This window comes from Lolium perenne, chromosome 5 (genome assembly GCF_019359855.2).
Source record: "Lolium perenne isolate Kyuss_39 chromosome 5, Kyuss_2.0, whole genome shotgun sequence".
In the NCBI taxonomy this organism is placed as follows: Eukaryota; Viridiplantae; Streptophyta; class Magnoliopsida; order Poales; family Poaceae; genus Lolium; species Lolium perenne.
Window position 1 is genome coordinate 256,378,894 of NC_067248.2, and position 72,089 is coordinate 256,450,982.

At 46.1% G+C, this 72,089-nt stretch overlaps 3 protein-coding genes and 2 pseudogenes across 3 annotated transcripts; 2 read left to right on the plus strand and 3 right to left on the minus strand.

Annotated features, from left to right (window-relative positions):
- Window positions 1–11,256: 11,256 nt before the first annotated feature.
- LOC139831825 (uncharacterized) lies at window positions 11,257–15,688 on the plus strand. Its single transcript, XM_071821169.1, has 4 exons — window positions 11,257–11,760; window positions 11,843–12,739; window positions 13,772–14,377; window positions 15,209–15,688. Exons 1-4 carry the CDS (start codon window positions 11,257–11,259, stop codon window positions 15,686–15,688), a joined length of 2,487 nt encoding a protein of 828 aa, XP_071677270.1.
- A 12,845-nt stretch (window positions 15,689–28,533) lies between these two features.
- Window positions 28,534–31,630, minus strand: LOC127302798 (cation/H(+) antiporter 15). Its single transcript, XM_051333420.2, has 2 exons — window positions 31,089–31,630; window positions 28,534–31,004 (listed from the first exon to the last, which is right to left on the minus strand). Exons 1-2 carry the CDS (start codon window positions 31,251–31,253, stop codon window positions 28,674–28,676), a joined length of 2,496 nt encoding a protein of 831 aa, XP_051189380.1. The 5' UTR covers window positions 31,254–31,630; the 3' UTR covers window positions 28,534–28,673.
- Window positions 31,631–37,010: 5,380 nt separating this feature from the next.
- Window positions 37,011–38,321, minus strand: LOC127304368 (uncharacterized). The gene has a single exon (XM_051335055.2). The coding sequence runs from the start codon at window positions 38,319–38,321 to the stop codon at window positions 37,011–37,013; it is 1,311 nt and encodes a 436-aa protein (XP_051191015.2).
- A 3,240-nt stretch (window positions 38,322–41,561) lies between these two features.
- On the plus strand, window positions 41,562–44,279 carry LOC127302799 (uncharacterized; annotated as a pseudogene).
- Window positions 44,280–46,308: 2,029 nt separating this feature from the next.
- LOC127298379 (uncharacterized) lies at window positions 46,309–48,315 on the minus strand (annotated as a pseudogene).
- Between the last annotated feature and the right edge of the window lie 23,774 nt (window positions 48,316–72,089).

Sequence of the window (72,089 nt, forward strand, 5' to 3'; positions counted from 1 at the left end):
ATAAATTGCCATGCCTAAATTTATCTAATTTATACTTCAATATGGTCGGAGCAAAGAAAAGATATTGTATGTGAAACTATAAATGTTACCGTGCTCGTCTCTTGAGTGATAAAACATACGGAGTACTTCTTATCTCTTTGCTTTTAAATCAACTGAACTTTAACTTCAACCCAGCACAAATTTATCTCAGTACAAACTGGAGGAGCAAGAAAATATCAAATGACCTCCAAGCTGACAGCAAAATCCTAATTCGTCTGCTCACCTCTGTGTGGAGCAGCCAGCTGCAGCACAAAGTCATCTTCTCTTGCATCACTCCTCTGTTAGTTATTCAGTTGTGCCTGAACCAAACACAACCATGCACAATGTTGAAAGGTCAAGTTATTTTAGAACCTTATGATGAACATCAAACAATAACCCCAAAGTGACAGAACATACCTCAAAAATGCATGTCATAATATAAGATCAAGACTCCAGAATATGTGAACAACTACATGCAGTACGTGACATCCAAATTCAATCACCCCTGCCATCTAAAACACCAAATTTCATGTCCATCTGTAGATCAATTATTTTTTCCATTCTTTCCGCTACTGCAGGACTATCACGTCCATATACGAAATCAATAACAAAGTACTTGAGACAGATGCAAACTATCAAATCTCGAGCAGCTGACGAAAATACAAATAAATGAAATTTCCTATAGCAAGTGGAAGAACGGGAGGAACAACGAAAAATAGGTGATGGATAATTACCATGGGACCGCCGGCAGAAGAGAGACCATGCTCGACGGCGAGAGAGCGCGAGGTCGCGGATGAGGAGTGCGTGAGCGGCGTCATGGGAGTCGCCGCGATGGAGGATGCGTCGAAACGATAGCGCCTGCGTGGCTCTGGATCACCGCTGAAGAGGGCTTGGGAAAGGTTGCTGAGGAAACCGAGAGAGGAGGCGATGGAAGGTGGCGGCGAGGTTGCAACCCCTGGCTGGTAAGCGCATGAAGGGGGCGATGGCGGTCGGGTTCTGCAGGGGGCGTTGCCTGAAGCGTTGGTTTCTTTTCTTGCAGGGGCCTAGAGCGGGTTAATGGGGCTCAACCAGAGCTTGCCTGTATGTTGGCCCGATTGATGAGAAGGCTCCCAAGTCGATCCGTGGAGTAGCAGCCTAAAAATGTTGGGCCACGGTATGACGGGTGAAAAGTTCTTCTATCAGGTGGTGGAGGACCAAGCATCTCGTGCGTTCATGCGGTGGATCAAACGGCTGGCAAGCTCTAATCGCTATGGTTAGTCCTGGGTGGTTCCATCTTACTGTTAACTAATTCCTCCAATAGCTTTTGTAACTTTGTTGGAATTTGAGAGATGATGACTTGAGAATCTTTGTGGTGTTCTTTCCACTGCATTTGGTGCATCGGTTTGACTTCTCCACGGTGATTCGTGGAGGTGAAAGTTTGTGAGATATACACTTCGGGAGCTTACCCGGAGCTTGTTCCTCTTGGGTCTTTGGAACCGAAACGGCTTAGTGGTCTTTGTGGTGTTCTTGGGGCCTGCAATTAAGTTGTGGATATTTCCTCAAGCTTTGTTCTTTGTGGTTTAGTGGTGCTCTTGGGGCCTCCAATTAAGTTGTGGAGATTCCTCAAGGGCAAGGCCCTTGTGGCGATTTATTGGGAGCCTCCAATTAAGTTGTGGAGATAGCCCCAAGTTTTGTGCGGGTTTGGTGACCACCCTAAGGTTCCATAGTGGATCGAGGACAACCCTTTTGGTGGGAATTCTCGAGGAGAATACGATGGCCTTCGTGCATTTGGAGTGAATTGTCCTCCACACTGCTCCAACAGAGAGTAGCACTTGCAAGAGTGTGAACTTCGGGATACATCATTGTCTCCGCGTCACCTCAGTTATTCCTATCCCCGAGCTCTTTACTTATGCACTTTACTTTGTGATAGCCTTCGTGCTTGAAGTTATATATCTTGTTATCACATAGTTGTTTGTATTGCTTAGCATAAGTTGTTGGTGCACATAGATGAACCCTAGTTTTATAGGTTTTGTGCTTAAAAAATTAAACGCTAGTGATATTCCGCATTTGTTAAGCCATATTCGTAAAAGTTTTTAAACCGCCTATTCACCCCCCCCCCTCTAGGCGGTATCTATGTCCTTTCAATTGGTATGAGAGCCCGATCTTTCATTTTAGGCTTCACTACCTTGAGAGTAAGGATGTCGGCTAAAGATTTAATGCATGGTCACACTTTTATATTCAATGACACAAAATTATGATATGGAAATTCGCATTCTTATTTATTTTCGGTCCATTGACCCTCATATGGAGCGAATTGTAGATATAGGTTTTTCTCCTCCGATGGATTCACAAAATTGTAGATATAGGTTTTTCTCCTCCAATGTATTCCCAAAATCTATCTTTAGAGGATGATAAAAAATTATATCTCAATGCCCAAGCTTCTAATGTGCTTGTTCATGCTTTGAGCAATGTAGATATTCTTGCAATCTTGCACTTCCGGCCGTGATGAACTTTCATCCACTTCACCATTGTGTTGCAAGACACAAGGAAATGCCAAAGTGGTGATGACCATTGCAATGTTGATGGTGAGCCTATTCTTGATCTTCCTTCATCTCTGTCTCATTACAATGCTTCATCTTTGGACTTAAACACATCTAGCAGTATAAATCATTCACATGCTTGTGTTGATAGTCCTTGGATACCATGTGGTAAATGCTCATCTAAATGACATGGTGATATGCTTGCTATTTCTTGTCACCATAATATAAATGCTTCTACTTCCTCTAGTTGTTGTGTGTCTAACAATGTAGAGGAAACCGAAGAATCCATTGGCAATGACAAGATCTTGAATGGAGCTTCAAGTAGCTCTTCTTCTCCATTACCTCAATTTTCTCATATATGTATTATGGCTAAACCTTCTATGTATCTCATATGTCGGAAACTAATCTTTCTCATAATGATGAAGATGAAGTACATGAAGAAGAAGAGGATTTGATTGTCTCTTTACATGATATGTGTGAGGTTATCTTTCGTGCTCTACGCAACAATAAAATTGCTCGCACTAACTTTGTTAAAATCTTAGTTGTTGCTATTGAGAGTCAAAAACTTATTAAGGAGCATGAAAACACCATATCAACAAGAGGTGCTCTTGAGTGTGAGTATGCCGATCAAATAATTTCTCTAAAGAATGAACTTCTCGATTCGATTGGTATCTCACGTCATGGAAAAACACCCCCAAGCCAATGCGCAAACGACTAGCGACAATGGCGATGTTAGTGCCTTGGATGATCTGTAAACACCACAAAGACTTTGCATTCAAAGAGCATCAACCTTCCATCTGCAACAAGTGTAAGAAAATCAAAGATGAAGAGGCATTATGGGATCTGGTTGGTGCCAAAAGACTTAGAAATGTATCAAAGATGTGCACTCGAAAACATCTTTTTTCACTGGAACAACCTGTTGTACGTGCACATCTTGCCTCACATGTATTTCCCATGCGTTGGCTGGCGCTTGATATGTCTCCGACGTATCGATAATTTCTTATGTTCCATGCCACATTATTGATGATATCTACATGTTATATGCACATTTTATGTCATATTTATGCGTTTTCCGGAACTAACCTATTGACGAGATGCCGAAAGGCCAGTTGCTGTTTTCTGCTGTTTTTGGTTTCAGAAATCCTAGTAACGAAATATTCTCGGAATTGGACGAAATCAACGCCCAGGTTCCTATTTTCACCGAAACCCACAGAAACCTTCCAGAGCCACCGCCATCGCGAAGCCAAGATCTGGGGGACAGGAGTCTCTGTTCCGGCACGCCGCCGGGACAGGGAAGTGCCCCCGGAAGGCTTCTCCATCGACACCGCTGCCATCTCCACCGCCATCTTCATCAACGCTGCTGTCTCCCATGAGGAGGGAGTAGTTCTCCATCGAGGCTCGGGGCTGTACCGGTAGCTATGTGGTTAATCTCTCTCCTATGTACTTCAATACAATGATCTCATGAGCTGCTTTACATGATTGAGATTCATATGAGCTTTGTATCGCTACTAGTTGTGTGCTACTCATGTGATGTTATTAAAGTAGTTTATTCCTCCTGCATGGTGTAAAGGTGACTAGTGTGTGCACCATGTGGTTCTTGTCGTAGGCTATGATCATGATCTCTTGTAGATTGTGGAGTTAATTATCATTATGATAGTATTGATGTGATCTATTCCTCCTTCATAGTGTAATGTGGACAGTGTGTGCACTATGTTAGTTCTTGGTTTATTTTGCAATGATCTATTATGCTCTAAGGTTATTTAAATATGAACATTGAATTGTGGAGCTTGTTAACTCCGGCATTGAGGGTTCGTGTAATCCTACGCAATGTGTTCATCATCCAACAAAAGAGTGTATGTAGCACATATGAGAAAGAGTTATTTATTATGCGATCAATGTTGAGAGTGTCCACTAGTGAAAGTATGATCCCTAGGCCTTGTTCCTAAATACTGCTATCGCTACTTGTTTACTGTTTTACTGTGTTACTACTGCTGCGTTACTACTGCTTGTTTACTGTCCTGGGCAAAGCACTTTTCTGGTGCCGTTGCCACTGCTCATATATATTCATACCACCTGTATTTCACTATCTCTTCGCTGAACTAGTGCACCTATTAGGTGTGTTGGGGACACAAGAGACTTCTTGCTTTGTGGTTGCAGGGTTGCATGAGAGGGATATCTTTGACCTCTTCCTCCCTGAGTTCGATAAACCTTGGGTGATCCACTTAAGGGAAAACTTGCTGCTGTTCTACAAACCTCTGCTCTTGGAGGCCCAACACTGTCTACAGGAAAAGGAGGGGGCGTAGACATCAAGCTATTTTCTGGCGCCGTTGCCGGGGAGGAAAGGTAAAAGGTACTCACACTCCGGATCTCGGCTACTAAGCTATTTTCGCCGTTGTAAGTACTCGAAACTATTTCCTTTAGATCCTGCAATTGCATCTTTTTGTTTCTTGTTTACACTAGTGTAACAACCCAACTTTTTGTGCATTGGTTTAATCTTTGGAATGCAAAATTTTGGGCCAACAAAAACTTTTCTGTTTCTCAAAAATTGCATGCATATAGTTCCTCATACTCATGCATTGTGGAGATTGTGTGTTAAGTGCTTGAGAAGGTTGTGTTGTGTGTGGATCCTTAAAACCCTAAACCTACCTATTAATTGTGAGAATTCCTTTTCTTATTAGGGAGCAATTAAAATTTCCATATAACCCTTGAGCATGTGATTATGCTCACATAAGATCTTCTAAGATCTAGTTCTTTTCAAATTTTTCTCCTCCATATCTATTTCTTCTTCTATCCATTTTCAAATCAGAAAAACTCTCCAAGCAAGAGGACCATTGACTCATCACCTTGTATACCTAGGGCTGACTTAGATCATCTCCATGTGACCACTTCAAAGTTTTCAACTTTTAATTAAATGAGTAGGGCCATGCCGGCCATGACCCTTCCCTCTCCCTTGATCACTCTTTTCACAATTCCTTCACACCATCACACACACCCTTGTGCATATGATCATGCTCTCATATGATCTTCCAAGATCATGTTTTTCTCAACAAATCCCTCTTCCATATCTATGCCTTCTTTTCTAAATTTTTCATCTTTGAAAATTCTCCAATGAGGTGCATCACTTGGCTCATCATGTTGATGCTCTGAAACTATTTGGGAGCACATATATGTGGCTTGATCAAAAATCCAAACTTGGTGATTAAGTGAGAATGGCCATGCCGGCCATGATCTCTTCCCCTCTCTCTTGCTCACTTCTTTCACTCCATCTCCTCACCAACACTCAGACACGACCAGAGAGCCTCGCACCGTCCCCGTACCCTCCCTAGCCCTAGCCCTCGACCTCTCTCTCTCCTTCTCTCCCCATGCTCACCACCTCGGGAACCCGCACCAGATCATGGAGATCTCTCCCTCTCCTCCCCTTTTGGCAGCACCTAGATGTCCTGCACGACTCCCAGCACTCTCTCTTCCTTCCTGACCCCGCCGCACGCTTCCCTCGACCTCCCTCTCGCCGACCCGCGCCGGCAACCCCCAATGGCCGTGGCGCACGTCTGCCGGACACGGCCACGTCGCCCACCCCACCTCCCTTCCTCGGTGGCTCTAAACATGTCCTCACGGACGCGCCCTGCTCCACAACGTCTCGGAGACACGACCCCGACGCACGCCCCTGACCCACCTACCCTGTGAGGCGACGCCCAGCTGCCTGGTCACCTCGCCGCGCGGCTGCTGGCAGGCGCCGTCGCACCCTTTCCTCTCTGTCGCGCAGCGCGACGCGCGCGTCCCTCCAAACCTTGGCACCGCCTTGCAGGCACGCAGCAGCACCGCCTCGCTCCCCCAATCCCTCGCTGCCGCCCGCCTCCTCCGTCGGTGCACGGACCTGGTGCACGGTGCACCGGCCGTCGCCCTATAAAAACAGCACCGCACCCTCCCTTCTCCCATTTGCTTCACCACACCCTCCCCAGAACCTCCCCTTCTCACCTCCGTGGGCGGAGAGGAGCTCTGCTCCTCCCTGCCGTCCAGCTCGCCGGGCTCCCGTGGCGTTGCGGAAGGTTGCCGACGCAGACGCCGCCGTTTCTCTCCCTCCCCTTACTCTCTGAATGCGCCTCCCTCTTCTGGAGCTAACGCGCCCCCTTTTTCTTCCCAGGGTTGCCCGTAGACGCCGTCCCGCCGAGCAGCGTTTTCCGCCATCGCCGTCGACCGCCGCTCCGACCAGTGCTGTTTTCGTCGTCACCACCTCCGTTCGGAAGAGCAGCCTCCTCCGCATCCAACGCACCCGGCCCCGACGTTTTCTGCGACCGGAGGTGAGAGCAGTAGCCGCCGGAAGTTGTCTGGTTTCCGCCGGCGTTCTGCGTCGCGAGGAAGGAGAAACCTCCTCGTGCATGCATGCTGGCCGGGGCCCGCAGGCCAACGTGGCCCGCCACGTCCCTGCATTCAAGCGGGGTGGCCTTCCCGCGCAGCCTTAGCGCTGCTGGGCCGAATCTGGCCAAGCCCAGCAGCGCCGGCCCTTTTCCTTTTTCCTTCTTTTCTTCCTATTAACCTGCCAGAAAATCTCTGCTTAGTATTTAAATCACTACAAATTCATCCAGTGACCAAATGAGTTGATTCAAGTTCCTACATGCTCACAGATGTTTTCTTAACCATATACAAGTGCATGCATGTGATTTAGTGCTGTAAAAATGAGTTGTTAATTGAAAACCTAAAAAGTATCTGATTGTGTAAATTAATTAGTGTGTGATATTTATGAAACCTTTTTGAGTGAGGTCAATTTGGTAGTGCTGTGCATGTTAATACCTATCTTGTGGCACTGGTCCCTCTTGCAAAAGCTTCCTAGGTTTTGCCTGCTAATTAAATTAAAATACGACCAGAGAGCACTTCTCTGTTTTTTAATTCAAAAACTACACATGCTCTTGAAGCAAATCCAAATGCTACCAGTAGATATGGTAATAGGGTATTTCTCTACCAAAGGAAATGATTTTTAGAGTTATATATTAGGCCTGGTGGATTTATATCTGAATCAGGGCACCTTATTAGTATTCTATTTTTGTAAATTCTTTTACAAATCAGAAAAATACAAATCCAGTGGGGTTAGTTCACCTTTGTTCTTAGCTATCCAGGGGTATGCTTTGTTTTTGTAGAAGATGTTCTGATTAGCACTGTTTTAAGTTTTGGAACACTCTGGTCTCTGTTTTGATTGAATTGTTTAGGCCAGTAGAAATTTCAATTGCATATGATTCTTGTGCAGGTGTGTTGTGCATGTCAATAGCTTTCTGTAGATATGCTGCATGCATTTTTGTGACTTCCAGAAACATTTAGGTCATTTAAATGGTGCATAAGTCAATTCTGGAATTGCAAAAATCATATCTTTTGTTTTAAAAATCATAAATGGGTGAAACCACTTTCAGTAGCTTGCATTTGTCACCCTCTACCTACTGTGATTTTATCAAATTTTTGTGTGCATTATTCTGGAGATAGTTTGTTGATTGGTATGGTGTGTTTCTTTTATTTTTGCGACGATAGATTCGAACGCCACGGAGACGAAGGAGGAGGTGACTTTGGGGGATTTGAAGAAGAAGACCAGGGACACTTTGCTGAGCAAGGCAAGCCACCTCTTGATGCATCTCTGATCCTATATATATCTTATTCATGCATTATTACAGGTTTTATTAAAGGGCATGTCTTTTATTTTAGTTTGTCTGTGGTTAGTGCCACCCGGAGTTTTATTATTCCACCCTTAGGGTGCATCCCTCATTTGGTACCTACTGAACACCTCTCTATTAGTGATATGGTGATTAGCACCTTGTCACCCTTGTCGCCATTTTCAAAGAAGAATTTGGACTATAGGTTGGGAGCCCTGGAAATATGGTTAGGAAAATGTTTTCCTGAAAAGAAGTTTTTCGAAAACCTTGGAATGGGGTAGCCCTGCCCAAGTGTGGTTGATTAAATGTTTTTAAGGAGAAAGGACTTGCTTGGAGCAAGAGAAGTGAAGAAAAATTGTTTTTTTTGAAAACCTTTTGTTGACTGAGTACATCACCGGACCTAGCCAGTACAACCACATTACCCTTTGGTGGGACGGGGCGTAGCGTAGTAGTTTGTCTCGCCTTAGTTTGGGTCCTGCAAATGTAAGGGGTAGTCCGAGCATGGACACCTATCGACCGTGGCCTTCCCGACGAACGGGGAACGCCTTTCCATTGCGTATCGATGGCAGGGGTACAACCTATGAGCTCCCATTGAATAATGCCTCGCAGTTGGTAGCGGCATTCCGGAGGGTCGAGCTGGTCGGGGAATTTGCTACTCCTGGGTAAACGACCCCTCGGACTCTGGTGTTGGGAGGTACAACTCTAGGCGGCATGTCTTAGGCTAAGGCGAGCAGGCGAAAAACTACGATCGGGTACTTGTCGTGGCATATGTTATTATGCAGGGATGATGCCCACACGATGAGTATTCGGATCTTGTGGGGAAAGTGTACAACCTCTGCAGAGTGTAAAATCTATTCGAATAGCCGTGTCCGCGGAAATGGACGTGGGAAAGGAAGTGCTGAGTATCAAAAGAAGTTTTGCTCTTATAAAAGTGTTTTATCAATTATTGTTTTGGGAAAGTGACGCCAGTGGGTCTGGTGGAAAGGTACCTGCGAGGTACGGTGGAAAGTTGGAAAGGAAATGGCCATATGAGATGGCTGAAAATAAAATTGGGTCACCCTTACCTATTAGTCTGCAAATGAAATGGTTTACCAAAAAGTTTTCAACAAAGTTATGGAAATGTCTTATTCTCGAGGGGAACCACCTCTCGCTCCTTGTCGCCCTAGATAGTGCCTTTCCTTGCTACTGCCATATTGCATATCCTTTATTTCTCTCTAAGGTGGTTTGCGAGTACATTCAAAAGTACTCACTGGCATTGTTGTCCTGGTTATCTACTTGACCAGACCTTGAAGAAGAGTACTTCGAAGAAGAGGAGTACGACGCCGAAGACGCGAACTAGGACGCTCTCCCGCCAGCCGCCCGTAGGGTAAAGGCACGACTTGGGTTCCACCGCTTTTGGAGTCAAGTTGTTTCCGCTGCTGTTTGGTGAACTACGGCCTTGATGGCCTATGATGTAAGACTTCGTATTACTTAAATTCGGTACTGTAATGGATGATGTAATCTGGTATCAGTTCGGTTATGTATTCACGATGGAATGATCTTGGGATCGTGAAATTGAATGCATAACTGGAGTTCTGGACTGGTAAGTCCGGGGCCCCACAGAGCTGGTATCAGAGCCATCCTGACTGTAGGAGACCTTAGTTAGCATGGGCGTTAGAAACAGAACAAAAATTATTTTTCTTAAACAAAAAGGTTGACTAAATGCTGAAAATGCTTAAGTCCCTTACCTCCTTCTATTTTCCAGAAACTTTACTTGCATTACTGTTTTATTATGCTTAAAATTTTGCACACTGTGGTCACTAACTTAATCTACTTTAAAATTTGTGTAGATGCCGATCGAGTACACGCACGTCCGTCAGGTTGGAGTGAGGCCGCCCCTCTACTTCTTCGAGCGGGCCTTAGCCGACCTGGCTATTCGCTGCGGACGTATGGTGCCCGAGATTAAGGGCGTCCGTACTGAGAGGTCCGCAGACTCGGAGATGGCCTGGCTGGTCACCTGCGTCGCCGTGGGGAGCGGGATTTCCCCGCCATGCGAGGAGTTCACCATCGACGTGATGGAGCGCACGTGGCTCGACGGGATGATTCGAGTCTCTCAGGAGGCACTTGCACGCCTCGCCTTTCTTCACCCGGAGGTTGTCGCCGACACTGGTTACCAGCACCTTGGCCAGCGCGACCTCGCGGGCCAGCCCGTGGCCGGCGCCCCACACGCCGACACCGCCCACCAGCTGCACCATATGGAGTACCTGCTTCACCACACTCAGACTCAGCAGGACCGCGCCCGTGAGAGGTGCGATCTGCAGGAGGATGAGATTGCTACACTTCGCGCTCAGCTTGCTGCTACACAGGCTGACCTTGCCAGTGAGCGCAAGCTGAGGGTTGCCGCACGCCGGAGGGTTACTCGCCTGAAGGCGAAGGTGACTTCGCTGGAGGCCCTGACTGCACAGATGGAGGCCACTATTGAGGAGCTTGAGGACGACGGTGAGGATCTCCGCAAGGAGAACGAGGCTCTCCTTAGTGACGACGACGACTACGAGGACGAGGACTTCGATATGGAGCCTGATACTGAGGATGAGGCCTTCATCAACGATGAAGATGAGGAGCCCGAGCCATTGATGTCCGAGGAGGACCCCGAGGAGCCAGCCTTTGTTGAGGAGGACGCCCCACCTGCACCTGAGGTTCCTGTCGTGGACCTCGACGACTTCTAGAGCACCACCTTGGACTCGCATCACCTTACCGTAGGGCGATGAGATAGGCCCCCTTTTGCGATGCGAGTAGACTTGTGATGATGGTTCTATGAAACCATTCTTTTGGCTGTGTTGTATGAGACTTATGAGTGATGATGTATGCTACATTGTGCCATCGGCACCCCTGCTATGCTATGCTATCGTTTGCTTACTTTGCATTTGTTGCGCCCGTTTTTGAATTTCCGTTTTTATTTGCAATCCCTCCCCTTTTAAGTGGCTGCCCATCTACTTGTTCCTTTTGTAAATCTGAATCCACCCTTCTTCAGGATGGTGGAAACCCGTAGAGGAGATCACAGCGGGGCAAACCGAGACCCCCCTCCACCTCCACCTCCCGACCCTACCATGGCTCAACTCCTGCGTATGATGATAGAAGACCGTGAGGCAGCCCGTGCGGAGCGTCAAGCTAATCTTGCTACTCTTCAGCACCTCACTCAGCTTGCTACTGGTAACGCCAACAACAATAATGGCGGGGATGGAAATGGAGACCCCCGCTCCAAGCTGAAGGATTTTCAAAGCACCAACCCACCTGTCTTCTCCAAGTGCACTGAACCCCTCGACGCCGATGATTGGCTTCGCACCATTGAGAACAACTTGGAGGTTGCCGGAGTCGGCAATGATGAGAAGGTTCTGTTTGCCACTCATTACCTCTCCGGACCTGCCCGCGCTTGGTGGGAAAATGTCAAGGCTATTCAAGCTGAAGGACACGTCATCGGCTGGGAAGAATTCAAGACCAAGTTCCGCAAGACCCACATCCCTTCAGGACTGATTAAGCTCATGAAGGATAAGTTCATGAATCTGAAGCAGGGAAGCATGTCTGTGGTGGACTACATGGACAAATTCACCACTGTCCCGTTATGCTCCAGAAGACACCGACACTGAAGAGAAGAAGAAAGATCGCTTCTTGAATGGTCTGCATGATGAAATGCAGAGCATCTTGGTGGCCGTTCCATACCCAGACCTTGAGTCGCTGGTTGATGCCTCTATCATGGTGGAGAGCAAGCGCAAGAGTGCATTTGAGAACCGCAAGCGCAAGGCGATGATGCAGCAAGGCAGCTCCAAAGACTCGAGCGACCCCGCAGCTTTCCTCCTCCAAGGCCGGCGCCCCAGCCAGCAGAGGGCACCACCCCCGCACCTCGCCCCAACAACCCCAATCGCAACTACAACCCTCAGCGTTACGGAGGAAGCAACTACAATCCCAATTACAACCGCGAACAACACTGTCCGCCCCGCCACCACTGGATGCTATACCTGCGGCCAACCGGGTCATTTCTCCAAGGAGTGCCCCAACCGAGCTACTTCTGGACAGCGCCCCAATGCGCCCAAGCCTAATCCGGGACAAGCTCGCACTGCTACTGGAAGGAACCTGAATCCGAAGAAGCCAGCTGGACCAACTAGGGGACACCTCAACCACGTCAATGCTGAACAAGCTCAGGAAGCTCCGGATATTGTCCTGGGTACGTTCCCTGTCAACTCAATACCCGCCACTGTCTTGTTTGATTCCGGAGCATCCCACTCTTTTGTTACCAAGCCGTTTGCTAGGAAGAGTGGTTTGAGACCTACGATCATGCAACGTCCTATGTTAGTCCAAATTCCGGGATCCACCACCAAAACGGATCTATCCTGCAAGGATGTTCCTATAGATATTCAGGGGAAGCGTTTCCACGCGGATTTGATCGTATTAGGAGAGCAAGGCTTAGAAGTGATCCTTGGGATGAATTGGATGGTGAAGTACAAGGGTCACATAGATTGTGTTCGCCGAGCCATAACATTGGCTGCTGAGGACGGAGAAATAGTTGAGCATGTGGCGACCATACCTTCATCGAAGGTCTTATGCAAGACGAGTGTCGCCAGTCCAGCCCTGCATGAAGTACCCATAGCTTGTGAGTATCCTGAGGTTTTTCCCGATGAGCTACCCGGTATGCCCCCTGATCGGGATATCGAGTTTATCATCGAGCTAGTCCCCGGAACCGCCCCCATCGCTCAGCGACCTTACCGGATGAACCCCCAAGAATTAGTTGAGCTGAAGAAGCAGTTGAATGATATGTTGAGGAAAGGTTTGATTCGCCCGAGTGCATCCCCCTGGGGATCTCCCGTTATCTTTGTGGATAAGCGGGACGGTACTATCCGCCTGTGCGTGGATTACCGGAAACTGAATGATGTCACCATCAAAAACAAATACCCCCTCCCGAAGATTGAAGATCTGTTCGACCAGATGAATGGCGCCCGAGTTTTCTCTAAAATAGACCTCCGAACTGGTTATCATCAACTCAAGGTTCGAGAGTCGGACATTCCCAAGACTGCCTTCACCACACGGTATGGACTTTTTGAATATACCGTGATGTCTTTCGGACTGACCAATGCCCCTGCCTATTTCATGAACCTCATGAACAAGGTGTTCATGAAGTACCTCGACAAGTTCGTTGTGGTTTTCATCGACGATATTCTGATCTACTCCAAGAGTGAAGAAGAGCATGCTGAACATCTGCGGATTGTTTTGGGGACGCTCAGAGACCATAAGCTTTACGCCAAGTTTAGTAAGTGTGAATTTTGGCTGAAAGAGGTAGGATTTTTAGGCCATGTCATATCTGCCGGAGGAGTGTCTGTCGACCCGTCCAAAATTCAGTCCATCATGGAGAAGAAAGCCCCTACCAATCAGACCGAAGTTCGCGCCTTTTTAGGATTGGCTGGTTATTACCGCAAGTTTGTTGAGGGATTCTCCAGCATTGCGAGGCCGTTAACGCAGTTATTGAAGAAGGATAAGAAGTTCGAGTGGACCGACAAATGTGAGGCCAGTTTTCAGGAACTCAAGAAGAGGTTAGTCACAGCCCCCGTTCTGACCATGCCCGATATTACCAAGGATTTTGATGTGTACTGCGATGCATCAAAGCTTGGATTGGGAAGTGTGCTGATGCAAGAAGGGAAGGTGATAGCCTATTTGTCAAGACAACTTCGACCGCACGAGATGAATTACCCTACGCATGACTTAGAGCTTGCCGCGGTAGTTCATGCCCTGAAGACCTGGCGCCACTACCTAGTGGGAAATCGTTGCGAAATCTACACCGACCATAAGAGTTTGAAGTACATCTTCACCCAGCGGGAGCTGAACATGAGGCAGAGCAGATGGATGGAGCTTATCAAGGATTACGACCTCGGCATTCATTATCATCCTGGTAAAGCTAATGTGGTAGCTGATGCCCTTAGTCGAGAGCCCTGTTCGTTGAACGCCCTTATCAAAATTGCTCAACCTAAGCTGTATGAAGAGCTGGAGGAATTCGGCCTCGAGCTCGTTAGCCATGGTTTCCTGGCCAATCTTGAGTTGAAGCCTACTTTATTCGATCAAATCAAAGAAGCTCAAGTGGATCATGAGAGTATTGAAGGAATCAAGCGTAGGATGAATAGGGAAGAAGTTCCTGGTTTTGAGGTCGACGCCAAAGGAGTTTTGTGGTACAAGGGACGCCTGTGTGTACCTAATGTTGAAGACCTGAAGCAACTCATCATGAAGGAAGCTCACGACACCCCATACTCAATCCACCCCGGAGGAACCAAGATGTACCAAGACCTGAAGAAACAATTCTGGTGGCACGGTATGAAGCGCGAGATCGCCTTTTTCATTGCTCGCTGCGATGTGTGCCAGAAAGTGAAGGCTGAACATCAGCGACCAGCTGGACTACTCCAACCCCTCCAAGTTCCTGAGTGGAAATGGGAAGAAGTTGGAATGGACTTCATCACCGGACTCCCTAAATCCCAGCGTGGCCATGACTCCATCTGGGTTATTGTCGATCGACTCACCAAGGTTGCACACTTTATTCCCGTCAAAGTGACCTATCCTGGAACCAAGTTAGCTGATTTGTACATGTCCCGTATCGTTAGTCTCCACGGAGTCCCTAAGAGGATAGTGTCAGATCGAGGTACCCAATTCACCTCGAAATTCGGAAGAGCCTCGCATGAAGCCCTCGGAACCAAGCTAGCTTTTAGCACCGCCTACCACCCACAGCATCGGAGGCCAGACAGAAAGAGTAAATCAGATTCTTGAAGATATGCTTCGTGCTTGTGTTCTCGCCTATGGAGCCAAATGGGAAGATTGTCTCCCCTTCGCGGAATTCTCTTACAACAATAGCTACCAAGCTAGTCCGCAGATGGCCCCTTTGAAGCCCTTTATGGTCGCCGTTGCCGAACCCCTCTCAACTGGTCTGAGACCGGAGATAGTCAAGTTTTTGGACCTGACCATCTTCGAGAGGCTGAAGAACAAGTTCTACTAATCCGTGATCGCCTCAAAGCCGCTCAATCCCGCCAGAAGAGTTATGCTGACTCTAAGCGTCGCAAGCTGACATTCAATGTTGGTGATCATGCCTATCTTCGCGTCACTCCACTCAAGGGAATGCAGAGATTTCACGTCAAAGGGAAGCTTGCCCCAAGATATATTGGGCCCTTCAAGGTTCTCGCTCGTCGAGGTGAAGTATCCTATCAACTTGAACTGCCTGCTGAATTAGCGGATTTTCATGATGTGTTCCACATCTCTCTTCTTCGACGATGCCTCCAAGTGCCTGACAAGCCTGAGACCTTCAAGAACATCGATTATCGCACCCTCGACCTCAACACCGACTTAACCTATCGAGAAGTACCCCTTCGGATTCTCGAAGAAACTGTTCGTCTCACCCGTAGAAGGAAGATTAAATTTTGTAAGGTTCAGTGGACAAATCACTCCGAGGAGGAAGCCACTTGGGAAAGAGAAGATCAGCTCCGAAAGGACTTCCCCGCACTCTTCAGTTCTTAGCCACCGAATCTCGAGGACGAGATTCATTTTAAGGGGGGAAGGTTTGTAACAACCCAACTTTTTGTGCATTGGTTTAATCTTTGGAATGCAAAATTTTGGGCCAACAAAAACTTTTCTGTTTCTCAAAAATTGCATGCATATAGTTCCTCATACTCATGCATTGTGGAGATTGTGTGTTAAGTGCTTGAGAAGGTTGTGTTGTGTGTGGATCCTTAAAACCCTAAACCTACCTATTAATTGTGAGAATTCCTTTTCTTATTAGGGAGCAATTAAAATTTCCATATAACCCTTGAGCATGTGATTATGCTCACATAAGATCTTCTAAGATCTAGTTCTTTTCAAATTTTTCTCCTCCATATCTATTTCTTCTTCTATCCATTTTCAAATCAGAAAAACTCTCCAAGCAAGAGGACCATTGACTCATCACCTTGTATACCTAGGGCTGACTTAGATCATCTCCATGTGACCACTTCAAAGTTTTCAACTTTTAATTAAATGAGTAGGGCCATGCCGGCCATGACCCTTCCCTCTCCCTTGATCACTCTTTTCACAATTCCTTCACACCATCACACACACCCTTGTGCATATGATCATGCTCTCATATGATCTTCCAAGATCATGTTTTTCTCAACAAATCCCTCTTCCATATCTATGCCTTCTTTTCTAAATTTTTCATCTTTGAAAATTCTCCAATGAGGTGCATCACTTGGCTCATCATGTTGATGCTCTGAAACTATTTGGGAGCACATATATGTGGCTTGATCAAAAATCCAAACTTGGTGATTAAGTGAGAATGGCCATGCCGGCCATGATCTCTTCCCCTCTCTCTTGCTCACTTCTTTCACTCCATCTCCTCACCAACACTCAGACACGACCGCAGAGAGCCTCGCACCGTCCCCGTACCCTCCCTAGCCCTAGCCCTCGACCTCTCTCTCTCCTTCTCTCCCCATGCTCACCACCTCGGGAACCCGCACCAGATCATGGAGATCTCTCCCTCTCCTCCCCTTTTGGCAGCACCTAGATGTCCTGCACGACTCCCAGCACTCTCTCTTCCTTCCTGACCCCGCCTGCACGCTTCCCTCGACCTCCCTCTCGCCGACCCGCGCTGGCAACCCCCAATGGCCGTGGCGCACGTCTGCCGGACACGGCCACGTCGCCCACCCCACCTCCCTTCCTCGGTGGCTCTAAACATGTCCTCTGGACGCGCCCTGCTCCACAACGTCTCGGAGACACGACCCCGACGCACGCCCCTGACCCACCTACCCTGTGAGGCGACGCCCAGCTGCCTGGTCACCTCGCCGCGCGGCTGCTGGCAGGCGCCGTCGCACCCTTTCCTCTCTGTCGCGCAGCGCGACGCGCGCGTCCCTCCAAACCTTGGCACCGCCTTGCAGGCACGCAGCAGCACCGCCTCGCTCCCCCAATCCCTCGCTGCCGCCCGCCTCCTCCGTCGGTGCACGGACCTGGTGCACGGTGCACCGGCCGTCGCCCTATAAAAACAGCACCGCACCCTCCCTTCTCCCATTTGCTTCACCACACCCTCCCCAGAACCTCCCCTTCTCACCTCCGTGGGCGGAGAGGAGCTCTGCTCCTCCCTGCCGTCCAGCTCGCCGGGCTCCCGTGGCGTTGCGGAAGGTTGCCGACGCAGACGCCGCCGTTTCTCTCCCTCCCCTTACTCTCTGAATGCGCCTCCCTCTTCTGGAGCTAACGCGCCCCCTTTTTCTTCCCAGGGTTGCCCGTAGACGCCGTCCCGCCGAGCAGCGTTTTCCGCCATCGCCGTCGACCGCCGCTCCGACCAGTGCTGTTTTCGTCGTCACCACCTCCGTTCGGAAGAGCAGCCTCCTCCGCATCCAACGCACCCGGCCCCGACGTTTTCTGCGACCGGAGGTGAGAGCAGTAGCCGCCGGAAGTTGTCTGGTTTCCGCCGGCGTTCTGCGTCGCGAGGAAGGAGAAACCTCCTCGTGCATGCATGCTGGCCGGGGCCCGCAGGCCAACGTGGCCCGCCACGTCCCTGCATTCAAGCGGGGTGGCCTTCCCGCGCAGCCTTAGCGCTGCTGGGCCGAATCTGGCCAAGCCCAGCAGCGCCGGCCCTTTTCCTTTTTCCTTCTTTTCTTCCTATTAACCTGCCGTAAAATCTCTCGCTTAGTATTTAAATCACTACAAATTCATCCAGTGACCAAATGAGTTGATTCAAGTTCCTACATGCTCACAGATGTTTTCTTAACCATATACAAGTGCATGCATGTGATTTAGTGCTGTAAAAATGAGTTGTTAATTGAAAACCTAAAAAGTATCTGATTGTGTAAATTAATTAGTGTGTGATATTTATGAAACCTTTTTGAGTGAGGTCAATTTGGTAGTGCTGTGCATGTTAATACCTATCTTGTGGCACTGGTCCCTCTTGCAAAAGCTTCCTAGGTTTTGCCTGCTAATTAAATTAAAATCTGACCAGAGAGCACTTCTCTGTTTTTTAATTCAAAAACTACACATGCTCTTGAAGCAAATCCAAATGCTACCAGTAGATATGGTAATAGGGTATTTCTCTACCAAAGGAAATGATTTTTAGAGTTATATATTAGGCCTGGTGGATTTATATCTGAATCAGGGCACCTTATTAGTATTCTATTTTTGTAAATTCTTTTACAAATCAGAAAAATACAAATCCAGTGGGGTTAGTTCACCTTTGTTCTTAGCTATCCAGGGGTATGCTTTGTTTTTGTAGAAGATGTTCTGATTAGCACTGTTTTAAGTTTTGGAACACTCTGGTCTCTGTTTTGATTGAATTGTTTAGGCCAGTAGAAATTTCAATTGCATATGATTCTTGTGCAGGTGTGTTGTGCATGTCAATAGCTTTCTGTAGATATGCTGCATGCATTTTTGTGACTTCCAGAAACATTTAGGTCATTTAAATGGTGCATAAGTCAATTCTGGAATTGCAAAAATCATATCTTTTGTTTTAAAAATCATAAATGGGTGAAACCACTTTCAGTAGCTTGCATTTGTCACCCTCTACCTACTGTGATTTTATCAAATTTTTGTGTGCATTATTCTGGAGATAGTTTGTTGATTGGTATGGTGTGTTTCTTTTATTTTTGCGACGATAGATTCGAACGCCGCCGGAGACGAAGGAGGAGGTGACTTTGGGGGATTTGAAGAAGAAGACCAGGGACACTTTGCTGAGCAAGGCAAGCCACCTCTTGATGCATCTCTGATCCTATATATATCTTATTCATGCATTATTACAGGTTTTATTAAAGGGCATGTCTTTTATTTTAGTTTGTCTGTGGTTAGTGCCACCCGGAGTTTTATTATTCCACCCTTAGGGTGCATCCCTCATTTGGTACCTACTGAACACCTCTCTATTAGTGATATGGTGATTAGCACCTTGTCACCCTTGTCGCCATTTTCAAAGAAGAATTTGGACTATAGGTTGGGAGCCCTGGAAATATGGTTAGGAAAATGTTTTCCTGAAAAGAAGTTTTTCGAAAACCTTGGAATGGGGTAGCCCTGCCCAAGTGTGGTTGATTAAATGTTTTTAAGGAGAAAGGACTTGCTTGGAGCAAGAGAAGTGAAGAAAAATTGTTTTTTTTGAAAACCTTTTGTTGACTGAGTACATCACCGGACCTAGCCAGTACAACCACATTACCCTTTGGTGGGACGGGGCGTAGCGTAGTAGTTTGTCTCGCCTTAGTTTGGGTCCTGCAAATGTAAGGGGTAGTCCGAGCATGGACACCTATCGACCGTGGCCTTCCCGACGAACGGGGAACGCCTTTCCATTGCGTATCGATGGCAGGGGTACAACCTATGAGCTCCCATTGAATAATGCCTCGCAGTTGGTAGCGGCATTCCGGAGGGTCGAGCTGGTCGGGGAATTTGCTACTCCCGGGTAAACGACCCTCGGACTCTGGTGTTGGGAGGTACAACTCTAGGCGGCATGTCTTAGGCTAAGGCGAGCAGGCGAAAAACTACGATCGGGTACTTGTCGTGGCATATGTTATTATGCAGGGATGATGCCCACACGATGAGTATTCGGATCTTGTGGGGAAAGTGTACAACCTCTGCAGAGTGTAAAATCTATTCGAATAGCCGTGTCCGCGGAAATGGACGTGGGAAAGGAAGTGCTGAGTATCAAAAGAAGTTTTGCTCTTATAAAAGTGTTTTATCAATTATTGTTTTGGGAAAGTGACGCCAGTGGGTCTGGTGGAAAGGTACCTGCGAGGTACGGTGGAAAGTTGGAAAGGAAATGGCCATATGAGATGGCTGAAAATAAAATTGGGTCACCCTTACCTATTAGTCTGCAAATGAAATGGTTTACCAAAAAGTTTTCAACAAAGTTATGGAAATGTCTTATTCTCGAGGGGAACCACCTCTCGCTCCTTGTCGCCCTAGATAGTGCCTTTCCTTGCTACTGCCATATTGCATATCCTTTATTTCTCTCTAAGGTGGTTTGCGAGTACATTCAAAAGTACTCACTGGCATTGTTGTCCTGGTTATCTACTTGACCAGACCTTGAAGAAGAGTACTTCGAAGAAGAGGAGTACGACGCCGAAGACGCGAACTAGGACGCTCTCCCAGTCAGCCGCCTGTAGGGTAAAGGCCTGACTTGGGTTCCACCGCTTTTGGAGTCAAGTTGTTTCCGCTGCTGTTTGGTGAACTACGGCCTTGATGGCCTATGATGTAAGACTTCGTATTACTTAAATTCGGTACTGTAATGGATGATGTAATCTGGTATCAGTTCGGTTATGTATTCACGATGGAATGATCTTGGGATCGTGAAATTGAATGCATAACTGGAGTTCTGGACTGGTAAGTCCGGGGCCCCACAACTAGTTTGGCATGATGGACAAGAATGAGCTTCTTATTCTATTTCCTGATTTAAAACATGGATTGTTTGATACGAAAATTTAAAAACCTATGGAATCTTATTTGCATACTGGTAGTAATATTAGTATGAACGCTTTGAACACCATTGTTGATAATGATATAGAAAGTTCTAAGCTTGGGGAAGCTGGTTTTCATGATCTTTTTAGTCCCCCAAGCATTGAGGAGAAAATTTTCTTTGATGATACTTTGCCTCCCATATATGATGATTATAATGATAGTGGTCTTTTGGTGCCACCTACTATGGAGAGTAAATTTTGGTGTGATTATACTATGCCTCCAACACTTGATGAGAATAATAATGATAGCTACTTTGTTGAATTTGCTCCCATAACAACTAATAAAATTTATTATGCTTATGTGGAGAGTAATAATTTTATGCATGAGACTCGTAATAAGAATGCTTTATGTGATAGTTATATTGTTGAGTTTGCTCATGACACTACTGAAAGTTATTATGAGAGAGGAAAATATGGTTGTAGAAATTTTCATGTTACTAAAATGCCTCTCTATGTGCTGAAATTTTTGAAGCTACACTTGTTCTATCTTCCTATGCTTGTTACTTTGCTCCTCATGAATTTGTTTATTTACAAGATTCCTATGCATAGGAAGCATGTTAGACTTAAATATGTTTTGGATTTGCTTCTTGATGCTCTCTTTTGCTTCAAATACTATTTCTTGCAAGTGCATCATTAAAACTGCTGAGCCCATCTTAATGGCTATAAAGAAAGAACTTCTTGGGAGATAACCCATGTGTTATTTTGCTACAGTACTTTATTTTATATTTGTGTCTTGGAAGTTGTTTACTACTGTAGCAACCTCTCCTTATCTTAGTTTTGTATTTTGTTGTGCCAAGTAAAGTCGTTGATAGTAAAGTTCATACTAGATTTGGATTACTGCGCAGAAACAGATTTCTTTGCTGTCACGAATCTGGGCAAAATTCTCTGTAGGTAACTCAGAAAATTATGCCAATTTACGTGAGTGATCCTCAGATATGTACGCAACTTTCATTCAATTTGAGCATTTTCATTTGAGCAAGTCTGGTGCCCTTTTAAAATTCGTCTTTACGGACTGTTCTGTTTTGACAGATTCTGCCTTTTATTTCGCATTGCCTCTTTTGCTATTTGGGATGGATTTCTTTGTTCCATTAACTTCCAGTAGCTTTGGGCAATATCCAGAAGTGTTAAGAATGATTGTGCCACCTCTGAACATGTGAGTTTTTGATTATGCACTAACCCTCTAATGAGTTTGTTTCGAGTTTGGTGTGGAGGAAGTTTTCAAGGGTCAAGAGAGGAGGATGATATACTATGATCAAGAAGAGTGAAAGGTCTAAGCTTGGGGATGCCCCGGTGGTTCATCCCTGCATATTTCAAGAAGACTCAAGCATATAAGCTTGGGGATGCCCAAGGCATCCCCTTCTTCATCGACAAATTATCAGGTTCCTTCTCTTGAAACTACATTTTTATTCGGTCACATCTTATGTACTTTACTTGGAGCGTCTGTTTGTTTGTTTCTATTTTTATTTTTGTTTGAATAAATGCTTGTGTGGGAGAGAGACACGCTCCACTGGTTCGTATGAACACATGTGTTCTTAGCTTTTAATTTTCATGGCGAAGGTTGAAACTGCTTCGTTAATTGTTATATGGTTGGAAACAGAAATTGCTACATGTAGTAATTGGTATGATGTCTTGAATAACTTGATATTTGGCAATTGTTGTGCTCTTGTTTAAGCTCTTGCATCATATACTTTGCACCCATTAATGAAGAAAAACATAGAGCTTGCTAAAATTTGGTTTGCATATTTGGTCTCTCTAAAGTCTAGATAATTTCTAGTATTGAGTTTTGAACAACAAGGAAGACGGTGTAGAGTCTTATAATGTTTACAATATGTCTTTTATGTAAGTTTTGCTGCACCGGTTCATCCTTGTGTTTGTTTCAAATAACCTTGCTAGCCTAAACCTTGTATCGAGAGGGAATACTTCTCATGCATCCAAAATACTTGAGCCAACCACTATGCCATTTGTGTCCACCATACCTACCTACTACATGGTATTTCTCCGCCATTCCAAAGTAAATTGCTTGAGTGCTACCTTTAAATTTCCATTCTTCACCTTTACAATATATAGCTCATGGGACAAATAGCCTAAAAACTATTGTGGTATTGAATATGTACTTATGCACTTTATCTCTTATTAAGTTGCTCGTTGTGCGATAACCATGTTCCTGGGGACGCCATCAACTACTCTCTGTTGAATATCATGTGAGTTGCTATGCATGTTCGTCTTGTCTGAAGTAAGAGAGATCTACCACCTTAATGGTTGGAGCATGCATATTGTTAGAGAAGAACATTGGGCCCCTAACTAAAGCCATGAATCATGGTGGAAGTTTCAGTTTTGGACATATATCCTCAATCTCAAATGGGAAAATTAATTGTTGCTACATGCTTATGCATAAAAGAGGAGTCCATTATCTGTTGTCTATGTTGTCCCGGTATGGATGTCTAAGTTGAGAATAATCAATAGCGAGAAATCCAATGCGAGCTTTCTCCTTAGACCTTTGTACAGGCGGCATAGAGGTACCCCTTTGTGACACTTGGTTAAAACATGTGTATTGCGATGATCCGATAGTCCAAGCTAATTAGGACAAGGTGCGGGCACTATTAGTACACTATGCATGAGGCTTGCAACTTGTAAGATATAATTTACATGATACATATGCTTTATTACTACCGTTGACAAAATTGTTTCTTGTTTTCAAAATCAAAGCTCTAGCACAAATATAGCAATCGATGCTTTCCTCTTTGAAGGACCATTCTTTTTACTTTTATTGTTGAGTCAGTTCACCTATTTCTCTCCACCTCAAGAAGCAAACACTTGTGTGAACTGTGCATTGATTCCTACATACTTGCATATTGCACTTATTATATTACTCTATGTTGACGATTATCCATGAGATATACATGTTATAAGTTGAAAGCAACCGCTGAAACTTAATCTTCCTTTGTGTTGCTTCAATACCTTTACTTTGATTTATTGCTTTATGAGTTAACTCTTATGCAAGACTTATTGATGCTTGTCTTGAAGTGCTATTCATGAAAAGTCTTTGCTTTATGATTCACTTGTTTACTCATGTCATATACATTGTTTTGATCGCTGCATTCATTACATATGTTTACAATATGATCAAGTTTATGATGGCATGTCACTCCAGAAATTATCTTTGTTATCGTTTTACCTGCTCGGGACGAGCAGAACTAAGCTTGGGGATGCTGATACGTCTCCGACGTATCGATAATTTCTTATGTTCCATGCCACATTATTGATGATATCTACATGTTATATGCACATTTTATGTCATATTTATGCGTTTTCCGGAACTAACCTATTGACGAGATGCCGAAAGGCCAGTTGCTGTTTTCTGCTGTTTTTGGTTTCAGAAATCCTAGTAACGAAATATTCTCGGAATTGGACGAAATCAACGCCCAGGTTCCTATTTTCACCGAAACCCACAGAAACCTTCCAGAGCCACCGCCATCGCGAAGCCAAGATCTGGGGGACAGGAGTCTCTGTTCCGGCACGCCGCCGGGACGGGGAAGTGCCCCCGGAAGGCTTCTCCATCGACACCGCTGCCATCTCCACCGCCATCTTCATCAACGCATGGGAGGGAGTAGTTCTCCATCGAGGCTCGGGGCTGTACCGGTAGCTATGTGGTTAATCTCTCTCCTATGTACTTCAATACAATGATCTCATGAGCTGCTTTACATGATTGAGATTCATATGAGCTTTGTATCGCTACTAGTTGTGTGCTACTCATATGATGTTATTAAAGTAGTTTATTCCTCCTGCATGGTGTAAAGGTGACTAGTGTGTGCACCATGTGGTTCTTGTCGTAGGCTATGATCATGATCTCTTGTAGATTGTGGAGTTAATTATCATTATGATAGTATTGATGTGATCTATTCCTCCTTCATAGTGTAATGTGGACAGTGTGTGCACTATGTTAGTTCTTGGTTTATTTTGCAATGATCTATTATGCTCTAAGGTTATTTAAATATGAACATTGAATTGTGGAGCTTGTTAACTCCGGCATTGAGGGTTCGTGTAATCCTACGCAATGTGTTCATCATCCAACAAAAGAGTGTATGTAGCACATATGAGAAAGAGTTATTTATTATGCGATCAATGTTGAGAGTGTCCACTAGTGAAAGTATGATCCCTAGGCCTTGTTCCTAAATACTGCTATCGCTGCTTGTTTACTGTTTTACTGCGTTACTACTGCTGCGTTACTACTGCTTGTTTACTGTCCTGGGCAAAGCACTTTTCTGGTGCCGTTGCCACTGCTCATATATATTCATACCACCTGTATTTCACTATCTCTTCGCTGAACTAGTGCACCTATTAGGTGTGTTGGGGACACAAGAGACTTCTTGCTTTGTGGTTGCAGGGTTGCATGAGAGGGATATCTTTGACCTCTTCATCCCTGAGTTCGATAAACCTTGGGTGATCCACTTAAGGGAAAACTTGCTGCTGTTCTACAAACCTCTGCTCTTGGAGGCCCAACACTGTCTACAGGAAAAGGAGGGGGCATAGACATCAGCGCTCTCCCTCTGATCTTTTTTAATTAATTAGAATTTAGTACAAAGTTTGCACTAAATTCGAATTAATTAAAAGAAACCGGAGGGAGTATTTCCCATTCTCATGTTTTGTAAAAAAAATTGCCAGAGAAATCTGAAATGTGTCATCAATCATCATATTTATCATTATTATCTATAGAACTCCTAAATATAAATTTGGTCTAGTCCTCTACGCTCTAAATATACACATCTACATTTTGCCCGGTTTTAGATCGCCACTGCCGGTGGGTCGAGGTCAAACGGCGGCGGCGTCGCCTTCTTCTGTTGCACGACGATTACGGAGCCCATCTCGAGCGACCCATTTTAAGTCAATATGTTTGTCACAAGCAAATCCATTTTGCTATCAAGTATGAATCAAACATGTGAGCAAACCAACTATTTAACCCTAGTGATTGTAACAAAAACTTAAGTTGTATTTGTCCACAAAAGGACCAATAATGGGCTATAATATTCTTTAATGACAACTAATTAAGATAAAGATCACAACTATAGAAATCGTGGCAATTTATGCGTTAAAACACATGCTCTGGAACTCTATACCAGAATATTTAAAGGTACAAAAGGTTGAAAACCCTAATACATTACTCGACAAAGGGATGTAAATTCACTAAATATAAGTAAAGGGAAATCTCAGTTAGCGAAAGAGTTATTAGCTATGTCTCATACAAAATGTCAAGAAAACAAAATAAAATTTTCTTATGCTGCAAAATACAATTTGAAGTAAACAACATGTATATGAAAAGATGTTTGTATGAAGTGTGGTAAAAATGTTTTGTTTAAATATAGAGAGAATATACTAATTAGATGTTGTGTTGACAAAAAAATAGAGAAGTAAATATGACTAGTATAAAATATTTCCAATAAAATTTGTTTAATCATTATTTTGGTTGATTCCAGTACAATTGAGTTACCACCATTCTTCATTACCTCCAGCACCTGCATGCATATCTTGAAGAAACCTGGATGGTTATTTCTGATTTATTAGCTTAAAATTTATTTCGGTCCTATCAAAAAATTGTTATCTCCTATATGGTAAAAATTAAGTTATACCTAAGTTGTAATGTAAATAGATAGAAACTAACATGTGAACATGCGAAAAAGGTTAAGGAATGTTAGGGTTGTGCGGAATATGAAAGAGTGAAGGATGAGAAATGGATATGATTGAAGAGACTTTTTTGTAAATAATACTACAAACATATCGAAGTTTCAATTGGTGAACATGGTCTAGGGAAAAAATGGATAATAGTGCCTGATTGATGTGAGATGTAAACCACAATCAACTTCAATTGGGGTAAAACACATGAGCATGTAACAAAGCTACAATACCTAAGCTAAAAGCAGAAATACACAAAACAACTAATTGATCTATTCCCCGTAGTTCCAAGCAGGTCTCGTAGGCCAGGACCACAACATAGCTAGGGTACCCCTTTGTATAGGAAGGGGGCTTACACATATTGAATATGTAATGTAAAGCTAAGTTATTGTACTACAATAGTATATTCACGCCTTGAGGTTTTATGTAAACCATAGATTAAATTTTGTTTTTAAGTCAATATGTTTGTTACAAGCAATTCCATTCTGCTATCAAGTATGAATCAAACATGTGAGCCAACCAATTATTTAACCCTAGTGATGATAAAAACAAATTACGTTGTATTTGTCCACAAAAGAACAAAGAATGAGCTATAATTTTCTTTAATGACAACTAATTAAGGTGAGCATCACAACTATAGAAATCGTGGCAACATATGTGTTAAAACACATGCTCTAGAACCCTCTACCAGAATATTTAAAGGTACAAAAGGTTGAAAACACTTAAAAATACACTATAACACATTCATGATACAATACTCGACAAAGGGTGTATATTCACTAAATATAAAGAAAGGGAAATCTCATTTAGCAAAAGAGTTATTAGCTATGTCTCGTATAAAATGTCAAGAAAACAAAATAAACATTTGCTTATGCTGCAAAATACAATTTCAAATAAACAACATGTATATGAAAAAGAATGTCGTAGGAAGTGTGGTACAAAAAGTTTTGTTTTAAATAAAATGACAATATACTAATTAGATGTTGCGTTCACAAAAAAATGAAGAAGTAAATATGATTAGTATAAAATATTGCCGATGAAATCTGCATCATCGTAAGGTTGGTTGATTCAATGTCCAGAGTAAACACATGCCGCATGTAGGTGGAATCAAACAATAAAACAAGCTCCTGTGATAGCACGTCGTAGTCGAAGACCTAGAACACACAAGATTGGTCCTTCACATTCAATGGTAATAGTTGAGCCTCACTAACAATAATCGAGCATGGTCCGGCCTTGATCTGCAAATCACCACTAAGCAGAGGGACTTTTTCTTCGCCTTGATATCCATGACTCTTGGCAATGGACGGACCGCAAAATTCTGCTAGAACCGTTGGATACAATGCTACACCATTCGAGAAATCGTGCCAGAACTATATGCATACATCCCCAAGAGTAGACACAAAACAAGGATGGTGGTTGACGGCTTGGTAGAGAACCAATGGGCCCAAGATATTAATGGCTTCATCGGCATCCATAAAATTGGCCAATACCTTTGCCTCCATGAAATTGGCGAGCACGCAAACGGGCAGTACACATCAAAGTCTGCATACCTCGACTCTTTTCATGGATCAACCAACTATGCACCCTGGAAGCTCATTTGAAAAAGCTGGGCCCCCAACCACCGTAGACAGATTGGCAAGGCGAGGGCTTCAACACCACCATAGATGCCTTCTCCGCGACCAGGCGCCGGAAACAATTCACCACCCCATCATTGGCTGCCCCAACTCACACCAGATTTGGCTTGAAATCTTGTCATGGCTTCACTTGTCATGCACAACATCATCTGACCATGGCATGGAAAAACACCCCCAAGCCAATGCGCAAACGACTAGCGATCACGGTGATGTTAGTGTCTTGGATGATCTGCAAACACCACAAAGACTACGCATTCGAAGGGCAGTAACCTTCCATCTGCAACATGTGTATGAAAATCAAAGATGAAGCGGCATTATAGGATCTAGTTGATACCAAAAGACGGAGAGATGTACTAGAGACGTGCACTGGAAGAACAACCTGTTGTGCCTGCACATCTTCGTCACATGTATTTCCCCGTTGGCGTCAGGCTTGTTGCCATTGGATCTCTCGTCGTACTACTACCTACTCCCTCTGATCCTTTCTATGCTAAATCCGAATCAATTAAAAGAAAGCAGAGAGAGTACTTGTGTTGGATGACAAGGCCACTTCAGTCGCTAGCAAACGAATGTATTTCCCATTCTCATTTTTTGTAAAAAAAACTGCCACTGAAATCTGAAATGTGTCATCAATCATCATATTTCTCATTATTATCTAAAGAACTCCTAAGTATAAATTTGTTCTAGTCGTCTACGCTCTAAATATACACATCTACGGTTATGTCTGTAGTTTCATTCTTCCATTTCATTCTACATCGCCACCGCCGGTGGGTCGAGGTCAAACGGCGGCGGCGGCGCCTTCTTCTGCTGCACGACGATTACGGAGCCCATCTCGAGCGACTCCTCCGACGCGAGGATGTCCCCGACCGGGCCCATCTCGGCGCACTCCACCCAGCGCTCGAGCCCTGCCACCAGCTCCGCCGGCTGCCGCCCGCCGCGTCCCACCACGACGAGCGCGTACGCTCCCGCCATCCCGCGCAGCGCCTGCAGCACGTCTTCCGGCGCGACGACCGCCTTCTCCACGTACGAGGCGAGCTCCTTCGCGACGTACTCGCGGTGGAACGCTGCCATGCAGCAGTCGTCGGGATCATCGCCGGTACTGTCCACCATGACGGACACTTCCCCGCCCGCGTGATCGCCGGCGTGTGTCGTCGTATGGACACGGTCGTCGTCGTGCTCGCCACGCTGCACGAAGCGGATGACGGTCAGACTGACGGTGTGGTTCCTGGCGAGGCGGCAGGCGAATGACATCGCCTCGCGGTCGTCCGGCCCGCCGAGGAAGACGGCGGCTACGTGGGTCGGCGCGGCGGCCCGGTCGTCGCGCTGGTTCCCCAACGCCTCCTCGCTCGTCGATATCTTGGTCGGCAGCTGGAAGCTCGTGCTGCCCCTCCGGAACGGGCGGTCAGCGAGGACGGCAACGGTGCACGGCGCGCGCTCCAGCGCCCCAAGGCACAGCCGGCGGCGGTCCTCCCACCGACACACCATCTTCCCGTCGTAGTGCTGCTCCTTGTGGTAGGGCACCAGGAGGACGTCCGCGCGGACCTCCTCCGTGCAGCGGCGGACGGTCTTGAGGTTCGTGACGGGGCCGCGGTCGCCGGCGTCGATCTGGCGGATGACGAGTCCGGTGATGGACGCGAACAGGTCGACTGTCCAGTTCACCTGCGTGGCGGCGTCGTTGATGCGGTCGAGGTGCTTCTCGCTGTCGATCTGGACCTGCTCGTGGTAGCGCTTGGCGCCGCCGGTGCCGGCGCGGGCGTGCTTGCGCGCGGCGTCGTAGAGGTGCAGGACGTGCACGGCTGGCTGGACGTCGGGCTTACTCGCGAGCAGCTCGACGAGGCTGAGCATCCCGGGCGCTCCGCGCGCGCCGTGCACGCAGGCGAGCATGCTCAGCTCCGTGGACTGGTCATCGGCCACCTTATTTACCACCAGGCGCTCGAGCGTCCTGTCGCCGCTGCTCAGGTATGCCTCCCTCTCCTTGCGGTAGACCACGGCGAACACCGGGCCGGCGATGACGGTGCTGATCATGCTCCCCATGACCATCGCCATGAGCGCCTGCTCCGCCCAGATCCCCTCGGAGCTAGCGAAGCTCATGTCGATCATGTTGACGTGGCCCTTGATGTTGAGGAGGACGCCCAAGCGCGCGGCGTCGGCGAGCGGCATGTGATCAAGGAACCTGGCGGCGCCCATGGTGCCGAGGCACTTGCCGATGAGGCCGAGGATGGTGAGGAGGACGGCGGGGACGACGACGGCGCCGGACATGGCGCTGAAGTTGAGCCGCATGCCCATGGTCCCGAAGTAGAAGGGCACGGCGAGGGCGTGGAGCGGGTACGCGAGCGCGTGCATGACGGTCCTCGCCACGGGGCCCTCCCTCGGGAACGCGAGCCCGAGGAGCAGGGTCGCCGGCATCCCGTCGAACCCGGCGCGGCGCGGGAAGTTGCCGATGAAGGAGACGGCGACGAGGATGAGCGCGAGCTCCCAGTTCCCGATGCGGTGGCGGCCGGCGTTGCGGCGGTTCATGAACGCCACCGCCGGGCGGAGCAGCGCCATCGCGATGCCGACCTTGAGCAGCGCGAGCACGCCAAGGCCCAGCCGCTGCGGCGCGCTGTACCCGGGCGTCCTCCCGGAGGCCATCTTCATGCATGAGAAGACGCCCTCGCCGACGATGCAGATGACGTTGGTGGCGATGGCGGTGGCGACGAGGAGCCTGCCGGTGGCCGTGGCGGCGAGCCCCACCTCGTGGACCATCCGGGTGACGTCGACGGAGGAGGTGTTGGCGATGGTGAGCATGAGCACGGCGGCGAGCAGCTCGGGCGAGCGGACGGGCGTGTGCATCATGCTGCCGTACATGCCGCCCGAGACGAAGGCGGCGAGGAGGAGGCAGGTGGCGACGCTGGCGTAGGTGGCCACGATGCCTCGGCGGCTGTCGTTCCAGAGCGCGGCGAGGTCGGCGTCGAGGCCGACGTAGAACATGTAGAAGATGCGCGCCTCGGAGACGTACCACTCGTACGTGTCCTCCACGTTCACCACGTCCACGTGCACGATCACCTCGTGCAGCCCCAGGCTCCCCACCATGATCCCAGCCTGCAAGCAAGCATGCAGCTAATCGGTGAGGAATTTCTCAGAGGTAGGTAGTGGAAATGGAATGATTGTGGCGTGCATGCGTACGAGGATCTGGGAGATGGCGCTGGGCTGGTTGTGGCGGCGGAGGGAGAGGTGGATGAACTTGGCGAGGGCGATGACGACGGTGGCCTGGAGGACGATGAGGAAGAGCGTGTCCAGGGACACGTTCTGCAGCTCCGGGTCCAGGTCGCAGTCCACGGGTCTCGCCATGGCTTCGTCGTCAATTACAGTTCCCTTCGGCCGGCTCGCTGGCCGGATCCTCGTCGTGCTCGTCGTCGGCGGCAGCGCTCCGGCTAGAAGAGCGTGTCCCAGGATCGTCGGGCTGTTGGTGAGTTCGTGAGGCTGGTGATTAGTTTGGCAATGGATGGTCGCGCGTGGTCTCGTGGACGGCCATGGCACCGGTCTGCATGTTCATCAGAAGAAAAAAATTGACTAAGAAGTTTCGTCCTACGTAACTGGGCCTGAAACTGCTACGAGCCCACGAACTTCTGATCGGCCTGACGGGCCAGCCGGCTGGGCCACATGGCAGACGAGAAGCCCCTTCCTCTCTCCTCGTTTTTTGTTGGAATTTCGTCGAAAGAAGTATACATAACCCCCACAAGTTTCATGTTTTGGACAGAGAACCCCTCTAACTATAAACTGGAGCACTTAATCCCCACATCTTTGCTAAATCGGACAGAGAACCCCCTCAGCCCGCGGGAGGCTGTTTTGCTCAGCGGTTTTGATGACCTGGCCGTGGTTAGAAGACAGCAAGGATGGTTAGCAGTTAGCACACAACGCGCAGCTGAAAATTTCCCCTACTCTCGTGATTCAGAGTTCCTTCTCTCTCTGTCCTCTGGTCGGCCGAGAGCGGCAAACGATGGCGGCTCGGAGAAGCCGTTGTTGAATTGAAACAAGGAGCTAGTAAAAGCATGTATGGAATAATACATCCCACCTCACGAATGGAAACAAGGAGCTAGCAAGGTACATAGAAGCAGTAGGTGAAGCTGCAACAGATAAAATTAAAGAGCCAAAGATTATTTGCAGTGTATGTTGGAACTAGCAGCTAAGTGAATGTATGTTGCCAATGAAATAAATTTTGCATTTCGCACAAAAGTGAGTGCATCACTGCATTTCACTAGTGAGTACATCATAGTCTAAACAAAACAACTACAAATCCAATCCAGTATATGGCACGTCAACTTAACAAAAGGTTCCATTAAAAAAAAAACTTAACGAAAGGTCCATCTCATGCTTGCTTTTAACTGTCCAAAAAATAACTATTGGAGATCTAATGGTTGAACTACTGCTCTCCTCCTGGCCCATCTTCTTGTTGCTTCTTGCTGCCATAAAACCATCACTTGAGCCTGTTAACTTTTGGTACTCTCTCTGTTGTGATAGGCTGAGAATTTGAAAAAACTTGAACAGGCACATGCTGTGTAGAACTTGACACATGAACTGAAGCTGGCTGGGAGCTCCCTTCAGCTTGGGTAGTCCTTCTTATGGGTATTTTATTTGCTCGAACTTCATCAGTAACAAATGCAGCTGGCTGCATTGGAGTTTGGTGCACTGGACCATTGCCATGACTAGATGAAGCTTCCTGGGCACCAAACAATGCAGTAAAAACATGGGATAATATGGCACTATATACATGTACTATTTATATCTATATTTATGTATACCAAAAAAATATGGGATAATCATAGTAATATAATAATATTTACCTTTGTCGTTGCTTCAGCTTTCTTCTTTTTGCTTTTCTTTGCTGCTCTAATGTATTGATCATGTTCCTGCACTCCTGCAGTAGGATTGTTTCTGCATTTCCTTTTATTGTGGCCAGGGTTACCACATGCTGAGCATTTAATTTTGCAACCTTTTCTTGACATCTTAACTCCCTTTGGCTTTTCACCCTCTTCTCTTCTTCTCTCTGTTTTTGGCCTCCCTGGCATTTTCATTTTAATTGGAGGAAATGGCCTTGGGTTTGTAGCCAATGGCCAGTTCTCTTTTCCCTCAACCGGTTGCAACACATGATCATATATTTTACAAGGCCACTCCTCCTTGCTCGAGCATACCTATATATGCACGTCATGCCGCCGAGGCTTGTCTCAAGCGGTGGACACAGGACTGGCCCCAAACGACCCACAGAGGCACCCGAGAACACCACCACATGCCGCGCCGCCGAAGCTTGGCTCAGGCGCATGTACGTGGGCAACGGGACATACCCCTCCTCTCCAAGGGGCTGGACTTGGCCTCACAGAACCGCTGTGAAAGCAGACTTGTGCATGCGACACCGCCAAGGCTTGGCTGAAACAACGGATGTGGAAGGCAGGCTGGAAGCCCAATGACCCTGGCGAACGGCGGCTGAGTACAGCACCACACGCTGCACCGCCAAGGCTTGGCTCAGGTGCACGGACATGGGCTCCAGGAGGACCGGGACTGCTTGTCCCGCGGGACCGCCATGAAAGGCCGGGCGGGCACCATAGCAAGACGGGCAGTCTACTTGCTGACAACAACACCTCAAGTCACTCTGATAACATCAAGGTACAACAACAAAAAGAGGTTGGCATTTCGTTGAACACCTTGCCCGCCCACTATTTCTTCCTCTATGTCAGCCTACACCTTCCTCGTTGACCAATCAAACCAGTGCGCCCAGCCTCCACGGAGTACCTTAATGCCAGAGCGGACCACCACCTCAAGAAGCACTCGGGGCGGGCAAGGGCGGCCGAGCACGCCGACATGCACCGCACAGGCGAGACTGGGCTCAAGCGTGCGGACGCCAGCGACGCAAAGACCTCCGCCTCCTTCCCTTGAGCGGGCAAAACGTGGCCCGAGGAACCGCCGCACCGAAGAATTTAAATGGGCGACCGTGACTCCTCGCCAGCGTGCGCCGCTAGCCTAAGGTGGGCTCAAGCGCACATACATAGGAGCCATGATGAAAGGAGGAGAGCTGGCTAGGTCAAGGTTGGCAAAAAAGTAATGGAGTGCGCAGCCGCCGCCACCATCTCCTCGAATCGCGCCACCGCACCCGGAATTCCCTCGCCCTACCTGGATTCGCGCCCCTCCCCACACCGCTGGGAGTCGCCTCAGCCGCTGCCCGTTGCCTATTGCCCTCGAAGAGAGAGGAGCGGCTAGATTGGAGAGCGAAGCCTCCGCAGCCGGCAAGACCAGCCAACGGAGAGAGAGGATCGGCCGGAATCGAGAGGAAACCGAGCGGCAGCCAGAGAAGAAACACCAGAACGCGCTCAGCCAAACCCCCACCCCACACCGACGGAAAGATAGAACATGCACGAACAAAACACGCGTCGACCATGCAGCAGCGGGCCAGAGCCGAACGGCATCCCACACACCGACAATGGGCTCCACGGCGAAGCGAGCACCGTCCAATCGCTGAGGATGCTGGGATGGCAACGGCTTTAACCATTTTTAAGAACTAGATGATATCCCGCGCATCGCTGCGGAGAAATTTAGCCAACATGAAAAAAAAATAATGGGTAGGCCATAGGTAGAGCAACAATGTAAACATGAATCGACCAAGTATGTTGGAAGTAGAAAACTTCTGTAGTAATAATTTGTTGGGTATATGTGTATATTGACATGCTAAATCATACTCTGTAATATGTATACACATGTAAAAAGATGATTAATTGTGAAATGCATGCTAAGGCCAAATAGGTGAGGCCTTCAATTTGTTTTTTTTCCGCAAACCGATTTGGTTTGGGTTAGGGTCACTAATTTTATCCGGTGAAGACAGATACTCCGTAATATGAAATCATAATTAGTAGAAAGCATGTGTGAGGGATCTACATATTTTCACTCTTTAACAACACATGATAAATTAGTACACAGAGGAAATCAATCTCAATAGAGGAGTACCATGGTGGTTCCTCCCAAGTCTAGTATTTTTAAATCCAAGGACTGTAGTAGAAATAATGGAATTAGCAACACTAGATGAATCAGTGCAGCGAAGGAACAATGACAATCTTGCCATTCCCTGAACTAAAATGTTTGTGATCACTCCGAATACATACAAGAAAAATACCTGAAAAAATGATATAACAGAAAATAAGGGGACATGGCAGACTGCAACACCTACAATTGTTTTCTTATGGCAACCATGATAGAATCTGGACTCCCAAGCTGGATGGCAATGGAACGAAGTGCCATAGTGATAGTCTAAATAACACACGCTGCTGCGAGGATCAAATCACATTTTCTCTGCTTTACCTCTCTCAGGAAGCAGCACCCTCTTTGTATGTTTGTGCACACCTGAATTCCTCATGATGCTTGATGCACCAAGCCAAGAAAGGTAGCTGAAGACGAAAATTCACCAGACTGAAACAGCTGCAAAAACAATTATGCAGTAGCAATTTAAATGTCTCACTTCATAGGCACTACACTGAATTGGAGAGAAGGATGGTGAGCGAAATAAACTTTCAGACAATCGCATGATAGTGCATGATGGTTGTAGGAGCAGATCTCAAATTAGCTACCAGAAGTACAGAGTAGCAGACATATATAGTTGGCTTCGGTTGATCACTCGGCAGCCTGAGCCACTCCATCGCCTCACTGCATACCAACCAAGGTGCAAGAAATTCCTAAATATAGTCTAGTTATGACATTTACAACCTGGTAATCCACACACTCACAGGAATAATTAGAAGATTGTTATTTAAACCAATAATTGCGGGCTATATATGTAAATGATAGAATATAAATGTTTATGGTTGCAAGAGCTAAAAAAAAGGTATAAACAAAGTGATACCTTGTAATTTCATAACTGTATCCATGGATGGAGCAGTTAACCTTCCAAGCTCCAACAACTATTTGCCTACATCATAAATTTCTTAGACACTGAAACTCAAATCAGAAATTCGCAGAAAATAAAAATCTACATGGAGAAGATAATGCACGATGAAATCCATGATCAAACCATGAGAGAGAGAGAGGGGGAGGGAGAGACACTATTAACCAAAAGCCATGACCTGACAGACCATGCCTCTGTTCTGGCAGTATCTCGGTAACTCCTTTTTTGCAGGTCATTCTTCGAGCTGTGCATTGGATACAGTTATGGGCTTTCCTGCTACCGGAGGAGCAGCGCAAGGATATGGATACTGGTTGCAACAGACTGCTGGTGCTTACTCAGGACTTCTATTACCGGGCTACTGGGTGGCGACACATTAATAGGATAGAGTATGGCTAGCCTATTTAGATGTTTGCTGTTCCGTTGGTTGGTTTATGTGGCAACCATGACGGACCCATGATTGTTTTTCTTTCTTTCGTACTTGTTACTTGATACTTGATACTTTATATGTTTAATAAAAGGCCGTGTGCATCAATTGATGCAGAGGCTGGGGCTGTTGCTCCTTTATCGAAAAAAAAAAGCTATCAAATTCATGGCAGGTGTATTAATTATTCCATTCAGATGAAGGTGATGGACACTACCTTGCATCGCAGCAACCGACAGCTGACGGTGAGAACAACCTTTCCCTCGGGGCAGGCTGCGGCTAGCTTCGATCCAGAATAGCTTCAGTATGTGATTTCCACGTTGCGCAGTCCCTTCGATGCTAACTGGTGACAGATGGTTAGAGAAAGCTATGGAAATATGGAGGTAATGCATAACGAAGGAGATCAATCGGAGGGGCCAGAAATAGGGGGAGGGAACGCAGAAGGGGAAGGGGAAGGGATCAGATGAGAGAAGATGGGGATTGGGGAGGTGCGAATTAGAGAAGATGGGGAGGTGAAGACTATCAATAGGGGATACTGGTCGTTTGGATTCCACTGAACTAATGAACCATGTCATTAAGACGGAAACATATCAACGCGAAAATGGGATGATTAAAGTTTGTGAGATTTCTGATGGGAAGGCACACATCACGGTATGGACTTGGCAGCCCCACTTTGCATGCATGTTTGAGAGATGTGGTGGGCCCACTGAGGTGGCATAGCTGCATGTTGAGAAAAATAGTTTAGTGGGGATGAACTTCTTAGTTATATAGGATTGTATTCGCTGATCTTGTAGCAAGGTGCAATGAAATCATCAAGTTCCTTGTGCACTCTATAAATTGCAGTAATTGCATGACAACAAGGCAACCCAGATAGTTCCCAGTACCTGCAAGAGCAAGTCAAATTCTCCAAGTTCACTGTAAATCTCCTGTGCTCTCCTTCTTGAACCTCAAAACCATCTTTCCCATTCCATAACACTTGGCAAATAGCAGATCTCTTGATGTTTAACTTCAACTTTTTAAAAATATTTGGACAAATTGTACCATGCCATTTCTCTGACTTTGTCCTGTTTTCCTGAATCCTCACAGTTACTTTCTTCCTAATAATCTCCATTGAAGTGATTATAGGATAGAATCGAGATCTGATGATAGCATTGTTGAATGACTCACACAGGTTGTTCTCCACTGAATCACAGTTATTGTGCAACTTGAAGAAAGCTCTGCTCCAATGTTCAGGAGATGTTTTCATCATGTCTTTTGCCCCTTCTGGAGTTTTTTGAGCTAACTTAGCCCTGTGATAGTTAAAACCAGTTCTATCAGATGACTTCGCACAGCACCAGAACATTTTCTGAAATTTCTTGTCTCTATGTAATTTCTTCCAATTAGCATAAATATGCCTAGCACACATCCTGTGCTCTGCTTGCGGCACTATCTCACTCACCGCCTTGATAAGCCCCTTTTGTTGATCTGAAATAATCACCCATCCTTCTCCATGATTATTAATTTGGATGTCCTTCTGAAGATATGACAAGAACCAATACCAGCTGTCATAACTCTCAACTTCAACACATGCCCACGAAATTGGGTACATTTGATTGTTAGCATCTCTTCCTACAGCGCACAACAATTGTCCACTTACTGCTCCCTTCAGAAAGCATCCATCCAGCCCCACAACTCTTCTACAACCTGCCATGAAACCTTTCTTGCAGGCATCAAGGCACACATACATCCTCTCGAACACTGGTCTATCAACAACATCTGGGTTCAATGTTACTGCAACTATACTTCCTGGATTGCTTCTCACTAGCTCTAGATGGTAGTCGAAGACCCTAGAAAATTCCCCATTTGTTGAGTCAATTAGTCTCTCCATAACAATCTTCTTTGCTCTCTTGCATTTGGCAATGCTTACCTCTGCACACAAGTCTGCAAGCACAGCTTCTTGCATCTTCTCCACCCTCCAACCAGGATTATCTCTAATTTCTCTGAAATATTTCTCTGCAATCACCACACTTGTCACTAGCTTGTTGTCCCTCCTTGGTACACAAATGTGTTTATTTCTCAATCTAGTGACAACCATCCATATGGACTTACCACTAATAGATCCATAAATTCTCCATGGACATCCGGGAAAAGTGCACTTTGCTTCTACCCTAGTCCTCTCATCCTTTGGGAACAACAAATGGTGAAAAATCTTCAGCCCATAATTAATTAAGGCTTGCTTGAACTGCCTGCTGTCAGTAAATGCTAGCCCAAGTTCAAAGTTCAAACTCTTGCACTTCTGCATTTTCATCATACACCCTATGCTTGGTTTTCCTTGTCTTGACTTCCCCATCACTATCCTCTGAATATGACAATTCATCTTCACTGTCCTGGAACTGTTCCTCCTCTCCATCTTCTTCTTCTTCGTTAACTTCCGACACAATGAATTCTTCAGGCACAGTGCATCCTTTTATTTCTTCTTCACCTAGCATTTTCTTCTTTATTTTCTTCTTCAGTTCCCTTGCTTGCAGCCTGTATGAAATTGCTTCATCATCTTCAGCGGAGCTATTGCTGTCATCGGCATCATGATCACACAAGAAATCACTGTCTTCCGAGTCGGAATATTCATCTGAAGTTGTTTCTTTAATTCCTTTTCCTTTTGCCTCCATTAAAGCTCCAAAAGTTGGACTCTTTGCTGCATCGTTATGTTCTGTATTGTATCTATCAGTTCGATCATGCTCTTGTTTGTCCCTGTCGGTTGGATCTGCATCTCCTCCAAAAACATCTTTGTTCTGCATTGTCTGTGGTACATTTTCTCTCACATCTACATGCTCCTCGAACTCTTCTTCAGTAGGATGCCTTGCATACAAGTCCATGATATCTGCATCTGTAACATATTTGACCATGGACCTGATTGATGATTGGTCTTCAAGCCATATCATTGCAGCTCTACATGTTTTGCGAGGAATCTTCCAACACAATGATGTCTTCTCAAGAAAAGTTGTTGAGCAGCTTACATGATCTGCAAGATGCTTCTTCAGTTCAGGCAACGAGAGCTTCGACATATGTACTGTGGACATGCATGTGCTTCCCCCTTTATACATCCACTCCTTCCCATCGTGTTCAAATTCGCCACGAAAATGAAACCTCACAGATAAGTACTCTGGATGATTCATGATTTAGTCCTACAAAAACAAATACAGAGCATCAAAATCTGGTTAGGTTATTTTAAAAAAAGTACCCCTAATTTGAAAACGACTACATCTATTTAAGTTAATAAGGTCACAAGTATGTTAACTTGAGACATAAGAGCATCAAAATCTGGTAGTTGTCTGTACTAGACATATTGTTAACTTACCTTGGACACAAGTGTTCTAGTACGTATAAAATGGTATGCTACAACATGTATCAAATGGTTCGTCTAGGTCTCTGGTTTCTACGGCCGTAGCTATGATGCTACTTAATTGGATGAATCCTATAAATCACTCGCGAAAACAACCCTAAACCTCTACAGAAAACTGCCTCTGGTGGAACTGAAAAAAGGGACACAATATCAGCTATACAGACAGGGTTTAGGAGCCTGACTTGCTCGTCGCGCCGCACTCCAATCAATGGAACATGCAGGCGATCGTCCGTCGTCGCCGCCGTCCAGGAGGAATCGTCGACGCTGCCGCGATCGAGAGCAGAGGCGGCTGCCGCACGTGGAGCTGTCCAGGAGAGAGTTGGTTTCGCCTAACCAGGTCGTGCTAGTATGGGCCTATGGGATCATTTAGACCCATATTGCCACCGTGCAAACTATACCATCTTCCACGTCATCAAAACCGCTGAGCAAAACAGCCTCCCGCGGGCTGAGGGGGCTCTCTGTCCGGTTTAGCAAAGATGTGGGGATTAGGGCATCTCCAAACGGGGCGACCCATCTCGCGTCCGCGCGTCCGGATGGGTCGAGGCGGACAAAAAAGCGGCCCAACGCGGGGACGCACCGCAAAAGCGGACGGCCGCGGCGTCCGGAACGACGCAAACCCGGCCCAAAACTGGGCTAGGTTTGCGTGGCCGCGGATGGCACGCGGCGTCCGCTCGCGTCCGGGCGCTTGTCGCCTCGTATCCCTTGGGCCCACCTGTCGGTGACCCGGGAGGCTATTAAATGGGGACTCGAGGGGATCTGTCCCTCCACTCCACTCCCTACTCCACTCCCCGAGCGAAACCGCCGCCATGGCCCCGAAGCACGGTTCGCTCCCGGAGCCAACGGCGACGAGGCGAGCAGCAGCGGCCGTCCTCCGCCGGCGCTGTGGCCATCCGGAGGAAACCGAGGCGGTCTCCACATCGGAGAGGCTGCCCGCGGCGGCGCGGCATTGCCGCAACCGCCGCCGCTACTGCTCGAGCCCAAGCCCGAGTCCTCGGAGGAGGACCCCGACCTCCGCGCCGCGCTGCTCATCTCGGCGGCGGAGGAGGACGCGAAATGGCCGCACCTCCATGCGGCCATTCGCACCTCCGAGATGGAGGAAGCGGCCCGGCGGGAGGTGGAGGAAGCCGAGGCCTGGGAGCTGTACGCCCAGGCCCGCCAGGCGCGACGGGAGGAGGAGGAAGCGGCGCGGCGGGAGGAGGCCACGCGCCGCACGGAGGAGCAGCGGCGCGAGGAGCGGCGACGGCAGAGTCGAGGCGCCGCGCGGAGGAGGAGCGGCGCCGAAGGCCAGGTGCCGCGCTCGGGCAGAGAGGAGCAGCGCCTCAGGGAGGAGGCGCTGCTCCGTGCGCCGCTGCTTCCTCGGGTGGCTCCGGACCCCCACTCGGCCTGGGAGGAGGCCCTGTGGTCTCCGTGGCCGGAGTCCCCGGCGCGCTCGAGCGACAACTATGCCTCGCCGCCCGGGGACGTCGTCGACGCCGACGACGCCCACAGGGGCTAGGCGGCGCACCGGCGGCCACCGCGCCGTCGACCAAACCCTAATAGAGGGTTTTTAGTTTAAATTTTAAAGCCCATATAGAGGGCTTCTTTTGTTAGTTATTTGCCCAAAATAGGGCTATGTACAAATTTGCCCAAAACAGGGCATATGTTTAATCAAATTTCGTTTAAATTTGCATTTTTACTTTTGTTTTTCTATTTCTTCGATTATGCGCTGCGTCCACGCGTTGGACGCAGCGTTCGACCCAAACGGACACGCGGACGCGGGCCGCTGTCCGCGTGTCCGCTCGGCCACCCAACCGGTCCAAAACGGACACTCCAACGCGTCCGTTTGGGTTGCTCGGTTGGAGATGCTCTTAAGTGCTCCAGTTTAGTCCAAAACATGAAACTTGTGCGGCTTATGTATACTTCTTTCAATTTCGTCAGTCTCCACTCTCCATTTCGTCGAGCTTGACAGCCATGGATTCTGAGCTAGGGTTAGCACCACCGGCGGCGAAACACCCGCCACCGGCTCCCACCACCATCACAGATATCGGCGACGACATCCTGCACGAGATCTTCCTCCTCCTCCCCTCCCTCCCGAGCCTCGTCCGCGCCGCCCTCGCCTGCCCCACCTTCCTCCACGCCGTCCGCTCGTCCCCCGCCTTCCGCCGCCGCTTCCAGGCGAAGCACTCGCCGCAGCTCCTTGGATTCTTCAACCACTCCGGCGGTTGAAAGATGCCTACCTTCACCCCCCTGCGCAGCCGCTCCGACCCCGATCTCACCGCCGCCGTCCGCGGCGCCGATTTCCTCCTCACCCGTCTCCCCGAAGACAGCTGCAACCCCTGTGGTGCAGCGGCTACCTCGTCCTCGCCGACCGCACCACCAACCAGATGGCTGCCTACAACCCCCTCACGCAGGCACTCGATCTCTTCCCCGGGCCACCCGGCCAGGTGGTATGCTACAACCCTCAGCTACCCGAGGAGTACTTCCGTGAGTTCCACATTGTCGTCTCGGAAGAGGACCAGGGGATGTTCCGTATGGTCTGTGTCCAACACCGGAACACGCAGCGGCAGCTACAGGCGTGCACCACCGTCTTCTCATCTACCACCAGGGAGTGGAATGTTTCGCCGTGGCTGGACACCCCAACACCACTGCAACCTGATGGAGAAACAGTGCTATATTACGATGGTATACAGTCAAATGGATTCATTTACTGGAAAGAAATGAGTCGAGCCTATGCCTATGTGCTCGTTCTAAACACCGCAACACTTCAATTCTCTAGGCTGGATTTGCCATCGTTTTTGAGAGAGGTAGAGTATAAGGGATTCAGTCTTGGCCATACCAAGGATGGGAAGCTCTGTATGGTTGCTATGGATGGCTCCGATGCACATATAGGAATGCTTCTTGTTTGGTTTTGGACAGCTGATAAACACGGTGTTGAGAAATGGATGCTGCAAGATGCTTATCCACTGCGTACGTTTCTTGATGCCACCAAGTCTGCAATGCAGGACCATGTCAAGTTGGAAATTGAAGGGGTTATCGATGGCTTTGTGTACACGTCTGTTAAGTATGATGTGCATATTAAGTCTGTTAAGTATGATGTGCATATTAAGTCCCTTGTATCCCTCTGCCTGGAAACGGGAAAGCTGAACAAGCTCTTCGATGGTACCTATGCAGCCTTTGCTCTTCCCTACATCATGCCGTGGCCTTCTTCTTTGACATGCAACGAGGTGAGTAATTTCTTGAATATCAAGGTAAAGTTTCTCCAGACATCTGGTCCCTGGATTTTATGCTGTTAAGTTACGCGAGGGCGTTGGGTCATTGTATACTTGTGAAAACTTATCATTGGTTTCACATTTTGCAGTTATGGTCGACTGTTTTTTCTGTTACACATCAATGCATCATTCTTAGCCTCGCCACGTCTAGGTTGCATAACTGTAGTATTTCAACTGCAGATCGTATAACATCATGATTATGTAATATTTTAAATCTTTAGCACGTGGGTTGTGCAGATTATATGATAGCAGAAACATATACTCCTATAAAGTGCTGCATTTACCATATATTTGAGGCTGAAAAATCATCTCCCACTAAAATTATGTGTACTCAATGCTCTGTAATGCTGACCACTATAAGGTGTTCGCGCAATAGTATTTTGTGTCACTTCCATTGCTTTGGTCAATACTAAACGACTGTCCTATATCATTGGAATATGTACCCTTGCACTACTTTTTTTTTTATACAAACACTTGATTCTTACTTGCTCTAGAATCATATTATGCCTCAGGAGGATTCAGGAACCAAAGTTGTTGTAGATCGTGTGGCAGATGATGGTCCTGTAGGCACAGAAAAATCTCCTTCTGTTCTTGTCGCAGCGTTGAAATCATACAGAGAAGCTTTGATTAATGCTGATGAGGCAAAAGTTGCGGAGATAGGGGCCTTCTTTATTTCGTATCGAGGATGAGAAGGGGTCCTATTGAGCAAGACCACTACTCTAGATTCAGAACTGAACTGTGAGAGATCGTGTCTGGAGGACAATTTCTGCCTTTGATGGACAGGGAGAAAGAAAGAGCTGATGAAAAATGTGCAAGGGGAAGTTGTCAAGAATTGTTGCCCGTGTCCACTTATTTAGCGGTTGAACTAGCCTCTTTGCAGTGATCATGTCGTATTTCTTCTGATGAGATGAGTTCTTGTTTAAACGCGCTGCTGCTTTAGTTTTAGATGGTTTGAAGATGCCAAGAGGCTAAGCCATGTGGTAGTTTCATGTCCTGGTAGAGTAGCAAATATTCACTTGAGCCATAAGCTATGTCTAATGTGTGTAACCATCAGTCATTATCTTCCTGGAGGTTTATTAGTAAAACTATTTGAGGTTTACTACACAGAGAAGCAGATCATGTGCATTCTTCTGCTTCTCTATTTGTATGCTTCTCTAACGGGTCCTTCATCACCTCCATATGCAATGTTACCCGGTGGGGCATCCAGCTTGAGATCATAGCCTTGATTTATTTACCAGAATATCAACTTGTTGATGTGGAGATACTTGACAGTAAGTGAAAAGACGGTTATTCGCCTATCCGGCTCCTCAACTTTTTTTTTCGCTGGCACAATAGATTTGGTGGCTCTTTCGTTAACCACACTTAATTTTTAATGTTACTGGCTGTGATGCATACTCAATTTTAATCACTCCTCTGTCAGCTGGTCATTGCTTTGGTTTCCATATTCATTGTAATCTGCGGTCCTTATACTGCAGACTCCTCTAGTATTTATATTGTAGTCTTCTGGTATTTCATTTGCTTTGTTAGATCAGTGTCAGAACCTTGCATGGTTTTTTCACTACTATTTGAGACGATGTGCTCTTTGCTCTAGTCAATCGAACAAGATCTCCACTTAAGTACTTCCTCTGTTCCCAGCTTCAGCTCATCGCGGATGTAGTAACGAGATCACGTCCAGGTAAAATGGTTGAGTGATCAAGGACGCACACGGGGCGTGTCCTACTCCTCCCCACCGAGCTCGGACACTGCCCATCAAAAGCAGCAGGAATGATCAGAAGCACACCATGCATCAACTCTCACTTTCACACAGCAGCACGTAGAAAGTAGAAGGACAGATAAGCACCAAACCTGCTGACCATGATTCATGAACTCGTTCCTGAAGTTTCAGCTGAGCATACGGATAGCTGTAGGCACAGTAGTCTTTGTCTATGTTTAGAGTTTTGAATTTTTTTCTTGTAGCAATTGGAAAACCACGCAGCTAGTGTGTGTTCTGACAGTAGCTAGCTAGTATAGCTGAAGAATTTCCGAAGAATCAACAAGAAGAGAAGGAAGAAACAGTGTCGGTCAGTACCTGCGTGGCTGGTGAACTGGTGTAGGCTCTCGGCCCAAACCTGCTGGAGGCGCCCGTTGTGGCACTAGCACACTGATTGATTAGTTCCTGGAACGCAGGAGGATGTACATGACGAACTGTCAGTACTATATATAAGGGAAGGTTCAACTGTCATTCAGAGAAATGCCATGTGCCAACTTACCAGATCAGAATGATGACACCACCGTCATGTGAGAACTTGCTGCTAGTTTATATGCATGGTTTTGTCTTGTGTTTTAGATTCATTGATCTCCCGGGAAGCTTGCAGATAGATCGTGGACCATATCATGGTGCCAAGAATCGAATCCTTTGACCATAAGACATGGAGATAGCTCGTGAGAAGGGCAAAGTGAGAGCGCACCAACTGCAGCGATCATTCACCTGACCATGCTGCCTGACTTGGCGAGGATCAAGCTGGAGTTCTTCCCACCCTCGCAGAGGTCACGTTGTACCAGAATGGCAACGCGCACAGTTGTCTGGCGGGGTTGACCCACCGGGCTGCGCGCCTCACCGGTGGGAGGCCACGATGCGCGGCACTTGGACTACGTGGCCCGTATATCGTTGAACACGGTGTCACGCTGGGGGCTTCTATTGCGCAAGTCGGACTAAGGCTGGTCATAGTGGGGAGTAACTTAGACTAGTAACATATATCATGTTACTAGTCTAGGTTACTACCTTCAAAGTGGGTAGTAACTTATATGTGATGTCATGCATTGTGTCATTTATTATGTTGTAGACTCATTTTGCCTTGGGGTGTGATGTTATGATAACACTAGATGATTCCCCGCGCGTTGCTGCGGGAATTTTTAGCAATACATGTGAATGAGAACATATAATACAAAAATGATTGTTTAGAAGTTACTTGACGGGCATTGACATTATTTCAAAATCAGGCTATAAGGAGTCGTACATCTATGTAACCAGAGACAATAACGCATACGTGCTACAAATTGGAGAAACAAAATTAAAAGAACACACATAAAACCAAAGCTAATGTGCCATAAATTCGGATGAAACAACGATAAATCGCCAAGCAATGGAAAACATATATTTCAAATGTAGACAAATACTTTGAACTGCACTATGGGAGCAGCAAAATACTTTGAATTGCAACTATGTAGACAAATAAAAAAAAATGGTATATACCGGTTTGGCCTGCATAAATAAAATATTTTAGTTAACATTCCATCTCATTTTGCTTTCAAATCAATGTAATATGCGTAAACTACTAAATATCAGTAGAAAAGCATTGGCCCTCCATGTTTCATTTAGCACATGAGTGAGTATACCTTTCAAATAAGATGAAAATGTATGCATTACCACCGATGTAGATACTAACATTTTCGTATCACTGCATATTAATTGGGAGTATGATATATTGTGCATCAGTTAGAAGTGACCAGATGACCAATGGCTGCACGTACCGACTACCGACCACCATCCTTGAAGATGGGAGCAGGAATCTGAAAACATAGCACCAATACTGCAATACACCATATGGTCCATAATATATACGTAAAACTTCAAACGGATGATGTTTATCTGGTCTCATTCCCAGCAATGAAATCAGGGGCTATGCCCATTAATTCGAAAAAAAAAATCAGGAGCGAACACGATGGTAAATCTTGCTTGCTTACTTACTGAAGAAGGGGGTCAGCGTGGTTGCTTGTACTCATTCGTGGAGAATTGGCCCTGTAGAAAACACGAAGGCTGAAGATGTCCTCGTGACAGTGATTGGCCTATCAAATGAATGCCAGAATAGAAACCAAACACACCACATAGAAGATGAGAAAAGGATTAAGGAAGCCTATAAATTTGAACCATAGACAAGTTAAGCATCCACACAAGTAGTGAAAATGAAAAAGATTTGCTACATCAATGCCATCTCATAGTGATTAGCACTACAAAGTACAAACTACAAAGTATTGCTTAGACAATAATTAGAGAAGAGAAATTTCCAATCTCAAATGTTGGCAACGCGTCACTTTATACCCTTATACTTTGCACAAACGACAAACAACTAGGAGCGCGACATGAATTTTATATCCTTATGCTATCATAAAATCAGGAGAAATGGCATGCTAAAATATTGCATCCTCGTACAAACAGTTTGCAATTGAGCTCTTTGATGATTTCGAAACAAAAAGAATTGACAAAAATTGCAGTGTGAAACTAACAAGAGATTATCACAATTATGCAATAACACAATGCTGGCAAGTAACTAAACATAATCTAAGGACCAAAAAGTCTGGAGAAACTTTACCGGGATCTTCAACCGTGGGCTTACCCTGTTGCCTACCAAAGAAGGAGGCCACGCCATGATGTAGAGATTAGAAGGGCTTGTATATGCATCATCAAAGAGCCTGCTAAGCTTTCCTGTTTCGAGGCAGAGGGATACGAGGGACTCTGATTGCTGCCCAACATACTTAGCAGATAGGTACACATAGCCATCGATTACTTCCTGAACCTGCACTGTGGCATTACCCTTGGTGACATCAATTAATAATCTACCTAATGGAAAAGTTTCTTCCAACATCCATTTCTCAACACCACCAACATCGGCTCTCCAAAACCAAACAACAAGCGACCTTGTACTTGCATCAGAGCCAGCTGCGCTAATTAACCAGACAGAGCTCCCCATCCTTGCTCTGACCAAGCATAAATAGACTATAGTCTATCTCTCCCCAAAACACTGGCAAATCCACTACCGAAAATTGCAGTGTTACGGTGTTGAGAACAAGTACATAGGCTTGAGTCATGTGTTTCCAGTACACAAATCATATCACCTGCATACGACTGTAAAACGTGGGCACTCCGTCTGCATCATCCTCAGGTTGTGGCGGAGCGGGTGGAGCTCCATCAACCTCAGGTTGTGGCGGAGTTGGGGTCTCCACCCACGGCAAAACCTGCCACTCCCTAGTGGCCGATGAGAAGACAGCTACACGCACGGAGCTGTGACGTGTTCCGGCGTTGGTTGGACAAAGACCATCCGGAACACCCTCTGGTCCTCTACGGAAATGACAATGTGGAAGTCAAAGAAATCAGAGCCGCGGATGGCAGCGGCAAGGTCCTGGTCGTCGGAGCGGCTGCGGAAGGTTGGTAAGGCGACGCGGCGCGGCGCGGTTCCATGAAAAATCCAAGTACTTGGGGCGGGTGGAGCGCTGGAAGCGGCGGCGGAAGGCGGGGGACGAGCGGACGGCGTGGAGGAAGGTGCTGCAGGCGAGGGCGGCGCGGACGTACGAGGCTCGGGAGTGAGGGGAGGAGGAAGAGGAGGAAGATCTCGTGAAGGAGGTCTTCGCCGATATCGGTGATGGCGGCGTTTCGCCGGCGGCGGTAACCCTGGTTCTGGGGACATGGCTGTCAGAGTTCGACCTCGAGCTCGAGAAAATGGCGACCAGAGTAGGAGAAAAAAAGTACCCATAAGGATTGCTTTTTTACCCTCTCGTTTAGGGTTTCCTGCTCCGGAGGCGATCTCGCCGCCACCGTGAGATTGGTTTCGTCCGGCCTGGTTCCTACCTTCTTCTGCTTGTCTCTCGAGGCGCTTCTCGTGAGGCTGTTCGTTTTCTCTCGTCTGGTTCTCTTCCTGTTTCTCGGGAGATCGCGGCGGCAGTGAGGGTTTGGCGCGTCTGTTTTCATGGTGGTGAAGGAAGGGGCGACTGCAAATACCGTGCCTGTGGATTCGGGCGCGATGGCTGAGGTTGCGATGGCTGCCTCGGGTGCCTCTGTCTCCGGTGTGGATTACTCTACGTCTGCTACTGGCGGCAAGGGCTCAAACCTGGATGATATGTTCAGCCATCTAGAACTGAACGAAGATGAGCTGGATGATGTGGTCATTGGGATTGAGGAGGCAAAGGAGTATAAACAGGCAGCTCGTTGGCTTGCAATTGGAAAAGTGCACACATCTAGATCTTTTAGTGCGGAGGCTTTGTTTGAGAAGATGAAGATCGTCTGGAACTTATCTCGAGATCCAATTTGCAGAGAGGCTGGGGAGAATCTTTTTATTTTTCAGATGCATTGCTTGGGTGATTGGAAAAAAGTGGTTCATCAAGGTCCTTGGACCTTCAGAGGCTGGGGAGTTTTAATAGAGGATTACGATGGCTTAAGTGATCCAGAGGATTTCGTCTTTGGAGGTCTCTTTATCTGGGCACAAATTCATGGTATTCCAGAGCTGTACCGTAAGCAAGAGGTAGTTGATGATCTGGCTCGTCGAGTTGGAAAGGTCAAAGAGGTTCAGATGTCTCCGAAGCTGTTTTTTGAAGGAAACTACGTTCGCTTTCGGGTGAGATTGGACATCTCCAGGCCCCTGCTGCGGTTTGTATCCTTAACACTTCCAGAAGGAAAAAGAAGATTGGCTATTAAATATGAGAAAATCCCGTTTTTTTGTAAACGATGTGGCCTCCTTGGGCATGATCATGAGGAGTGCGGGGATGGTGTGTGGGACGAGAAGCAGCTTCAGTATGGAGCTTGGATGCTTGCAGTTCGGAGAGTTAGTCAGCCTACACTGATGCCTCGTGTTCCTGTTCGTGGAGGTTTGGCGGGTGGTGGTACAATGCATAGAGAGGTTGCTAAAAAACGCTCTTCAGGAGATGCAGATCTAGAGGATAAGGACGCTCTAGAGGACTCAGCTAGTAGCCCAGGGAAGAAAGGGGATCGTTTGACACCTGAAGAAGATGAAAATGCATTGGAACCAAATGCTAGGAAGGTTCTTGACATGAATTCAGCTGATGTTAGCACTGAGACTAATATGGAAACGGATGGGCTGGCAGGGGAGAATCAAATGCCTCCACTTCCACCTCCTTATGTGAAGATGAAGGATAGAGCAAAAGCTAGGAAGACTGGCACCACGGGAATTGATACTGAAAATCTGGCATCATCGGCGGCATCCCTAGAGGGTGACTGATGTCTACGTTCCCCCTCCTTTCCTGTAGACAGTGTTGGGCCTCCAAGAGCAGAGGTTTGTAGAACAGCAGCAAGTTTTCCCTTAAGTGGATACCCAAGGTTTATCGAACTCAGGGAGGAAGAGGTCAAAGATATCCCTCTCATGCAACCCTGCAACCACAAAGCAAGAAGTCTCTTGTGTCCCCAACACACCTAATAGGTGCACTAGTTCGGCGAAGAGATAGTGAAATACAGGTGGTATGAATAAGTATGAGCAGTAGTAACGGTGCCAGAAAATAGCTTGCTGGCGTGTAGTTGATGGTGGTAGTATTGCAGCAGTAGTAACACAGTAAAACAGTAAACAAGCAGCGATAGCAGTATTTAGGAACAAGGCCTAGGGATTACACTTTCACTAGTGGACACTCTCAACATTGATCACATAACAGAATAGATAAATGCATACTCTACACTTTTGTTGGATGATGAACACATTGCGTAGGATTACACGAACCCTCAATGCCGGAGTTAACAAGCTCCACAATAATGCTCATATTTTAGTAACCTTTAGTGTAAGATAGATCAAAAGACTAAACCAAGTACTAACATAGCATGCACACTGTCACCTTCATGCATATGTAGGAGGAATAGATCACATCAATATATCATAGCAATAGTTAACTTCGCAATCTACAAGAGATCATGATCATAGCATAAACCAAGTACTAACACGGTGCACACACTGTCACCTTTACACACGTGCAGGAGGAATAGAACTACTTTAATAACTTTGCTAGAGTAGCACATAGATAGTAGTGATACAAAACTCATATGAATCTCAATCATGTAAAGCAGCTCATGAGATCATTGTATTGAGGTACATGGGAGAGAGATGAACCACATAGCTACAGCGAAGCCCTCAGCCTCAGGGGTGGATTACTCCCTCCTCATCATGGAAGCAGCGATGGCGGTGAAGATGGCGGTGAAGACGGCGGTGGAGATGGCTCCGGGGGCAATTCCCCGTCCGGCAGGGTGCCGGAACAGAGAGTTCTGTCCCCCGAATTGGAGTTTCGCGACGGTGGCGGCGCCCCTGGAGTCTTTCTGGAGTTTCGTCAATTGGTACTGCGTTTTTAGGTCGAAAGGGCTTTTATAGGCGAAGAGGCGGCGCAGGGGGGCACCTGGGGGCGCCACACCCTAGGCCGGCGCGGCCTAGGCCTGGCCCGCGCCGCCATGTGGTGTGGTGGCCCCTGGCCCCTCTCCGACTCTTCTTCGGTGTTCTGGACGCTTCCGGGAAAAATAGGAGGTTTGGCGTTGATTTCGTCCAATTCCGAGAATATTGCCCGAACAGCCTTTCTGGAACCAAAAACAGCAGAAAATAGGAACTGGCACTGTGGCATCTTGTTAATAGGTTAGTTCCGGAAAATGCATGAAAATGATATAAAGTGTGAACAAAACATGTTGGTATTGTCATAAAACAAGCATGGAACATCGGAAATTATAGATACGTTGGAGACGTATCAGCATCCCCAAGCTTAGTTCCTACTGCCCCTCGAGTAGGTAAACGATAAAAGATAATTTCTGAGGTGACATGCTACCAACATAATCTTAATCATACCATTGTAAAGCATATGAGATGAATGCAGCGATTCGAAACAATGTAAATGCAATGAGTAAACAAGTGAATCATATAGCAAAGACTTTTCATGAATAGTACTTTCGAGACAAGCATCAATAAGTCTTGCATAAGAGTTACTCATAAAGCAATAAATTCATAGTAGAGACATTGAAGCAACACAATGGAAGATTAAGTTTCAGCGGTTGCTTTCAACTTGTAACATGTATATCTCATGGATAGTTGTCAATGCAAAGCAATATAACAAATGCAATAAGCAAGTATATAAGAATCAATGCACAGTTCACACAAATGTTTGCTTCTTGAGGTGGAGAAAGATAGGTGAACTGACTCAACAATAAAAGTAAAAGAATGGTCCTTCAAAGAGGAAAGCATCGATTGCCATATTTGTGCTAGAGCTTTTATTTTGAAAACATGAAACAATTTTGTCAACGGTAGTAATAAAGCATATGTATCATGTAAATTATATCTTACAAGTTGCAAGCCTCATGCATAGTATACTAATAGTGCCCGCACCTTGTCCTAATTAGCTTGGACTACCGGATCATCGCAATGCACATGTTTTAACCAAGTGTCACAAAGGGGTACCTCTATGCCGCCTGTACAAAGGTCTAAGGAGAAAGCTCGCATTGGATTTCTCGCTATTGATTATTCTCAACTTAGACATCCATACCGGGACAACATAGACAACAGATAATGGACTCCTCTTTTATGCATAAGCATGTAACAACAATTAATAATTTTCTCATATGAGATTGAGGATATATGTCCAAAACTGAAACTTCCACCATGGATCATGGCTTTAGTTAGCGGCCCAATGTTCTTCTCTAACAATATGCATGCTTAACCATAGGGTGGTAGATCTCTCTTACTTCAGACAAGACGGACATGCATAGCAACTCACATGAAATTCAACAATGAATAGTTGATGGCGTCCCCAGTGAACATGGTTATCGCACAACATGCAACTTAATAAGAGATAAAGTGCATAATTACATATTCAATACCACAATAGTTTTTAAGCTATTTGTCCCATGAGCTATATATTGCAAAGGTGAATGATGGAATTTTAAAGGTAGCACTCAAGCAATTTACTTTGGAATGGCGGAAAATACCATGTAGTAGGTAGGTATGGTGGACACAAATGGCATAGTGTTGTTTGGCTCAAGGATTTGGATGCATGAGAAGTATTCCCTCTCGATACAAGGTTTAGGCTAGCAAGGTTGTTTGAAGCAAACACAAGCACGAACTAGTACAGCAAAACTCACATAAAAGACATATTACAAGCATTATAAAACTATACATCGTCTTCCTTGTTGTTCAAACATCTTACTAGAAAATATCTAGACTCTAGAGAAACCACTCATGCAAACCCAAATTTTAACAAGCTCTATGTATTTCCTCACTAATGGGTGCAAGGTATATGATGCAAGAGCTTAAAAAAGAGCACAACAATTGCCAAGTATCACATTATTCAAGACATCACACCAATTTCTACATGTAGCATTTTCCAATTCCAACCATATAATAATTTAACGAAGCGCTTTCAACCTTCGCCATGAATATTATGAGCTAAGAACACATGTGTTCATACGAACCAGCGGAGCGTGTCTCTCTCCCACACAAGCATTTATTCAAACACAAACAAAAACAAAAGCATACCGACGCTCCAAGTAAAGCACATAAGATGTGACCGAATAAAAATATAGTTTCAAGAGAAGGAACCTGATAATTTGTCGATGAAGAAGGGGATGCCTTGGGCATCCCCAAGCTTAGACGCTTGAGTCTTCTTGAAATATGCAGGGATGAACCACCGGGGCATCCCCAAGCTTAGAGCTTTCACTCTTCTTGATCATAGTATATCATCCTCCTTTCTTGACCCTTGAAAACTTCCTCCACACCAAACTCGAAACAACTCATTAGAGGGTTAGTGCACAATAAAAATTAACATATTCAGAGGTGACACAATCATTCTTAACACTTCTGGACATTGCATAATGCTACTGGACATTAGTGGATCAAAGAAATTCATCCAACATAGCAAAAGAGGCAATGCGAAATAAAAGGCAGAATCTGTCAAAACAGAACAGTTCGTATTGACGAATTTTAAAATGGCATCAGACTTGCTCAAATGAAAATGCTCAAATTGAATGAAAGTTGCGTACATATCTGAGGATCATGCATGTAAATTGGCTTAATTTTCTGAGCTACCTACAGGGAGGTGGACCCAGATTCGTGACAGCAAAGAAATCTGGAACTGCGCAGTAATCCAAATCTAGTACTTACTTTTCTATCAACGGCTTTACTTGGCACAACAAAACACAAAACTAAGATAAGGAGAGGTTGCTACAGTAGTAAACAACTTCCAAGACACAAAATAAAAACGAAGTACTGTAGCAAAATAACACATGGGTTATCTCCCAAGAAGTTCTTTCTTTATAGCCATTAAGATGGGCTCAGCAGTTTTAATAATCCATTCGCGGGAAATAGTATTTGAAGCAAAAGAGAGCTTCAAGAGGCAAATTCAAAACAAATTTAAGTCTAACATGCTTCCTATGAAGAGGAATCTTGTACACAAATGAATTCATGAAGAACAAAGTGACAAGCATAAGAGGATAAAACACGAGTAACTTCAAATTTCTCAACATAAAGAGGGGAAACTTAATATTATTAAGATGCATATAACCATATTTCCCTCTCTCATAATAACTTTCAGTAGCATCATTGATGAAATCCACAATATACCCATCACTTAAAACATTCTTATCATGGTTCATATGCATAGAAGTATCATTAATTTTGGCATAAGAAGAGTTATTCTCATTAATAGTAATTGGAGCAAGATTATTATGAAGAATTTGAACATGGTAAACAAGTTGCATATTAAAAGAATTGTTTTTGGTAATCCAATCATGACTATGACAAGTTTCATAAGGATAATTATAACCTATATCATAGCATTCTTTATAAGAATCATCAAAGATTGGAGGCACAATGTCATCATAAGAAATAGAATAGTTATCTTTCACAGTCGGTTTATCTATGACCATACCATCATTGTTATTAGAAGGAGATGTATCAAACACATAATGATCAGTAGCAAAAGGATTTTCAAACACCTCTTCCCCAAGCTTACAGCTTTCTATATTATTATGGGAGGAAGCATGGATAGCACTGACACTATGGCAATTATTATCATCATTTTCAGAATTAGTTTCCCAGAGATTTGCAATATCAAAAGTAGTGTGTTCATTCAAATCATGATTGCTAATGTATGTAAAGGGCATAGGAAGATCATCGTATTCAGATTCATTATCACAATAATCATTAGGAGCAACATACTTACGGTTACCTAGCGTTATCTCATTCACGCGAGGATACGCCGTTACCTCTTTCTTTTTATTCTCCTTCTTCTTCTTCTTCTTCTTCATTCCCTTCTTCTTCTTCTTCTTCTTCTCTTCCTTCTCCTCATTTCCTTCTTTAGGAGGAAGAGGCTTGAAGGGTAGCTTGTCCGCATAACCTGATTTACTTCCAGAAACAATAGAAGAAACTTGGAAGGATTCCTCCTTTTCATTAATTAGTTCAAAACACATGGCGGTCCTATCATATTTTGGCAAAGTGTCGTCTTCTAAAATATTTTGTATGTAAGTATTTGTATGGCTATTATCAATGCAATAAGAAAAACACCCATGCAGGACATCATCAATATCAAGATCACTCATATATAACAAAGAGATTTTTCTCGACAGTTCTTCACACCCTAAAAATAAAGTAAGTTCATCATGCTGATTAGGAGTAATTTCATCATCACAATACAAATTTGCAGCACTCATTGGGTTCAAATTATCATTGGAGGAGCATTGAAAATTAAAATGACCCACTTCATGGCAAACTTCACAAATAAAAGGATAGAGGGCACAAACTTTTTTACCAAGATCATCTAGAGCCCTAAGCCACTTTCTAGTTTTTTCATTAATATGATGGATGCAATATTCATCTTTGACTTGATTAATTCCACAGGGTCTATGCATTCCACAAAAATTAACATGCTTATAAGAAATAGCATTCTTAGGAGTTTGAGCATGCTTATTGCAATAATTAACAACAATTTCATTCTTCATGCAAGCCTCTTTAAAAGGTTCATGATACTTATCAAAATTCTTTTTAGGCAATTCAAAATGAGAAGCAAAGGCTTTATAAAGATTTGCAGCAACTTGAGAGTCAAGACCATAAGTAGCACTCATATTTCGAAATTTATCGGTATCCATAAAAGCTTCAATGCATTCATAATCATAATTTATACCTGACTCTTTACCTTTGTCGTTCTCCCATCCTTCAGCGTTGTCCTCAATCCGATCAAGAAGATCCCACCTAGCTTCAACCTCCTTGCTTGTGAAAGATCCCTCCGAACACGCGTCCAGATAGTCCTTGTGTTGTCCTGAAAGCCTCGCATAAAAATTGTTAACAATAACATTACGGGGGAGCTCATGAATGGGACATTTGAGCATTAGTGACTTCAGTCTCCCCCATGCTTGAGAAATACTCTCTCCATCACGAGGATAAAAGTTATAAATATAATTCCTATCAATATGCACTTCATGAGGAGGATAAAATTTAGAATAAAAGAGAGATGCAATTTCCTCCCAACCAAGAGAATGTCTATTCTCCAACAATTTATACCAATGCGCCACTTTACCAGACAGCGAAACAGAGAATAGCTTCTTCCTCACTTCATCCATAGAGATACCTGCACACTTGAATAACCCGCATAATTCGTGCAAAAACAGTAAATGATCTCTAGGATGGACAGTTCCATCCCCTTTATAGTGGTTGTCCATAACACGTTCAATAATTTTCATAGGTATTTTATACTGAATACTTTCTGCAGGTGGATTCAAAATATCAGAAGCATCATTAGAGTTATCGCATATGGGAGATAAAGCATTATCAGAACAAATTTTCTCCCCTAAAGATGGGAAGCTAAAAAGATCACAAAAACTAGCTTCCCCAAGCTTAGACTTCTCCATAGCATTAGCAGTAATTGCATTCATACTAATAACATCACTACTAGCATGCAAATAAGGTTCCATAGGTTTTTTAATTTTTGCATCAAACAATTCTAAATCAGGAAAAAGACTAAAAAGCTCACCAATTTTTTTGTTGTTTTCCATTATGCCTAACTAGTGTAAACAAGAAACAAAAAGTTGCAATTGCAGGATCTAAAGGAAATAGCTTCGAGTACTTACAATGGCGGAAAATAGCTTGGTAGCCGAGGTCCGGAGTGTGAGTACCTTTTACCTCCCCGGCAACGGCGCCAGAAAAGTGCTTGATGTCTACGTTCCCCCTCCTTTCCTGTAGACAGTGTTGGGCCTCCAAGAGCAGAGGTTTGTAGAACAGCAGCAAGTTTTCCCTTAAGTGGATACCCAAGGTTTATCGAACTCAGGGAGGAAGAGGTCAAAGATATCCCTCTCATGCAACCCTGCAACCACAAAGCAAGAAGTCTCTTGTGTCCCCAACACACCTAATAGGTGCACTAGTTCGGCGAAGAGATAGTGAAATACAGGTGGTATGAATAAGTATGAGCAGTAGTAACGGTGCCAGAAAATAGCTTGCTGGCGTGTAGTTGATGGTGGTAGTATTGCAGCAGTAGTAACACAAAGAAACAAGAAACAAGCAGCGATAGCAGTATTTAGGAACAAGGCCTAGGGATTACACTTTCACTAGTGGACACTCTCAACATTGATCACATAACAGAATAGATAAATGCATACTCTACACTTTTGTTGGATGATGAACACATTGCGTAGGATTACACGAACCCTCAATGCCGGAGTTAACAAGCTCCACAATAATGCTCATATTTTAGTAACCTTTAGTGTAAGATAGATCAAAAGACTAAACCAAGTACTAACATAGCATGCACACTGTCACCTTCATGCATATGTAGGAGGAATAGATCACATCAATATATCATAGCAATAGTTAACTTCGCAATCTACAAGAGATCATGATCATAGCACAAACCAAGTACTAACACGGTGCACACATTGTCACCTTTACACACGTGCAGGAGGAATAGAACTACTTTAATAACTTTGCTAGAGTAGCACATAGATAGTAGTGATACAAAACTCATATGAATCTCAATCATGTAAAGCAGCTCATGAGATCATTGTATTGAGGTACATGGGAGAGAGATGAACCACATAGCTACAGCGAAGCCCTCAGCCTCAGGGGTGGATTACTCCCTCCGCATCATGGAAGCAGCGATGGCGGTGAAGATGGCGGTGAAGACGGCGGTGGAGATGGCTCCGGGGGCAATTCCCCGTCCGGCAGGGTGCCGGAACAGAGAGTTCTGTCCCCCGAATTGGAGTTTCGCGACGGTGGCGGCGCCCCTGGAGTCTTTCTGGAGTTTCGTCAATTGGTACTGCGTTTTTAGGTCGAAAGGGCTTTTATAGGCGAAGAGGCGGCGCAGGGGGGCACCTGGGGGCGCCACACCCTAGGCCGGCGCGGCCTAGGCCTGGCCCGCGCCGCCATGTGGTGTGGTGGCCCCCTGGCCCCTCTCCGACTCTTCTTCGGTGTTCTGGACGCTTCCGGGAAAAATAGGAGGTTTGGCGTTGATTTCGTCCAATTCCGAGAATATTGCCCGAACAGCCTTTCTGGAACCAAAAACAGCAGAAAATAGGAACTGGCACTGTGGCATCTTGTTAATAGGTTAGTTCCGGAAAATGCATGAAAATGATATAAAGTGTGAACAAAACATGTTGGTATTGTCATAAAACAAGCATGGAACATCGGAAGTTATAGATACGTTGGAGACGTATCAGTGACCGCCGGGCCCAATGAGTCTTCTAGGCTGGAACTGTCGCGGCGCAGGGCAACTTGCGACAGTTCGAGAGCTTGACTGCCTTGTTCAGTCCTATAAACCCTGCATTGTTTTCTTATGTGAGACGAGACAAAGTGAGGAAAGAGTCAGAAATATGAGGTTCCGTATTGGGATGGAAGGATGCTATCATGTAAAAGGTGATGGAAAAGGAGGTGGTTTGGCATTATATTGGCAAGAGGGTATCACTGTTGATCTTCTTTCGTTCAGCAAGCGCCATATTGATGTGCATATTGACATAGGCATCCCAAATGGGCCTGCCGAAGATAGTACCCGGGGTTTACTGAAGGCCCACTACCCGAAGAATAAGAAGATTCGGAAGCCCAATATATTATTAAGGAAAGTTAGAGTTGTAATAGGAAGCGTTATTTGTAATCTTGCGGGATGAGTTAGAAACCATCCCGGACTCTGTAACTTGTACAACACGAATCCCTCGGCTCCGCCTCCTATATAAAGGGGGAGTCGAGGGACGAGGAAGGCATCGAATCATTGTTTACAAACCCTAGTTTTCATAATCGTCGAGTACTTTTCGGCTGAAACCTTCGAGATCTACTTGCCCTCTACTTCCAACTAAACCCTAGCCTACAATCCATAGGCATTGACAAGTTAATACCTTGTCAATTGGCACCGTCTGTGGGAACTAGAGGCGTAAGGATCTGATCTTGATGGCACGTTCAAGATCTTCGACATCATCAACCGCAAGCAACGCAATGGATCGAGGTAAACAGATCGCTGCTGGTCCTGTCGATTTTGTTCCTCACCCACCCTCCCGTTTGGATGCATATGCGTATCTGGCGGAGCCTATGGAGATGACGTTCGGAAGGTTTCACTTTCGCGTCGAGAAGGAAGGATCGTATCGTGTCGAAATTCCGATTTCGTCGGGATCGTCGGCGGTCGATTCCGATTTTTCAAGCTATACATCGTCAACCGAATCAGGAGAAGAAGAAACTTCGTCGACACGCTACGTCAGCACCAGGGCAAGAGAGAAACTCGCCAAGATCTTCAGCGACATGTCGTTTGAGTCATCTGCGGACTCATATATAAGCGATGGCTCAAGCAGTGTCGACAGTTACGACTTCATCGACAAATCTATTACAGTGGGCAAGGTCTTCATCAATCTCAACGATGGTGTCACCAAACCCAACATAGATCTGAATACAAAATATCATCAGATTTATGCCATTGAAGAGCCAAATAATGATCAAGAGGAAACATCTGAGGCTTTCGACGATCTGGGAAATCCATATGTCGATCCCTCCGATCTGCGACGAGGCCTGGGCAATAAGTACGTCGGGCCACAGCCGCGACACAGAGTTCAACTCCCGCAAGCAGCATGGGATAGAGCCGCGAGAGCTATGGACGGCTCAGAACCAATGGCCACCACAGCCACGCCAGAGGAATTGCAAGCATATCAATATAGGCTCGCACGAGCTGCAAGAGAATTGGAAAAACAGACAGCTGAGTTAAACAGAAGAAAGGAGGCAGCTTCTGCATCCAGCAGGAGAAGGGCAGATTTGAGTCGACAATCTAGAACTTCGGGTGATAGCCACAGGGAGGCTCGGAACAGAGCAAGATCGAGGTTACAACACATACCCGATGCAGAAAGAGAGCACTTGATCCAAAACCTCGACATGTCCTTTATGTCGATAGATACAAGAGGAAACATCATCCCTAAGACACCAGAGGCTGGGTATATGGCGACACATGCTTTTATCCTCGCATCTAAACCACCTCCAGGAGATCCAAGGGAAACACTATACAATATGGCGATAGCAGGAGTTGGAGCTATGGGGACAGCGTTTATATCAACGCCTCCCGAAGGAGCGGCAAGGCAAAATAGTCCACGACCTGCAGCAGCAACAGCGGCAGCCCCTGAAGGACCAAGTGGAGCAAGAGACACGGCAGCACAAGCAAGGGTCGACAGAGCGCGGCAAAGCAGAAGGGAACATCGGCAATCCCCGGAGCTTAACGACGAGGATATGTGTGGCTTGCCGTGCTTCACGAGGAGAGTCCGAAAAACTCGAGTCCCTTTAGGATTCAAGTTACCTGACAACTTCAAGAAATTCGACGGCCTTCAAGATCCAGAGGATTGGCTAGTTGATTATCTCGAGACAGTGAAGCTCAGAGGAGGAACCAGGGCAACAGCTATGCAAAGCATCCAGGTGCATTTAAGTGGAGCCGCACGATCTTGGATAAAGAAACTTCCTCCAGGATCTATCGACAGCTGGGAAAGCTTCGAGGACGTGTTCGTCAAGAACTTCAGGTCCACGTGCAAAAAACCTGCGTCGTTAGAGGAGTTGAGAGCATGTCGACAAAAGCCAGACGAGCCAATGAGAAAATACATCCAAAGGTGGAACATCATCAAAAACTCGGCAGAAAATATATCTGACGAGAGAGCGATAGATGCGTTTGTCGCAGGAATCAGGCGTGGAGATTTTGTCGAGGACTTGGGAAGGACCAACCCAAAGACAGTATCCGCGTTAATGGAAATAGCAAACAGATGGGCAGATGGAGAAGATGCTGTCCACAACAAACGGCACAGGTCGCCAGAGGAGGACCGTGGTCGAAATTATCAACCGAGGCGACGATTTCCTCGGCAGTACCCGAACTATGACGCTCCAGGACAAATTTCGGCAGGTTTTCGGGCAAACACAGGAGGAAACAACAGAGATGATTATCAGAGAAGCAATGAGCAGCGAGGCGATAATAGGGATGATTCTCGAAACAACAGGCAAAATAGCGGGCCTAGGTTCCCGAGGCCTTTCGTGTCTCCCGAAGAGATGATGAATGGGCCGTGTCAGATGCACTTTTTCCTCGACAAAGAACGGAAAAGACAAATAGACATCTGCAGAAAGATTGTCGCAATTTCCAGGCAATGTTAAGGTGGGCAGAGCACGCTAACGCTCGGGCAGCACAGAGAAATCCTCGAGAACCCAGGAGCGAGATTCACTTGCCAACCCCCACCAGCAATTACAGAAGACAATCGACATCAGCTCAGAATAGCGGCAGCACCTCCACCACCACCCTATGTTGATCCTAACTCCAACGGAGCGGTGTCGATGATTCAGAAGGGAAGGCCATCCAATAGAGCTCAGAAAGTAATCTCACGACAGGTGTTTATGGCAGAAAAAATGCCTCCACCAACAGTCGAGTATCTTAATTGGTCAGGGCAAGATATTGGCTTCACCATAGCAGATCATCCGCAGCAAGTTCCTCGACCAGGGCAGTCAGCACTTATTTTGCCAGCAGTTATTGCGGGATTTGATGTCTCTCGAGTGTTCATAGACGGCGGCAGCAGCTTAAACCTTATGTATGCAGATACATTGAGGAAGATGAACATATCCCTAGCGAACTTGAAGCCAACAGACACAAGGTTCCACGGTATCACACCGGAGAAACCAAGTTATCCATTGGGGAAGATCAATCTGGACGTTCAGTTTGGAACCCGAGAGAATTATAGAATCGAGAGGCTGGAATTTGAAGTCGTGGATTTTCCGTCGCAGTACCACGCTTTGTTGGGACGACCAGCATATGCTAGATTTATGGCGGTGCCACATTATACATACTTGTTGTGGAGGATGCCTGGACCTAAGGGACCAATCACAGTCAAAGGAAGCTTCGCCTTAGCCGATAAGTGCGATAAGGATTTTCATCGGATATCAGAAACTTTCGGGATGCAAACTGAGTATCTGGCGTCAAGGAGTATGACTAACTACGACGTGCTGCCAGACGTTGGAAGGCCAAACAAAGAATCAACTTTCAACACCGAAAAAAATTCTAAGGAGGTGCAGATTCACCCGACAGACCCGAAAAAGACGACGTCCATCGCAAACGACATGGACCTCGCATAGGAAAGCGCGCTCGTCGAGTTCCTCCGTGAGAACTGGAAAATCTTCGCATGGTGTCCAGCTGACATGCCAGGAGTACCCAGGGAACTTGCCGAGCACCACCTAAACTTGGATCCACTAGCGAAACCAATCAAACAACCTTTGCGGCGTTTTTCGGAACCAAACCGCAAGGCCATGCTGTCAGAAATTGATCGACTATGAGAAGCGGGTTTTATCAAGGAGTTGCACACAGAAGCCACATGGGTAGCAAATCCTGTGTTGGTGCCGAAGAAAAACACTAAGGTCCTTCACATGTGCGTCGACTTTACGTGTCTCAACAAACATTGTCCAAAGGATCACTTTCCCCTCCCGAGGATTGATCAAATTATCGACTCCACGGCTGGATGTGAACGTCTTTCCTTCCTGGACGCGTATTCTGGTTACAACCAGATCAGATTGAAAGAAGAAGATGAAGTAAAGACAGCGTTCATCACACCTTATGGCGTGTTTTGCTACAGAACAATGCCCTTTGGTCTAAAAAACGCGGGAGCAACATATCAGAGGATGATGCAGAAGTGTTTGGTGACACAGATTGGGAAAAACGTGCAAGTATACATCGACGATGTCGTCATAACGTCAAAAAAGGGGGCCACGCTGATCGAGGATCTCAAGGAAACCTTTGACAACCTCAATAAATTCTGCCTCAAGCTGAACCCGACGAAGTGTTCTTTTGGCGTCCCAGCAGGAGAACTTCTGGGGTTTCTAGTTTCAGCAAGAGGGATTGAAGCAAATCCCGACAAAATACAAGCTATCGTAACAATGAGGAAGCCAACAAAGTTGAAAGAGATACATCAGCTAACTGGGCGAGTCGCAGCTTTGAGCAGATTCGTCGCCAGGTTGGGAGAAAAAGCATTACCATTTTACGCTCTGATAAAGCAAGGAGATAAATTCCAGTGGAACGAAGAAGCCGACAGAGCTTTCGAGGATTTGAAGCGCACAATCTCGACACCACCAATTTTGGTGGCGCCGAAGGAAAAGGAACCTCTCCTGCTGTATATTGCAGCCATGCCCCAAGTGGTTAGCACGGTGCTAGTTGTCGAAAGAGAAGAAGAAGGAAAACTCCATGGAGTGCAAAGACCAGTATATTTCATCAGTGAAGTTTTATCAGCTTCCAAACAGCGGTACCCGCAGTACCAGAAACTAGCATATGGAGTAATTGCAACGGCAAGGAAGTTGCGCCACTATTTTTCGGCACATCCGATAATAGTAGTCAACGAAGCACCTCTTTCAAATATACTGAACAATCCAGAAGCTACAGGGCGTGTCTCCCTTTGGGGAATAGAACTTTCCCCTCGGGACATCACGTATGAAAAAAGAAAGGCAATCAAGTCGCAAGTTCTGCCAGATTTCATTGCAGAGTGGATGGAGCTACAAAACACGGGACCCCCAGACTTGTCGAGAACCTGGACCATGAACTTCGATGGGTCCAAGAGAGTAGAAGGAGCTGGCGCAGGAGTAGTACTTATATCACCTGAAGGCGACAAGTTGAAATACGTCCTTCGGATGACGTTCCCTAACGCATCCAACAATGAAGCAGAATAGGAAGCCCTCATACACGGGATGAAGATGGCGAAAGCTTGCGGTGCAACTCGACTAAAAATCTTCGGCGACTCACAATTGGTGGCTCAGCAAGTTATGAACCAATGTGACGCAGTCAATGATAGCATGATGGCATACAAGGAGGTATACAATGAGCTCGAGAAGCTGTTTGATGGATGCGAGGTAAATCACATCAGTAGATTGAGCAATGATGAAGCCGACGTTCTCGCAAACATCGGGTCGCAGTGCCTCCCAATCCCGCCAGGAGTATTTTGGGAGGAAATAGCGGAGAGATTCCCAAAGCCAAAAAAGGTGCAGAAAAAAGCAAAAGAAGAGAAAACTTCGACGCCCCCCAAAGAAACCACGGAGGATGAAGAGGACCAAGAGCTTGTGATGATGGTACAAATTCCTTGGATGCAAGCATATATATCATACATCCTCAGGAAAGAAATACCCGATGATCCAGTTGAGGCAAGGCGAGTTATTCGATGATCCAAAGCTTTCACAGTGATCAAAGGGGAATTATACAAGCGAAGTATTTCAGGCGTCCTGCAAAGGTGTGTCACACCCGAAGAAGGAAGAATAATTCTGAAGGATGTACACGAAGGAATATGTGGCCACCATGCAAGTAGTCGAGCTATTGCAGCCAAGGTTTTTCGAGCAGGATTCTATTGGTTGACAGCAATCGAGGATGCCAAGAAAATAGTAAGAACTTGCGACGCGTGTCAAAGGTTTGCCGCAAAACCTCACTCTCCAGCGGCAGAACTAACACCAATACCATTGTCGTGGCCCTTTGCCCAATGGGGACTTGATATGGTGGGCAAGTTGCACAAAGCTTCGCCTGGAAGGTATGAGTATTTGCTGGTCGCTGTCGATAAATTCACCAAGTGGGTAGAAGCAAAGCCAATAAATTCACCAGATGCGGCGTCGGCAATAAAGTTTGTGAAAGGCCTCGTTTTTCGGTTTGGGGTGCCTCATAGCATTGTTACAGATAATGGTTCAAACTTCACATCCAAGGAATTCAAGGAATACTGCGCAGAAGTAGGCATTAAATTGCACTTTGCGTCAGTTGGGCACCCGCAAACTAACGGACAAGTCGAGAAAGCCAATGGTATCATCTGCAATGGCCTCAAAAAGCGCCTGCTAGGACCGCTTGAAAAAGCTCGACATACTTGGCCAGAGGAATTGCCAAGTGTTTTGTGGAGCATCCGAACAACACCAAATACGGCGACACAAGAAACTTCGTTTTTTCTCGTCCACGGAGCCGAAGCAGTACTACCAATTGAAATAGAGCATGATTCTCCAAGGGTAATAGAGTATGACGAAGAAACATCACAAAAAGCTCGGGAGGATGATATGGACGCACTCGACGAAGCTCGCGATGAAGTACTTTCACGAGTCACCAAATACCAGCAAGACCTCAAAAACTACCACAGTCGATGGTTAAGACCAAGATCTTTTCAAGTTGGGGATTTGGTCTTGCGGTTAAATCAAAAAAGTACTGAGAAGCTCGAATCACCATGGTTGGGGCCTTACGTCGTCACAGAAGTCATCGACGGAGGAGCATACAGGATCAAGGACAAGAAGACAGGGGCTCCCGAGAAAAACCCCTGGAACGTGGCGCAGCTCAGGCGGTTCTACGCCTAGAGTTGAAATATAGTCAACCTCTGTAAAAATACAATGTACTGAAACGCCCGCGAGTTTTCAGACGCACTCTTTTCCTTTTCGGGGCACCGAGTGGGGCCGAAAAGGTTTTTAATGAGGCGGGCTCGCGGTGCTGCAATATAATAAAGATAGTGGAGATATACTTCTTATTCTTCGACACGCTCGGGGGCTTAACGCCTTCAAAGTCTCAAAATACGTACAATATAGACAAACTAAACTAACCGAAATATTTCGCTTTGGTACACTAATACCTCGCCAAATATAAACATCGGAAGATAACAATTATGAATATAGGGTACTCGTCAAAATCTTACTGCTTTGGTCCAAGAACCTCGCAAACAAAAATATAGAACTTCGACACCACGACACTCGGGGGCTTCTAACCCATCAATGAAAAAACAAAGATATCTTATTATGACAGGAGGGAAAACCTTCGAGATAGCAAAACAGTATAAACTCCAGCCAAAAGCTCGGGGGCTCGGGGGCTCAGGGATCAAAAATAGAAAAAATACAGAGCTAACAGCTTTACAATATAGATTGTGTTTACAAATACACAAAGATGTATCAATGATGGAAATACAGCAAGAAGAGGAAAAAGTTTTCATGGGAAACCTAGCACATGATCTATGGTTATTCGCTCAGTAGAAGGACGAGTACTATGCTTAGCATAGCTTCCCTTCACGAAGAACTCAGAATCCATCCGAAAAAGTTCATCCATCATATCTTCGGCAACAGGAGTCACCAAATCGTCAATCTTACCCATATTTCTCTTTTTCTTTGCCATCTTCGCCAGGCAAGTAGGAACAATCTGATCTATGGGCAATTTTGGATGGCAAATTTTTATCATCATCATGGCAAATCTTGCGCCAGCAGAAAGTTGAGCCCGCACAAAGCCATGGATTCGAGGAGCATCTCGAAATTTTTCCATTAAAGCTGGAAGGGTCTCTGGCATTTTGTTCCGAGGGAACATGGTTCCATAAACTAAGAACAAAGTCTTCGTACAGAAGTCAAGGAAGTCACGGACCTGAGCCGCGCGATCTTGAAATCTGACGATTTGGCGGGTGCGCTCAGGAGTAGCCCAAAAGTTAGATCCATGTTGCGCAGCCAGTCTCAGCAAAACAGTGGTTCGAGCTTCAACACGTTGGTCTTCGGCAGCAGTATCCAGAAACGAGCCTGGCACAGCGAACAAAATATCAAGGAACAAATAGCGAAGAACAACATCCAACACGGTTACGAGCAGGAAACATACCTGTCATGTCCAAACTGGCATCAGTCATAAACTGAAGCATATAATTCTCGCGAGAAGAAGTTTCAGCAGCCTCAGCAACAGCAGCATCCTTCGCAGCGATGGCTTCTTTTGCCTGTTGAAGAGCAATTTTCTCTCTCTCGGACGCTTGTCGAGTTTTTTCCATCATCGCAAGAGTTTGTTTCTTCATGGATTGAAGTTGTTGTTGACGTTCTTGCAAATCTTCCGACAAATGTTTGCTTGAAGAACCTTCGAGGGGGTTATCATCGATTAGCATTTTCTTCGAGAAGGAAGAAGCAGGTGAAGCATCGGCAGAGCAAGGATTGGTCGAATAGTTGTCAAATATTAACTGGAAAAGAAAGCGCCAGGATCAATGATAGTGCCAGAGGGAATTTCATTAATTTCTAGAAATATTTACATAGACATTACAAAAGAAGTTTCGCCAAAAGGACTACCAGGATAATTGTCGCCACAGCTAAATTGGCGACAAGGGCAAAAGAGACAGAGAAAGCAAAAAACAAAGAGGCATGCAACTAGACCTCCGGCCTTGATGAGCTAGGAGTTGAAGATGGTTTGATCCCGAGATAGGCCAGGATTTTCTTCGTGTTGGGCTTGGCTGCCTTGATCAAAGACCACCATTTTGATTGCTCTATCTGCTCGGTGTCGCCAACCTTCATCCAGTCAACAGTTTGCTGGCTATCAGCGACCAAGGCAACAGTGCTCTCGACAGCAATCTTCATGTTCTCCTGGCGCATTTTCAGCCCAAGGTCCTCTGATGGATTGAAGCTCTGAGCAAGAGCAAGGAAAGTCTTGGGCTCCTCTTTCTTCGGGAAGAAGTAGGGGAATAGCTTCGACAATCCTGCGTCAGCATTCACCACGCCTTCACGAATTTCGGATCCATGAAGCTCCAAATAAGAAAGTGTGTCCAGGGGAGGATCATTGTCGGGATTTTCTAGCTCAAACTCTTGGTTTGTTTGGCCTGCAACAGGGAATAAACGTTGGTCAAAAGCAAGAAAACAAGCAGGTCCCACAAAAAATAGAAGGGATCGATAACATTACCTTGAAAGCGCCGATTTTGCGATTTCAGGCGCTTGAGGATCCCCTGCTCACGAGTGGCCTGTGCGGCTTTGTGCTCGTTTAAAGCAGTTTCAGCATCTTCAAGTTTCTTCTGCAGTTCCTCGACACTAGTAGCTTTTGCCTTGGCTTCATTAGCCTCTGCTTTGGCTTCGCTAGCAACAAGTTCGGCTTTCTTGCGGGCCGCTTCACTTTGCTCCAGTTTTTGAGCAATAGTGTCGGCGAGCTTGTTGGCCTCTGCAAGTTTCTCTGTCGAAATAGAAAAGAAAGGTCAAAATTGCGACAAAAAACAGGAGCACGAAGTCAGAAACAACGACAGCAAAAAAGTTATTACCTTCAGTTCTGCTGGCATACTCACGATACCCAATGAATTGGGATCCGATGCGAATAAGCTCTTTGATCATGGGCTGTCAAAAAAGAACAAAGAAAGAGAAACATCGGTATGGAAAAAGAGTGAAGGTGTAAAAAAAAAGCAAATAGAGGAAATATAGATATTGGCAAGAAAGTTAAAAAAACTTACATCATCCAAGAGCAGAGTAGTAGAGCTACCCAATTGAGGGGCAGGCTCAATGATCGTTTCGATCCTTGTCCTTTTTGGTGAAGGAGCAAGGGGGCTCGATGGCGGAGTAGTGGTGACAACGTTTTGTTGAGGAGGCGAGGATTCTTCTCCTTCAACTAGTGTATCCGAGGCAAGTAAAGTATGTGACGTGCTCGTCCGAGGAGCCACGTCACAAGTTGGTACTTCTTCCTCATCATCGCTGTGATTAAAAATCGACAGCATAAAAAGCAGGATAAGACAAAAACTTCGAGTACAGAAATAAGGGGAAATAAAAGTGACTCACGAGCTGACGAGGGATTCGAGATATGGATCATAAGTTGCCTTCTGTCGTGAAGGATCAACTTCTTCGGCTTTGGAGGTGCCGGAATCTTCGACATCATTCCTCTTCCTTTTGCCTTTTGGAGAAACAGCGGGACTAGGAGATTGTGCAGACGCAGTGCCTTCGGAAGATCCCGCAGATTTTCGAGAATCCACGGGTTCATTCACAAAAGACGGAGCTTCTTGATTGTCATCAGTGACAATGGCCCTTTCTTCGACTTCTCCACCTTCAGGAAGAGGAGGAAGCGAGACAAGGTCTGGATGATTCTGTGCAAAATAAAGCAGAGAGAGATGTCAAAAATAAAGTTACAAAAAAGATAGCAAAGCAACAACAAGACAACAGACAAAGATTACCTCGGGAAGTGGATTGGCGGCGCTGAATGGCGTCACACGGCAAGAAGAAGGGACAACATCTTTTTTGCTGAGAGATGAAATTTTTCGGACAAGTCTTTCTAAATCCTTGACCTCCAAATTCACCGACAGCCGATCCACGTCCTCGTCGCCAGCATATTTCCAGAGAGGATATTTGCGAGCCTGAAGCAGCTGCACTCTAGTCCTAAGAAAGTATGCAGTAATTTGGACACCCGATAACTCTTTGCCGCGAGTATTTTGCAACTCGTGGATACGAGCCATCAAGGTTTCTATCGACGCCCTTTCTTCTTCGGTGGCCTCCGCGTCCCAGGAGCAGCGGCAAAAGATTTTCTCGGCGCCATCAAAAGGAGGGATGTTGTCCTCCGCACATCCATGGTTCTCCTCCTGAATGTACAACCACTTCTTGCGCCATCCTTGAACTGAGTCAGGAAGCTTGACGTCGAAGTAGTCGACAGTGGGCCGAACAGAAATCACAACGCCGCCTATATTGTAGGCGACATTGGGCGAGCCATTCCGGCGGCAGAAGAAAATGCGCTTCCATAGCGCCCAGTTAGGCTGGACGCCAAGGAAGGCCTCGCACAGAGTGATGAAAATAGAGATATGGAGGATTGAATTTGGCGTGAGGTGGTGGAGTTGCAGACCGTAGATAAAAAGAAGTCCACGGAGAAAAGGATGAATGGGGGCGGAAAGACCGCGGATGAGGTGGTCGACAAAACTTACCCGGTACCCCATTGGAGGGGTTGGGTAGCTTTCCTCACTGGGGAAGCACAATGCCTTGGGTTTCTTGCTGATCCCCAGCTTCCTCAGCATGTTGACGTCTTGAGTGGAAATTTTCGATCTTTCCCACTCCGCCGCCCCAAGATCCACGGCGGCCATGGAGGACTCCGGCGTGCTGTGCCTTGTCAATCGACGAGGTGGCATCAACAATGGCGCAGGGTTTGCAGCTTGAAGGTGAGGAGCTTAGGAGGTTGTGGATCGCAGGAGGAAGTTTGCAGATGAGAGCAGGAGGACGGCGCGAGCGGAAGTGTCCAAGGAGGAAGAAGGCGAACTTATATAGGGGTGCGGTGAAACGACGAACCGTTGGATAAGGAAAATGTGTGACAGATGATAACCATGTGGCAATAAGGGTAAAAAAGTAATTCAACATTGCGGAAGTTACGGTGCGTGCGCCAGAAAAAACGGAGCACGTGTGTCCCCCACTTGCACGACGTGTCAAGATAGTGGATTAATTGGGCCCGCATGGCAGCAAGAAAAGACTTGTCGCAAATTTTTGACAAGCAATCGTGGCTATCGTCAGCAACAACGTCATCTTGGCAGAAGAAATTCGACTCAATAGCTTCATAAAAGGCGACACGGAAAAATAATGTTGAGCCTTTGATCAAATACAAGTTTTTGATCAAATGCTCGGGGGCTACTTTGGAAAAAAGAAAAAAGATCCAGAAATACAAAATAGAAATGGCGTGAGCCTATGACCAAATACAAACATTTGTTCATAGCCTCGGGGGCTACTCCCATCGGGAGCGCTGTTCGCGCACCCGAGAAATTATAAAACTTCGGGAGATAAAAGAAAATATATCGGCATAAGGCGCGGAGCCTACACCCAAGTACAAGTCCTTGGCTGTAGCCTCGGGGGCTACTCCCATCGGGAACGCTGCTCGCGTACCCGATAAAATTATAAAAAGAAAAAAAAGAAAAAGAAAAAGAAAGATAGAAGAGCAAAAGAGTATATTTCGAGTTATAATTAACTCTACATATACTCCCATCGGGAGAGCAATATAAGTCATCTTTGACTCGATAAAATGTGCCATTCCAACAGCCAAAAAAGCATTCGACAATATATTCTCAGAACGCCAAAGTTGCGATCAATTTCTGAATGCCGCAAATTTGCGAAGGTAAGACCCCAGATCCGTTCTGCTGGGCGTGGCATCGCCGAAGACTGTGCTCTGCTACTTTTATCCGTATCAACAGATACGAAGAAAAATCCTAACGGACGCGTTAGGTACCCGATAAATTTTACTGGGACTCGACAGAATGGTAAGACCTTAAGCGGCACCTGTCGAAGTTTACACCGGTATGCCGAGGTCATGTCCAGGGACGTGATCTTGAAGTAGGTTTTTGCGGATTGCCACTAGAGCAGTTAACTAGTACCTGATCCGTCAGATGAACTAGCCCCAACTACCATTATCCCTGTACAATATAGATGTTTATGAGAAAAAATATAGAAAAGTCAAAGCTGTCGAATAAAAATAAACAGTGGAGATTTTCCTTGACCCTACGATTCAAGCAAAATCTCGGGGGCTACTGACATAGGCATCCCAAATGGGTCTGCCGAAGATAGTACCCGGGGTTTACTGAAGGCCCACTACCCGAAGAATAAGAAGATTCGGAAGCCCAAGATATTATTAAGGAAAGTTAGAGTTGTAATAGGAAGCGTTATTTGTAATCTTGCGGGATGAGTTAGAAACCATCCCGGACTCTGTAACTTGTACAACACGAATCCCTCGGCTCCGCCTCCTATATAAATGGGGAGTCGAGGGACGAGGAAGGCATCGAATCATTGTTTACAAACCCTAGTTTTCATAATCGTCGAGTACTTTTCGGCTGAAACCTTCGAGATCTACTTGCCCTCTACTTCCAACTAAACCCTAGCCTACAATCCATAGGCATTGACAAGTTAATACCTTGTCACATATCTCTGGTGGCCCTTTTGATCGGAAGTGGCGTGGGACTTTTGTTTATGGGGAACCGAAAGCCTGTGATCGACATTTGATGTGGATAAATCTGCGACAGTTGAAGGCCCGCTCGACTGAACCTTGGCTAATGTTGGGTGACTTTAACGAAGCTATGTGGCAAGAGGAGCACTTTTCAAGGTCGAGGCGCTCAGAGAGACTTATGAAAGATTTTCGTGAGTTCCTATCTTATTGTGACCTATTAGATATTGGGTTCAGAGGCACTCCGTGGACATATGATAATAAACAACAAGGCGACCGAAATGTTAAAGTAAGATTGGATCGAGCTGTTGCTTCTCCGGAATGGTCAGCTTGTTTTCCTGACCTGCGTTTACGTCATATTTCCTCG

Excerpts from the sequence above, each read along its gene's own strand:
- LOC127302798 (XM_051333420.2), bottom strand. The coding sequence starts at position 31,253 with ATGGCGAGACCCGTGGACTGCGACCTGGACCCGGAGCTGCAGAACGTG. Across the intron at positions 31,005-31,088 it reads GCGCCATCTCCCAGATCCTC|GCTGGGATCATGGTGGGGAG; the intron begins GTACGCATGCAC and ends GCTTGCTTGCAG.
- LOC139831825 (XM_071821169.1), top strand. The coding sequence starts at position 11,257 with ATGGCTCAACTCCTGCGTATGATGATAGAAGACCGTGAGGCAGCCCGT. Across the intron at positions 11,761-11,842 it reads ACATGGACAAATTCACCACT|AGCATCTTGGTGGCCGTTCC; the intron begins GTCCCGTTATGC and ends GATGAAATGCAG. Across the intron at positions 12,740-13,771 it reads CGACCATACCTTCATCGAAG|GATTTTGATGTGTACTGCGA; the intron begins GTCTTATGCAAG and ends GATATTACCAAG.
- LOC127304368 (XM_051335055.2), bottom strand. The coding sequence starts at position 38,321 with ATGGTTGTCACTAGATTGAGAAATAAACACATTTGTGTACCAAGGAGG.